At 37.9% G+C, this 72,089-nt stretch overlaps 4 protein-coding genes across 4 annotated transcripts; 2 read left to right on the top strand and 2 right to left on the bottom strand.

Moving 5' to 3' along the window:
• Window positions 1-37,629: 37,629 nt before the first annotated feature.
• On the top strand, window positions 37,630-44,908 carry LOC110916370 (pyrophosphate-energized vacuolar membrane proton pump 1). Its single transcript, XM_022161124.2, has 7 exons — window positions 37,630-37,919; window positions 39,073-39,647; window positions 40,639-41,018; window positions 41,083-41,169; window positions 42,015-42,345; window positions 42,966-43,436; window positions 44,426-44,908. The coding sequence occupies exons 1-7, from the start codon at window positions 37,673-37,675 to the stop codon at window positions 44,627-44,629; spliced, it is 2,295 nt and encodes a 764-aa protein (XP_022016816.2). The 5' UTR covers window positions 37,630-37,672; the 3' UTR covers window positions 44,630-44,908.
• Window positions 44,909-47,045: 2,137 nt separating this feature from the next.
• Window positions 47,046-49,019, top strand: LOC110917027 (calcineurin subunit B). The gene is made up of 6 exons (XM_022161644.2): window positions 47,046-47,265; window positions 47,374-47,498; window positions 47,624-47,720; window positions 48,358-48,467; window positions 48,568-48,642; window positions 48,721-49,019. Exons 1-6 carry the CDS (start codon window positions 47,196-47,198, stop codon window positions 48,769-48,771), a joined length of 528 nt encoding a protein of 175 aa, XP_022017336.1. The 5' UTR covers window positions 47,046-47,195; the 3' UTR covers window positions 48,772-49,019.
• Window positions 49,020-49,673: 654 nt separating this feature from the next.
• Window positions 49,674-55,247, bottom strand: LOC110918813 (COBW domain-containing protein 1). The gene is made up of 10 exons (XM_022163097.2): window positions 54,846-55,247; window positions 53,825-53,890; window positions 53,508-53,688; window positions 53,224-53,420; window positions 53,073-53,123; window positions 52,251-52,342; window positions 51,743-51,876; window positions 50,690-50,772; window positions 50,481-50,585; window positions 49,674-49,952 (listed from the first exon to the last, which is right to left on the bottom strand). Exons 1-10 carry the CDS (start codon window positions 55,143-55,145, stop codon window positions 49,815-49,817), a joined length of 1,347 nt encoding a protein of 448 aa, XP_022018789.1. The 5' UTR covers window positions 55,146-55,247; the 3' UTR covers window positions 49,674-49,814.
• Window positions 55,248-58,726: 3,479 nt separating this feature from the next.
• Window positions 58,727-66,862, bottom strand: LOC110916593 (protein TOPLESS). Its single transcript, XM_022161297.2, has 26 exons — window positions 66,679-66,862; window positions 66,103-66,198; window positions 65,822-66,001; window positions 65,624-65,737; window positions 65,399-65,557; window positions 64,931-65,108; window positions 64,732-64,855; window positions 64,544-64,650; window positions 64,287-64,455; window positions 63,876-63,985; window positions 63,727-63,796; window positions 63,314-63,387; window positions 63,116-63,211; window positions 62,931-63,026; window positions 62,712-62,839; window positions 62,381-62,615; window positions 62,108-62,272; window positions 61,410-61,508; window positions 61,183-61,329; window positions 60,987-61,097; window positions 60,726-60,905; window positions 60,484-60,612; window positions 60,303-60,398; window positions 59,357-59,545; window positions 59,112-59,269; window positions 58,727-59,035 (listed from the first exon to the last, which is right to left on the bottom strand). Exons 2-26 carry the CDS (start codon window positions 66,180-66,182, stop codon window positions 58,816-58,818), a joined length of 3,414 nt encoding a protein of 1,137 aa, XP_022016989.1. The 5' UTR covers window positions 66,183-66,198; window positions 66,679-66,862; the 3' UTR covers window positions 58,727-58,815.
• Between the last annotated feature and the right edge of the window lie 5,227 nt (window positions 66,863-72,089).

Genomic DNA, 72,089 nt, shown 5'->3' with positions numbered 1-72,089 from the left:
AAACCAGGCTTTACACATCTAACAAATGTAACACACGAGCTTTTAAATTAGTTTATAAAAAAATACACGAGCACATAGCATTATAGCCTAATGTCATCTTAGAGTGGAATAAGGCTTAGAGACCATTAGGTCTGGTGAGTTTTTTCTCAGATTTATTGGGTTTCCTTTCTGAATTAGTATATGACATCATTGCCTCGTAGAGATGGATATAATCAAATAGTTCCACTAATAATGATGACACGATAACACTCTAGTAAACTGTCAATGATGAAATTTACCGTAAAAAAGAGTAAACTGCAATTTTACCCCCTGAGGTTAGGGGTCATTGGCACCCTTACCCCCCCCCCCTAAGGAAATAATTGCAATTTTACCCCCCACTGTTAACTGTTATGTCGCAATTCTACCCCCCCGGCTTCAATTTTGTTGACCGATCTGTTGACTTGGGGGTGAAAAGACTATTTTACCCTTTTGTTTTACCCCCCAACGTTTGCTGTTATGTCGCAATTTTACCCCCTGGAATCAAAAATGTTGGCTGAACTGTTGATTTGGGGTAAATTACTAAAATACCCTTTCTTATAACCCCCTATAATTTGTGTTTAAAAGCAAAATTACCCCCTTCAACTTCCAAAACCTTTCCCGCCACCATCCATATTCGATTCAACCACCCATATACCCCCTGGCATCAAATATGTTGACTGAACTTGATGCGTGTCAGTGTGTATATGTTTTAGGTATATATTTTAAGCCCTTTTTTTTACACTTTTTAGCGAAGTTTTAAATTTATAAACACGATATTCACTAACACTAAACACACATATGGGCAAGTGCACCCATCGTGGACGTAGTATAGTGTTGGTAAGATACCGAGGTCGTCCAAGGACACAAGAGCTTTTAGTACCGGTTTATCCTCAACGTCTAATCAAATCAAAATGTTAGAAAAAGGTTTTTAAACTAGAAAAATAAAACTAACTAAAATGCTGAAAATGAAAATAAAAGTAAAAGTAAAAACAGATAGACAAGATGAATCACTTGGATCCGACTCGTGTGTAGTGTAACCTTTGATTATTTTCGCACTTTTGCACTTGTTTAAGAGATTATCTCAGTTATTGTAGTAGGCCCCTCTTTTGAAGGCGACGTTACCCTCAACCCAGTAGTTTGAGTCAGTAAGGATACAATCCTAAAGGGTCGGATTATTGAAAGATAATTAATTAAGTTATTAATGCATAATGTGGTAGGCCCCTCTTTTGAAGGCGACGTTACCCTCGGCTAAGTAGTCTGAGTCAGCAGGGATACAGTCCTAAGTAGCCGGGTTAAAGTTTTAATAGTAGTTTAACTTATGAGGGGATCAAAGAGTTTGGACCCCCGCCATCCAATACCGTTAGGCATTGAAGGAGGTCCTACTAAATTTGACCCAGGTCCATTGCAGGATCTATACACTGAACAATGGCAAGACTCTTACCAAACCGTTCCCTTAACCCCCGACCAGGTAGCCAACATACCTCCATATAGACCGTGGAGATATGAATGGTGAAAATCTTTTATTTTATATAGACAATAAAATAATGCCAAGACACCACGGACAAACGATAAGGAAGAATCACCTTCAACATAAGAAACTAGTAATTAAAGTCATTAATACAAAACCAATTAAAAAGTGCAAAAGATTAAAAATAAAAAGTATTACACTAAACAGTTGTCTTCACCAAGTGATATAAGAGACTTAGGCAAACATGGCATTTCATTGTCAAGAACTATCAATCTTGGATCCCGAGACGACTCACACACTCTATGATGGACAATGGATGATGGTGGTTGTAACACCTCGAAAAATTTCGTCCAATAATGTCTTGACACGTGTCATAAGGTTCCGGTATGTGAAAACAAACTTTAGAGGGACTAAAAGTGACAAACGGTGAAAACTATGGAACGTAAGGGTCCAAAGCATCAACAATGGATAAATAGACTCTATGATAGCCCTACATAATGTTCATAACCTTAAACGGATGGTTCATGGGTCATACGACGCGGAAATTGCACAAAAGTGAGGAATTACAAACTATAGGGGCCAAAAGTGTCAACATGTTGAATTTATACCTCTGAGTGAACTTTTGGCAGACCCGAAGCTTTTTAATGCTAAAATATACTCACTAGAATATGTGGTTAAAATTTCGTGAAGTTTCGATAACGTATGAGAAAGTTATGGCCAAAACCGTACTTGAGGGGTTAAAAGCGTGAACGTCGAATTTCATGGCTTTTCGGTTGAGCGCAAAGTTATCCGAGGACATTACCATGATGGTAAATGTCCCAAGATTCTTAAAAACCAGATTCGAGGGTTTACGAGTCAAGATTCATGGCCAAATCATCGCAACCAAAGTACAGGGACCAAAACTGCAACAAATGGGCAAAGTTTGGAACTGCAGACCCCAGGCGCCCGCCTGAGGCCCTACGCGGGCCGCGACCCAGCGCCCAGCTCCGGTTCTCGCGAACAGCAGCGATTTGGGTCCGAATTTGTATGCATTCCAGCTGTTTTTCACCTCCTTTTGCTCCAATTAAATGTCTTGCATGGCTATGGTAACAGTGGCCTCTCTAAAACCTCTGAATCACTCCTTAAATCTGTAACACCTCGAAAATTTACGTCCAATGATGTATTGACACGTGTCATAGACTTTGCATATGCAAAAACAAACTTTAGAGGGACTAAAGTTGACAAACGGTGGAAACTATGGAACATAAGGGTCCAAAGTGTCAACAATGGCTAAATAGACTCCATAATAACCCTACATAATGTTTATAACCTTAAACGGATGGATCATGGATCATACGAAGCGGAAATTGCACAAAAGTGAGGAATTACAAACTATAGGGGCTAAAAGTGTCAACATGTTGAATTTATACCTCTGAGTGAACTTTTGGCAGACCCGAAGCTTTGTAATGCTAAAATATACTCACTAGAATATGTGGTAAAAATTTCACGTAGTTTCGTTACCGTATGAGAAAGTTATGGCCAAAACCGTACTTGAGGGGCTAAAAGTGTCAACATGTTGAATTTATACCTCTGAGTGAACTTTTGGCAGACCCGAAGCTTTGTAATGCTAAAATATACTCACTAGAATATGTGGTAAAAATTTCGTGAAGTTTCGTTACCGTATGAGAAAGTTATGGCCAAAACCGTACTTGAGGGGTTAAAAGCGTCAACGTCGAATTTCATGACTTTTCGGGTGAGCGCAAAGTTATCCGAGGACATTACCATGTTGGTAAATGTCCCAAGGTTCTTAAAAACCAGATTTGAGGGTTTACGAGTCAAGATTCATAGCCAAAACCTCGCGTGCAAGGACAGGGACCAAAACTGCCAATAATTAACAAAGTTTGGAGCTGCCAATAAACCCAGGTGCAGCTTTTTGCGATCAGCTGCTGTTTTGGTCCGAAATTTGAGTGCATAACAGCTAATATCACCTCCTAAGTGCACCAATGGATGGACATGCAAGTATAGACACCTAGAGACCTCTCACAACATCTGATTTCCCTTATAAATCTGATCAATTCATCACTTTTTGAGGCACTTGTGATAGTAACATGAACACCCACAACTTGCAAGAACTCTCAAAGCATTTCCAGGAGCAATCTGATCGTCAAGGCAGCCTCCAAGTGTTTTCTAGGCTTCATTAGGACCTTTGTAAGCATTCATATCATCCTCAAATCCGTTCTAGCATAGATTATTAGTTAAGAGTCAAACCGTTGTTCATAAAGTTTGACTTTTCGATTAAACGAAATTGGCTCTGTCATTTCTCAAATTGAAACCACTTATAAGTTGGTATTTATGTGGGGAACAAACCCTCAAAAGGGTATTCTCTGATTCCCACTCTAAGCATGCTATTTGTCGAGTCAAAGATGTTCTTAAAAAGTCAACAGAAATCGTTTTTGCGAAATATAGCATAAATGGTAATGTAGATGACATGCAATCAGTTTGATCATCAAAAATAACTTATAATGAATATAAGAATGTGTTTTATCATAATCAACTCGACAATCTTTAGTATAAACTCGGATCGGAACCGAAAGTCTTATAAAACGACTTTTTCGTAGACTATCGATTCGGATCCGTGCATGCATGTTTGAGATCTGTATTAGAGTGTATTTTTGACCATTTTTATTTATGTATAACTTTCTGGAATTTTTACATCTTGAGTCTATGCTTAACCGATTCATATGCGTGTTTCCGATTATGCTTAAAAGTTGACTATTTTGCCCTTTTTGATATAAAACGTGATTTTTGGAAAAGTAAAAGAGTAGAAATCTTTATTATTAATTTATAAACTTGCACCGAAAATTTGAGATCAGTTGGTGGTCCAGATTTTGAGTTATGGCCGATAGCGTAAAACTATATCTTTATGTTAAATAAACGGCGCATTTAGCGTATAACCTATTTCAGGCCACTTTTCGATATAAAACTTTTTACCCACTGATGTTATATAATATTTTGGGATTTTTGAAGATTTTTATTTAATTTTTGGCTGATCGGATCATACGTCGCTAAGTCGATTCGGTTAATGCCGGTTTTGACCGTTTAGGCCATAAAATGAGTTTTATACATTCTTTTGACCCGAAACCTTTTTTGTACTGATTTTATTTGTTAAATAAATTATTTTAAGCATTCTGGAAATATAAAAATCTCAGCTTTCTTTTGAAAACCCGGAAACGGCGTTAAATCGCATTTTTTAGCATTTTAACGCATAGTAAGCGTTATACCTATTTTTAACATATAAGACTTATACCTACTGATGTAATTAGCATATTTTCATATAATAACAGTAAGTATAAGTATATGAACTCAGGTTTCCAGTTTTGGCATTTTTAGCCCTTGTGAAATTACTAAAATACCCCTACGGTGCATAGTTTGATTTTAAATGATGAGTTTGGTATATGGGTCATACCCTACTGTTATAATATGTTAAATGGAGTATATTTTCTGTATAAACCAGACCCGAAACTCAGATTTCTAATTTGACTCTTTTATAATCTTTTAAATGACCAAAATGCCCTTATAAGGCATAAATTGAGTTTAAAATTATTCCGGGCAATATAGAACATAACTTACTGATATTATATCATATTTAAAGCATATTATCTCAGGGAACTTGCATTTGACTCATTTGACTACCCGTAACGCCCTTTTTGCGTTCGGTTCGGTTTACGTAACTAGTTTGCGTAAATTGACCGAAACGGGTCAAACGTTATCATTTTTATCTCAAAATCCAGAATGTATTTAGTATACCCATATTATACAAGTATTCAAACTTGTCGGGTCTAAATCACGTTCTATCCGGTCTTCGCTTAATCGTGCGCTTGAACCGTACATTTCCTTAAAACTAACCGGTCTAAGCTTAGGCTTAATTAAAGACCCGTTAGTATTCTAATTGGTTATTTATACCATCGTTCCAGACTAGAGCCTTCCGGTAAATTGTACCTACGCTTACTTAAGTGAATACGGCTGAGTTATTAAAATTCTTGCTATTTAAGACAGGAGCTAGCTCAGGTAAATACTCTTAACTTATTTTCCCTATTACGGGCTTGGGATACGGTAATATAAATACCGCATGGTCAGGTATGGGATTCGAAGACCAATGTGTCGGGAAATTCAAATAACCTGTTTTAATTCGTATTGCTTGACTGAAACATTGGGGGTTAATGCGACCGTGTCCTGGATATCCTTGACTCATTAATTGCAATGGCCACGACCTAAGCACGGGGTGTAGGCATACACCTGACAGATGCTTTATGCTTATTTTTTGATTATACCCAATATGGGATTCCCAATAGGGGAATAGTGGTGTGTCGGTTAATCTTGAACCGGCATAGGACCGGGCCCCGTATGTAGAGCAAGTTATGTAAAACTGATAACATGAGATATAGTTTGTCCCAAGTATAAAAGATTAATCTTGCCTTGTGCATCTTAATCAAGTGTCAAAATAGTTTTGTGCCGTGTGCGCCTAAACCAATTTTCATAAACTCTTTTCAAATGAGTCAGTTGAGTGTATTTACCAGTGAAAACTGACGTATTTTCCAAAGTCTAAGTGACAGGTACAAGTACGTAATAGGCTGGAAGCTGCTCAGGGCGTTAATAAGGAATCTTGCAAATTCTAGGCGTCTAAAGTCTGTTAAACAAATTCTAAGTTTTAAGATCCGCCTGTGGATCCTCTACTTTCCGTTGTAATACTTGATATTACTTTATATTCGGATCGTATTATATTTATCTTTTGCTTCCGCTGTGCATTATTATATTGTGTTGTTTGTCTATGATGACGCCAACTACGTCACGATACCCCACACCGGGCCCACCGGGGACACGTGGAGATCGGGGTGTGACAGGTTGGTATCAGAGCCAACATTGAGTGAATTAAACACTAGCCCTTAGTGTTTAATCTCAATGACACAATAGCACATTCCTTAACCTTCTGAGTCTAGACTTAACATAGGAATACTCCCGATTCTAATCTGGAATTTACTGCTTCCAATTATTTTATATATTGGATACGTCGCCAAGCGAAGGAGCCGTAATAGGAGTTCTCCACACCCGGAGTCCCGAGATTCTGAGCTTCGTACCACGGCTAAAGTGAAATGAACATCCAAGGAGAAAGCATTCAGAAATAAAATGAAGAAGAAGCTCCTTTTACTGAAGATCGTTTCCTTATTAGTCCTTATAAGGACATATTTATCTTTCAGTCCTTGCGAGGACAACATTATTCCTTTCAAGTCCCGCTTAGGGCAACTTTATACCTTTACTTTTATATAATGGAATGATTACGTTTGGACTTTCATTCTAAATAAGAAATATTAAATAAATGGAAAATATCAATTTTTATTTGATTTGCCATTTAACAAGAATCTTAGTAAGGCAAAACCTAGCTTGAATGTCTTAATAAAAGGCCTGGCCAATATGGTAAAACCTGGTTGAAAAGATTCAAATCTCTGTTAACATATGTAAACATGTTAACACTCCTGGCTAAGCGTGACCGTAAAATCACACAAGCCACTCTTTTTATAAATTATCTACAGATTATATCTGTATACAAGTCTGATAATGACTTGATGCCTACGGGTAATAAATTTGAAAATTGGGATTTATTAAAATTCCCTGCAAGTAAAATAGCCATCCATTAGTGATGTAGTGCCTACGGGCCAAACTTATTAAACATCCAATAGTGATGTAGCGCCTACGGGCCATACTAATTGTCATATAAGACAAAAGGCAGTGGTGGTCTATGACTCCCTGTCAAGAAAAAGATAATGAACTAGGTTCAAACCTCAAGGCTTCGATTCTCTGAAATCCTAGCTTAAAATTTATAAATGTCCTTGTGACTAGGCCTTTGTGCCACCTCAATATCCGTAATGTTTTATAACTAGGATAAATTGTAGTGCCTCGACTCTCAGAAATCATGGGTTATAAATTAAACTTGTCTACGTGACTAGGCTTTTATGCCAACGTTATATTTTCAATAAATTTGGGATAATTATAATCCTGAATAAAATAAATATCATTCCTTTCCTGCCTGTAAGTATATTAAAAAGAGTCTCAAAAGGTACAACCTAGCTTGAATGTCGTTAGGGACCTGGCTACGATGGTAAGACCTGCTTAAAAGGACTCAGGTCCTTGTTAAACACCTGAAAACGTGTTAACACTCCCGACAACAGTGATGCGATAAAATCACGATGGTCACCTCTATATTAGGAACTTCCAAACTCCTTAATTAGCCTATATGATCGATAGGAATCATGGCTAATAAACGTCGAACATGATGTACACATCTAAACATCCACCTGGGATGTATACCTACGGGCAAAGATGCACACATGAAAGCGATAGTTTTATTTCATAACTTCTTGTCAAGACAATGAATTATGAAATTTTCCGATCCAAAGGAATCATTGGTTATGTTTTAAAATTTCCCTAGTGACAAGGCATCTATGCCATCGAAAAGTCCTATGGGACAAGCCGTTGTGCTATATAAGATGTCGCTATGACATTGACAGTCGTGACTTATGTCCCCTGTCTAGTAAGTATAAAGGATTTATTCCATTTAAAAACGCCAAAGATGGTTTATTTAAAAATCTAGGCAAGACATGATCAAATAAACTAAATACTATCTATTGGCCTATATGGTTTGTTTGCACCATGGCTATTTAAATTATCAAGTTCGACAATTCCCTATAATTAAGTAAGCTATTACATCATGGTTAGTTAGCCTTCAAAGCTTCACCATGGCTGACTCCTCTGGGGCTCACAATCATCTAGTTAGTCAGAATGATGTACATTGACTAGCCTTTGTGGCAAAATAAATTATCTTCCACAAGATGACGGTTGTAGTCTTTGACTCTCTGTCCAAAGGTAAAGAACTATGTTCGAACCTTAAGATCTCTGATCCAATAAGATTGTGGCTTATATATTAATGCCTTATGTACCATATTTTGTATGTCCTTTGTGACAAGGCCTTCGGGCCTATGATTATTAATGTCCTTCATGACAAGCCTTCCAACTATCTAAAGATTGTCGTTATGACAAGGACAGTTGTGACATTGTGATCCCCAGTCAAAAGGTAATGGACTCGGTCCGAACCATAAACAAAATTGATGGTCCTTTTTGACCTAGGCTAAATATAATTGACATACTTTCTAGTAGCATACTATAAGGAAGTTATAAACCAAACAACCATTATGGTTTAGTAATACCATGACTTTATAAATCATCTATTATGATGATTTCATAATAACTTGCATCTAAGCATACGTTATTTTTGGTGTTAGTACCAAAGCTCCAGAATGGAGGTTTCTGACGAAGCGCACGGCAGTGCAGCGGCTAAAAACAAGGATGCAAGTATAAATATAAATGTTAATGGCACGACTCTTCAGGCCTTGATTAGCGCAGCAATTAGTGAAGTTGTGGATAAGGTACTTGAGAACAAAAAGGAACCGAGTGTCACTCACTCAAAGGTCCATACGGAAACGCATACATCAGCTCGGAAGGAGAGCTCCGTTCACTCTTCAGATGAAAAGAGCGAACCTCAGGAGTTAGTACTCTATGATAAGCCCCGTTCAGCTGAGGGCGGGTGCACCTACAAATATTTCGTCTCATGCAAACCCAGAGATTTCAATGGCGAAAAAGGAGCAATTGATGCTATGGAATGGCTTGAGGAAATGGAAACGGTTGTGGACATCAGCGATTGTGCTGATAAGGACGTAGTAAAATTTGTTTCACAATCTTTCAAAGAAGAGGCTCTTGTATGGTGGAAGGCCATGATGCAGTCCACGGGGAAAATTCCCCTATACCTTATGGGATGGTCCAAGTTTGTGGACCTTATCAAGGAGAACTACTGTCCACAACACGAAGTGGAAAAGGTGGAGACAGATTTTCTGAATCTCACAATGAAAAACCTAAATTGCCAGCAATATGTTACCGACTTCAACTCCCTATCTAGACTAGTACCCTATTTAATCACCCCGGAACCAAAACGCATTGCGCGTTTCATCGGTGGTTTGGCACCAGAAATAAAAGGGGATGTTAAGGCTTCAAGGCCAACCAACTACAGATCAGCTGTAGATCTATCCTTGTCTCTCACTCTGGATGTAGTGAGACAAAAGTCGTTCGTGAATGAAACTAATGACAAAAGACAAAGGGAGGAGGATAACTCTCAGAATCCTAAGAAGAGCAAATCCAAGCTCAACAATAACCAACAGGATTCCAACAAAAAGCCTACATGCAAAACCTGCAAAAGAAGACATTGGGGGCAGTGTCGATTAAGCCAAAAGATAAAGCAATGTGGCATCTGTAAAAGAACTGGCCACCAGTCCCACGAATGTAGGGACATGAAGGATGCAAACTGTTTCAGCTGTGGTGAAAAGGGGCACATCAGTACTAATTGCCCTAAGGCTGCCAAGAAAGGAGCAGCTAGGTCGGGAAAGGATAAGAAAGGAACCACCTAGACTACCGGTTGAGTACCTGAGACAGTGCACATCGATAATAGCAATAGGTACGTCCTTTACCGTTTAGCATTGATAGTGACTGACAAGTATTTTTACATTGATGCAAGGGATAATAAACCTTTAGCAAATCATAAGCTTAGCAAACTCTGGATTACGTTCATAAGGACCCCATATATTAAATATGAGGTATAATTTACCAATGGAACCTATAAGGACCTCTCCCCCACCCTCGGAGATAATCCTTTCATACAAATCTGGAGTACTCTTCCCCAGAAAGAGTACGACAATATATATTATTTATTTTATTTTATTATTTTTCTCATTGTTTTCTATCGTCTGCGAATGCCAAACTATGTTTGATAAGAGTACCATATGAGGATTTGCGTATCCTAGTGTGTCCCATAGATTGCTTCCATGCCTGATCAGTATGGAGGTTTAATGCATGGGATCCCCGAAGATATCCCAATGATCATATTGTACTAAAGTCGACTAGTAGTATTCGAAGAAGATATCCAATATAAAATGTCCTTATAAGTATCTCTACTTGGGGCATCCTTACAATAGTAAAGGGAATGTGTCATTTATCTGACACCGACAGCGATAGATGAGCCAAAGCCTGAGAATGCGGAAATCTCTGACATCTCTATGTGTCATAATTAGCTTCTTTATAAGAATTACCATGGTTACCTTCTGAAATGCAAGAGGATGTTAGGACAAACATCCCGCTTAGGGCTGCAGTTATTGTAAGAATCTTATATCTGTTATTACCATCGAAATAGGAGGAACTAAGAGCCAAATAAATAAGTTTTGGATAAGGTTTCGTAAAGCCAAAATTCAAGGTTCTAAGAACTCCGATTTTTTTTGTAAATAAGAAAGACGGTTCATCTTGCTTATGCATTGATTACCGCAACCCTATTTAGGCAATAATTAGGAATCCCCAATTTGCTGCCAGGATCGTCGATTTATTCGACTAGCTGTAAGGAACAACTATTCTTTGAGATTAGTCAAGCAGTGATTGGAATAACCATATCGCCTTAAGATAAGCTTTTCGGTAATAGTTGTTATATAAGTATCAACGCTGCTCCTTTGGGAGACCTTGTATAGATAAGATGTTAAACATCTATTGCTAGACAGAAAATTGGTAAGTCCAATTATCGGGATCTAGAAGTTGCCTTGGAAACAACGAATAAGATCGATCAAATCCATAACCATCTATAAGTTGCCAGTATTCGGCAGAGAATCAAGGATCCATGGAAATAGCAAACCTCCTAAGTTCTTGTTAGGAAATAAGATTCAACAAAAGATATCACCCTGGAAAGGTGTGCCAATCTGTTAATTGTCAGGCTAGTAAGCTCTGAATATATGAAATCATTCGAAGTAATCGAATATATCAAGATCAAATAACTTATGAGCTAAAACATATTTAAGGAGCTTGGTGGAGCTCGCGATGTATTGCACCCTAAGGATTTAAGGATATGTTCCGCCAATAAGTCAAGGAGCACTATCACATAACGGTTGGCAGACGGACGGACAGAGTGAGCGTACCATCCAAACATTGGAAGACATGCTTCGAGCATGTGTGATTAATTTAGGTGGCAGTTGGGATAACCGCCTACCCTTGATAGAATTCTCCTATAAAAATAGCTACCATACTAGTATTAGGGCCGCGCCTTTTGAGGCCTTATACGGTAGGAAGTGTAGATCGCCTATATATTGGGCAGAAGTTGGAGATGTCCAACTATCAGGACCAGAAATCGTTTTCAAGACGACAGACAAGATCGTTCAGGTTCGCGATCGTTTGAAAGCTGCCAGGGATAGGCAGAAAAGTTATGCGGATCCAAAGCGCAAAGATTTTCACTGCAATGTAGGTGATAAAGTGTTACTTAAGGTATCGCCCTAGGAGGGAGCGATGCGATTTGGTAAGAAAGGCAAGCTAAGCCCGAGGTACATAGGACCCTTCAGGATTGTCGAACGTATCGGGTCAGTTGCTTATAAGTTAAACTTGCCGGAAGAACTTAGCACTATACATAATGTGTTCCGCATCTGTAATCTGAAGAAGTGTTTCGCTGACGAATCACTGGTTATACCGCATACAGATATACACATAGACGAGAATTTGAAGTTCGTGGAAAAAAAACCATTGTCGATTGAGGATCGACAGGTGAAGAAGCTTCGAAGGAAGCACGTGCCTATTGTTAAGGTCAAATGGGATGCCCGTAGAGGTCCCGAATACACGTGGGAAGTGGAATCCACGATGAAAGAGAAATATCCTCATTTGTTTCAGTAAATATTGAGGTCGAGATTTCTTTTAAGGGGGTGAGGATGTAACACCTCGAAAATTTACGTCCAATGATGTATTGACACGTGTCATAGACTTTGCATATGCAAAAACAAACTTTAGAGGGACTAAAGTTGACAAACGGTGGAAACTATGGAACATAAGGGTCCAAAGTGTCAACAATGGCTAAATAGACTCCATAATAACCCTACATAATGTTTATAACCTTAAACGGATGGATCATGGATCATACGAAGCGGAAATTGCACAAAAGTGAGGAATTACAAACTATAGGGGCTAAAAGTGTCAACATGTTGAATTTATACCTCTGAGTGAACTTTTGGCAGACCCGAAGCTTTGTAATGCTAAAATATACTCACTAGAATATGTGGTAAAAATTTCACGTAGTTTCGTTACCGTATGAGAAAGTTATGGCCAAAACCGTACTTGAGGGGCTAAAAGTGTCAACATGTTGAATTTATACCTCTGAGTGAACTTTTGGCAGACCCGAAGCTTTGTAATGCTAAAATATACTCACTAGAATATGTGGTAAAAATTTCGTGAAGTTTCGTTACCGTATGAGAAAGTTATGGCCAAAACCGTACTTGAGGGGTTAAAAGCGTCAACGTCGAATTTCATGACTTTTCGGGTGAGCGCAAAGTTATCCGAGGACATTACCATGTTGGTAAATGTCCCAAGGTTCTTAAAAACCAGATTTGAGGGTTTACGAGTCAAGATTCATAGCCAAAACCTCGCGTGCAAGGACAGGGACCAAAACTGCCAATAATTAACAAAGTTTGGAGCTGCCAATAAACCCAGGTGCAGCTTTTTGCGATCAGCTGCTGTTTTGGTCCGAAATTTGAGTGCATAACAGCTAATATCACCTCCTAAGTGCACCAATGGATGGACATGCAAGTATAGACACCTAGAGACCTCTCACAACATCTGATTTCCCTTATAAATCTGATCAATTCATCACTTTTTGAGGCACTTGTGATAGTAACATGAACACCCACAACTTGCAAGAACTCTCAAAGCATTTCCAGGAGCAATCTGATCGTCAAGGCAGCCTCCAAGTGTTTTCTAGGCTTCATTAGGACCTTTGTAAGCATTCATATCATCCTCAAATCCGTTCTAGCATAGATTATTAGTTAAGAGTCAAACCGTTGTTCATAAAGTTTGACTTTTCGATTAAACGAAATTGGCTCTGTCATTTCTCAAATTGAAACCACTTATAAGTTGGTATTTATGTGGGGAACAAACCCTCAAAAGGGTATTCTCTGATTCCCACTCTAAGCATGCTATTTGTCGAGTCAAAGATGTTCTTAAAAAGTCAACAGAAATCGTTTTTGCGAAATATAGCATAAATGGTAATGTAGATGACATGCAATCAGTTTGATCATCAAAAATAACTTATAATGAATATAAGAATGTGTTTTATCATAATCAACTCGACAATCTTTAGTATAAACTCGGATCGGAACCGAAAGTCTTATAAAACGACTTTTTCGTAGACTATCGATTCGGATCCGTGCATGCATGTTTGAGATCTGTATTAGAGTGTATTTTTGACCATTTTTATTTATGTATAACTTTCTGGAATTTTTACATCTTGAGTCTATGCTTAACCGATTCATATGCGTGTTTCCGATTATGCTTAAAAGTTGACTATTTTGCCCTTTTTGATATAAAACGTGATTTTTGGAAAAGTAAAAGAGTAGAAATCTTTATTATTAATTTATAAACTTGCACCGAAAATTTGAGATCAGTTGGTGGTCCAGATTTTGAGTTATGGCCGATAGCGTAAAACTATATCTTTATGTTAAATAAACGGCGCATTTAGCGTATAACCTATTTCAGGCCACTTTTCGATATAAAACTTTTTACCCACTGATGTTATATAATATTTTGGGATTTTTGAAGATTTTTATTTAATTTTTGGCTGATCGGATCATACGTCGCTAAGTCGATTCGGTTAATGCCGGTTTTGACCGTTTAGGCCATAAAATGAGTTTTATACATTCTTTTGACCCGAAACCTTTTTTGTACTGATTTTATTTGTTAAATAAATTATTTTAAGCATTCTGGAAATATAAAAATCTCAGCTTTCTTTTGAAAACCCGGAAACGGCGTTAAATCGCATTTTTTAGCATTTTAACGCATAGTAAGCGTTATACCTATTTTTAACATATAAGACTTATACCTACTGATGTAATTAGCATATTTTCATATAATAACAGTAAGTATAAGTATATGAACTCAGGTTTCCAGTTTTGGCATTTTTAGCCCTTGTGAAATTACTAAAATACCCCTACGGTGCATAGTTTGATTTTAAATGATGAGTTTGGTATATGGGTCATACCCTACTGTTATAATATGTTAAATGGAGTATATTTTCTGTATAAACCAGACCCGAAACTCAGATTTCTAATTTGACTCTTTTATAATCTTTTAAATGACCAAAATGCCCTTATAAGGCATAAATTGAGTTTAAAATTATTCCGGGCAATATAGAACATAACTTACTGATATTATATCATATTTAAAGCATATTATCTCAGGGAACTTGCATTTGACTCATTTGACTACCCGTAACGCCTTTTTTGCGTTCGGTTCGGTTTACGTAACTAGTTTGCGTAAATTGACCGAAACGGGTCAAACGTTATCATTTTTATCTCAAAATCCAGAATGTATTTAGTATACCCATATTATACAAGTATTCAAACTTGTCGGGTCTAAATCACGTTCTATCCGGTCTTCGCTTAATCGTGCGCTTGAACCGTACATTTCCTTAAAACTAACCGGTCTAAGCTTAGGCTTAATTAAAGACCCGTTAGTATTCTAATTGGTTATTTATACCATCGTTCCAGACTAGAGCCTTCCGGTAAATTGTACCTACGCTTACTTAAGTGAATACGGCTGAGTTATTAAGATTCTTGCTATTTAAGACAGGAGCTAGCTCAGGTAAATACTCTTAACTTATTTTCCCTATTACGGGCTTGGGATACGGTAATATAAATACCGCATGGTCAGGTATGGGATTCGAAGACCAATGTGTCGGGAAATTCAAATAACCTGTTTTAATTCGTATTGCTTGACTGAAACATTGGGGGTTAATGCGACCGTGTCCTGGATATCCTTGACTCATTAATTGCAATGGCCACGACCTAAGCACGGGGTGTAGGCATACACCTGACAGATGCTTTATGCTTATTATTTGATTATACCCAATATGGGATTCCCAATAGGGGAATAGTGGTGTGTCGGTTAATCTTGAACCGGCATAGGACCGGGCCCCGTATGTAGAGCAAGTTATGTAAAACTGATAACATGAGATATAGTTTGTCCCAAGTATAAAAGATTAATCTTGCCTTGTGCATCTTAATCAAGTGTCAAAATAGTTTTGTGCCGTGTGCGCCTAAACCAATTTTCATAAACTCTTTTCAAATGAGTCAGTTGAGTGTATTTACCAGTGAAAACTGACGTATTTTCCAAAGTCTAAGTGACAGGTACAAGTACGTAATAGGCTGGAAGCTGCTCAGGGCGTTAATAAGGAATCTTGCAAATTCTAGGCGTCTAAAGTCTGTTAAACAAATTCTAAGTTTTAAGATCCGCCTGTGGATCCTCTACTTTCCGTTGTAATACTTGATATTACTTTATATTCGGATTGTAAAATATTATCTTTTGCTTCCGCTGTGCATTTATAAATTGTGTTGTTTGACTATGATGTTATCAACTACGTCACGATACTCCCCACCGGGCCCACCGGTGACACGTAGAAATTCGGGGTGTGACAAAATCAGATCCAAGGCTCATTTTACTAAACACTTGTGTTGTGAACAAGAACTTCCAAATTTGCAAAAGCTCTCAAGGACTTCTGGAGCATTTCTGGACATCAAGGCCGACTCCAAGTGTTAGCTAAGCATCAATAGGACCTTTGTAAGCTTCTAATTTAGTCCTTAATTCGTTCTTGCATCGATTATTAGTAAAAGTCAAACTGATCGTTCATATACTTTGACTTTCTGATTAAACGAGTTTCACTCAGTCATTTCTCAAATTGAAACCAGATATATGTTGGTATTTATGTGGGAAACAAACCCTTAAAAGGGTAATCTCTGATTCCCACTACATGCATGCTAATTGTCGAGTCAAACTTGTTTCTAAAAAGTCAACAGAAGTTGTTTTTGTGAAAAATAGCTTAAATGGTAATGTAAATGACATGCAATCTGTTTGATCATCATAGATAGCTTTATAATGAATATAAGAATGTGTTTTACCACGATCAACTCGACAATCTTTAGTATAAATACGAATCGGAATCGAAAGTCTTGTAAAACGACTATTTCATAGACTATCGATTCGGATTCGTACATGCATGTTTGAGATCTGTATTTGAGAGTATTCTTGACCACTTTTATTTTGGTAAAACTCTCTGGAATTTTGTTGCTTGAGTCTATACTTAGCCGATTCATTTGCATGTTTCCGATTATGCTTAAAAGTTGACTATTTTGCCCTTTTTGATATAAAACGTGATTTTTGGAAAAGTGAAAGAGTAGAAATCTTTATTTCTAATATATAAACTTGCACCGAAAATTTCGGATCAGTTGGTGGTCCAGATTTTGAGTTATGGCCATTAGCGTAAAACTATATTCTTAAGTTACATAAACGGCCCTTTTCGCGTATAACCCATTTCTGGCCACGTTTTGATACAAAACTTTTTACCCACTGATGTTATATAATATTTTGGGATTTTAGATGATTTTTATTTAATTTTTGGCTGATCGTATCTTAGATCGCTTAGTTATTTCGGTTTATGTCGGTTTTGACCGTTTAGGCCATAAAATGAGTTTTATGCATTCTTTTGACCCAAAACCTTTTCCTACTGATTTTATATGTTAAATAAATTATTTTAAGTATTCTGGAAATATAAAAATCCCAGATTTATTTTGAAAACCCGGAAACGGCGTTAAATCGCACTTTAAGCATTTTTAGCGCATAGTAAACGTTATACTCATTTTAAACATATAGGACTTATACCTACTGATGTAATTAGCATATTTTCACATAATAACAGTAAGTATAAGTATATGAACTCAGATTTCCAGTTTTGGCAGTTTTAGCCCTTGTGAAATTACTAAAATACCCCTACGGTGCATAGTTTGATTTTTAAATGTTAAGTTTGGTATATGGGTCATACCCTACTGATATAATATGTTAAATGGAGTATATTTACTGTATAAACCAGACCCGAAACTCAGATTTCTAATTTGACTCTTTTATAATCTTTTAAATGACCAAAATGCCCTTCTAAGGCATAAATTGAGTTTAAAACTATTCGGGGCATAATAGAACATGACTTACTGATATTATATCATATTTAAAGCATATTATCTCAGGGAACTTGCATTTGACTCTTTTGGCTACCCGTAACGCCCTTTTTGCGTTCGGTTCGGTTTACGTAACTAGTTTGCGTAAATTGACCGAAACGGGTCAAACGTTATCATTTTTATCTCAAAATCCAGAATGTATTTAGTATACCCATATTATACAAGTATTCAAACTTGTCGGGTCTAAATCACATTCTATCCGGTCTTTCGCTTAATCGTGCGCTTGTACCGTATCATACTTAAAACTAACCGGTCGAAGCTTAGGCTTAAATAAAAGACCCGTTAGGAATCTAATAGGTTAATTATAAACCTTTGTTCCAGATTAGAAGGCCCAGTAAAAGCTACCACACTTACCGATTGTGTTACATACTTGCTCAGGTAAATACATTTTGACTTATTTTCCCTATACGGGCTTGGGGTACGGTATTTAAAATACCGCTTGATCGGGCGCACAAGTCCTGCACCTTATGGGTGTACAGTCTTGAATAGCTTGTGCGACTCGTTTAAACAGTCTTGTCTTACTTTAGGCTTTGGGGGGTTATTGACCGTGTCCCGGATATCCTTGGCATTATCTTACAAGATGGCCACGACCAGAGCACGGGGTGTAGGCGTACACCCGGCGTGTATAACTCTTTAATGTGGTGTGTCATTTAATCTTTAGCCCGGACAGCAGATCCCGGGCCACCATAAGTACGGGTACATGTAAATCGTTCACAAGTTTATATCGCATAAATATCCCAAGTTAATAAAAATATTTATGCCTTGTGCATTTAAATCAATTTTCAATCATTTTCAAAATGAGTCAGTCGATTTGTATTTACCAGTGTAAACTGACGTATTTTTCCCAAAAGATTAAGTGCAGGTACTATACGAACTAGGCTGGCTGTTTCCTAAGAGCGTCCACTATAGTCTCGCAAGCTCGGACGACAAATAACTGTTGAACAATTTATTCTTATTTTTATTTGATCCGCCTGTGGATCCGTTTCAACTACTTATGATGTTTAATATATCATTTTAATTAAAGTTGAAATGTATCTATTCTGCTTCCGCTGTGCATTATTATATTGTGTTGATTGTCTATGACGATGCCAACTACGTCACTGTACCCCACACCGGGCCCACCGGTGACACGTGGAAATCGGGGTGTGACAGGTTGGTATCAGAGCCAACGCTGAGTGAATTAAACACTAGTCCCTTGTGTTTAATCTCAGTTACACAATTGCACAATCCTCGAATTTTCGAGTCTAGACAAAGAACTTAGGAAATGTTCGACATTTCGTTTATTTTATCATTATTTTTATTATTAGCTTTGTCTTATATATTTTGTTGTGCAACTTGTTTAATTTTTGACAGGTTCATCATGCCGCCACGTATGCGAGGACGAGGAGGATTCGCCACATCGCACGATCATGAGGCAGGACCCTCACACAGGCGAGCTCCATCAGCGTCGCACAACACCGCAGCCAACGATATTTGGAGATCATTTGCCGAGCCAGCCAGGCACTCGGTATCTGCGAGCACTTCGCCATCACTACCCCAATCATTTGGGCCCCACTCGGAAAATGGGCCCCATGGTTCCCATGGATCTTATATACCTCTTCGTCAGTCACCTCACCACATCCCAGCACCAGCTTATCAGGGCCTATACAACCCTGACGCTTTCTTGGATGAGCCAGTGGGTCATAACCCACTAGGACCTGAAGACCACTTCTCTGGTGGTCACGAGATGGAAGTTGACGAGGACACGGACCCTTCACTGCCACCGTCAGGTACGCCCAACCATCCCATCGAGATATCGGATGAGTCACCATTTAGGGGATCACCCTACAATGGTGTTGATAGCTTTGAGGAGAAGTTCAGGCAGCACGATTGGTATTACACCCCCAGCCACCACAACTCTCTGATGCTCCAGTCTCGCCATGGTTCGCCGGTGCACTCGCAGCACCACTCTCAGCAGCAGCAGCTTCAGCAGCCGCCCTTGCAGCAGGACCTATCTGAGGCCCTCTGGCGCGACGTGATCACTCCGTCGCCACCGCCACCACCAGTTTTGCCTCCTCCGCCTCAGAGGCCACGGAGGAATGCGCGTATGTCTACGCGAGGAGGGATTCGCATTGGTACCCCTCCACACATTGGTAGCAGCCGCTACTCACCTCTTCATGAGGAGTCCGAGATGGGGGAGTCTCCGCATCCCGTTTCGGAGGTCACTTCTGCGCCGATTCCGCCTCTGCCGCCGCAGAACTTCGGAGAGCCGATTCCGGCTTACGCCAGCGCAGCGCAGTTCAACCCGTTTGAGCCGACTTTCCCTCCCGGTTATGATTATACGGGAGATCCCTATTGGTTAGCCTCAGGCTACAACCCTCTCAACCAGGAGAGTACATTTGGAGGTCCCTGGGCTACGGGACCATCAGCTTTTGGTTTCCCACCGCAGGGCTACCAGCAGCCATCGCAGCCACAGCAGTACCGGCCACCACCGCCGGCACCTATGATGTCGCCGCCGCAGGTTCAGGAAATCCTGCAAGGAATAAACAATGTACGACGTGATTTGCAACATGAGATGCGAGCTGATCGCCGAGGCAACGATGGCATGTTCAAGAAGATGTTTGATTTGCTCAAGGGTAAGAGTAAGAAGGATCGTTGAATCCTTTGTTGTTAGCTCTTTTACTCATGTCCCTGCGTGGACATCTATTCTCTTATTCTACCCCTGCGTGGGTATGTTATTCTGTTAACCCCTGCGTGGGTTTGTTTTATTTTATTTGTTGTTGTTGTTAGTTGTTTAGCCCCTGCGCGGGCATGTTATTCATGTTATTTGAATTAAAGTCCCGTTTAGGGCAAAGATGTACTAGTGCTTTATTTGAAATTTGAAATAGTTAATTTGAATTTCTCATTTTATCTATGTGCATGAATATAATAACTAAAATAAATGGAAAATATCAATTTTTATTTGATTTGCCATTTTAATAAGAATCTTAGTAAGGTAGAACCTAGCTTGAATGCCTTATTAACAGGCCTAGCTAATATGGTAAAACCTGGTTGAAAAGATTCAAATCTCTGTTAACATTTGTAAACATGTTAACATTCCTGGCTAAACGTGATCTGTGGAATCACACAAGCCACCCTTTTTTTAATAAAATTATCTACAGATTATATCTGTACACAAGTCTGTTTATGACTTGATACCTACGGGTTATGACTATGTCATATAGTGGCAGTTGTGATTTATGACTCCCTGCCTAGTAAAGGGTTACTTGTTTAATTATACGATGCTAATCCTATAAAAATCTAAATTTATAATTTAGTAAGTTGTCCGAAGTGACTAGGCCTATTGTGCCAATATATATATTTCATTCCATAATATAGTTGCTATTAAAAGTGCTGAATGAAATTTAAATAAATTAACTATTATGGTTCTTAATACCATGGTTAATAAATCGTTTAAGAACGATAATACTGTTAGGTTTCTAAATAAGACCTTGTCCTTTTATGTAGCTTAAAGCTACAATGGCCAAATCGGAGGAGACCAACAGTCATTCTGGAGAACACCCAGATAATACCAGGATTCACGTCACTGGTGAGGAATTGCAAGCACTGATAGATAACGCTGTTGCCAAAGCTATGGATAGGCAATTCAGAGAATCTAGCGGTACTCGGAGTAGGACCCGAACAGTGTCGCACATAAAGCCCAAGACTCATTCTGAGGCTCATAGTAAGCCACCTTCTAAAAAGAGTGAGCCGAAGAAGAATGAGGAGGATAATCACTCCTCCAACCACAGCAGTATTCCTAAGCAAGAAGGCAAGCTGAAGCATGATACGCACAGCAAGTCCTGTACGTACAAATATTTCGTATCTTGCAAACCTAGAGATTTTACTAGGGAAAAAGGAGCAGTAGATTGCATGACGTGGATTGATGAGATAGATACTGTGGTTGATATCAGCGGGTGTGCTGATAGGGACGTCGTGAAGTACGTGTCCCAGTCGTTCAAGGGAGATGCGTTAGCATGGTGGAAGTCACTCCTACAAGCTGCCGGTAAGGCCACACTGTACGGTTTGTCATGGGAACAGTTTGTGGCCCTGATCAAGGAGAATTTCTGCCCGCAGCATGAGGTCGAAAGGATTGAATCGGATTTTGTATCCCTAGTTATGAAGAACCTCGATTGTCAAGCGTATCTTACTACGTTCAACACCTTGTCTCGGTTAGTGCCTTATCTAGTGACCCCGGAGCCGCGAAGGATTGCTCGATTTATTGGGGGTCTGGCACCGGAGATAAAGGCAAGCGTCAAGGCTTCAAGGCCTACGACATTTAGATCTGTAGCTGATCTATCCCTCTCCCTCACTCAAGATGTAGTCAGACTGAGAGCTATGAAGAGCTCAGATGAAAACAAAAGGAAACGTGAGGATGACACCTCACGAAGATCTGAGAAACGACACAGAGGGAACAACGACCATAAGAAAGGGTCGGGGTTCAAGAAAGGAGATCAGTCGGGTGAAAAACCCAGATGCAAGAACTGCAAGAGACACCATTTTGGGAAATGTCGTTTGGAAGCGAAATCCCAGTCTCAAGAAAGGCGATGTGGAATCTGCAAGTCCACGGATCATAAAGCCTTAGATTGCAAGAAGCTGAAGGATGCAACTTGTTTTGGTTGCAACGAAAAAGGGCATATCCGGCCAAATTGCCCAAAGAATGCAAAGAAAGCTGACGATGGGAAGAAGACTAATGCGAGAGTCTTCAGAATGGACGCCAAGGAGGCAGTTCTTGACGACAACGTCATTACAGGTACGTTTCTTGTAAATGATGTTTTTGCTAGAGTCTTGTTTGATTCAGGAGCTGATAAGTCGTTTATAGATGATAAGTTTTGTAAATTGTTGAACCTTCCTGTTAAAACCTTAAGCGTGAAATATGAGGTGGAATTAGCCGACGGAACCATAGAAACCGCCTCGACTGTTCTAGATGGATGTGTTATATCCATTAGGAATCATTCCTTCCCGTTATCCTTGCTTCCCTTTAAGCTAGCTGGATTTGATATAGTGATAGGCATGGATTGGTTGTCGAGTAACCAAGCCCAGATTCTGTGCAATAGAAAGCAAGTAATAGTTAAGACTCCGTCTGGTGAGTCACTTACTATTCAAGGAGATACCCAGCATGGATTGCCTGAGCAAGTGTCCATGCTCAAGGCATCCAGATGCATGCAGAAAGGATGTGTCATTTATATGGCACAAGTTACCATTGATGAGCCGAAGCCTAAGATTGAAGATATCCCTGTTATCTCAGAATACCCTGAAGTATTTCCTGAAGAACTCCCCGGTTTGCCACCGGATAGGCAAGTGGAGTTTCGGATAGACATCATCCCAGGTGCAGCGCCAGTAGCAAGAGCACCATACAGATTGGCACCAACGGAGATGAAGGAGTTGAGGACGCAGTTGGATGATTTGTTAGTTAAAGGTTTTATTAGACCTAGCTCGTCTCCTTGGGGAGCACCAATCTTGTTCGTTAAAAAGAAGGATGGATCGATGCGTCTGTGCATCGATTACCGTGAGCTTAACAAAGTCACTATCAAGAATAGGTATCCGTTACCCAGGATCGACGATCTGTTCGATCAGTTGCAAGGAGCAAGTTACTTCTCCAAGATTGACCTGAGGTCAGGTTATCATCAGTTGAAGGTCAAAGATGAAGATGTGCACAAGACAGCGTTTAGGACTCGTTACGGACATTACGAGTTCCTAGTGATGCCGTTTGGGCTCACCAATGCACCAGCCGCATTCATGGATCTCATGAATCGTGTCTGCAAGCCCTATCTAGATAAATTCGTTATCGTCTTTATTGACGACATCCTTATCTACTCGAAGAGCCAAGCTGACCATGAGAAACACCTTCGTTGTATTCTCAAACTTCTGCATCAGGAGAAACTTTATGCCAAATTTTCGAAGTGTGAATTTTGGCTTCGAGAAGTCCAGTTCCTTGGACATGTAGTAAGTGAGCGTGGTATCCAAGTAGATCCCGCTAAAGTAGAAGCAGTCATGAACTGGCAGGAGCCGAAGACTCCTACCGAGATTCGCAGTTTCCTCGGATTGGCAGGATATTATAGGCGATTTATCGAGAACTTTTCAAGAATTGTTGCGCCCCTAACTTCGTTGACTCGCAAGAAGATTAAGTTCGATTGGGGCCCTAAGCAGCAGGAATCCTTCGATATTCTGAAGAAGAAGCTGAGCAATGCGCCAGTGTTGACATTGCCTGATGGAATAGAGGAATTTGTGGTGTATTGTGACGCATCACATACTGGCATGGGTTGCGTACTCATGCAGAAAGGCAAAGTCATTGCCTACGCTTCTCGCCAGCTAAAGGTGCACGAGAAGAATTACACCACCCACGATTTGGAATTGGGTGCGGTTGTGTTTGCTTTGAAGCTATGGAGACATTACTTGTATGGAACCAAGTGTATAATTTATTCGGATCACAAGAGTCTTCAACACTTGTTCAATCAGAAGGAATTGAACATGCGACAAAGGCGATGGATGGAAACTCTAAATGATTATGACTGCGAGATAAGATACCATCCAGGCAAGGCAAATGTAGTTGCCGACGCCTTAAGCAGAAAGGAAAGGGTGAAACCAATCAGAATCAATGCCAAGCGCATTGAAATAAGAAATAATTTGAATGAAAGGGTGTTAGCTGCACAGAAGGAAGCTGTGCTGGAAGCTAACTATCCTGCAGAAAAGTTAGGAGTAACTGAGGAGCAGTTATCCTACGACAAAGATGGAATGCTACGACTAAACGGACGAATATGGGTTCCAGTCTATGGAGGACTTCGGGATGTTATCCTCCAGGAAGCCCACAGCTCTAAATATTCCGTTCATCCTGGAGCTGATAAGATGTACCAGGATTTGAAAGCAAACTACTGGTGGATTGGTTTGAAAAAGTCAGTAGCTGAGCATGTAGCTAAATGTTTGACTTGTGCGCAAGTCAAGGCTGAGCATCAGAAGCCGTCAGGTTTGCTTCAGCAACCTGAAATTCCCAAGTGGAAATGGGAAATGGTGACAATGGATTTCATCACCAAGTTGCCGAAGACGAAAAAGGGAAATGATACCATATGGGTCATAGTAGATAGACTGACTAAGTCAGCTCATTTTCTACCCATCAAGGAGACGTATAGCTCAGATATGTTAGCCCAATTATACGTCGATAAGATTGTAGCGTTACATGGTATACCTATATCTATTATCTCCGATAGAGATACTAGATATACGTCGCATTTTTGGAAGAGTTTCCAACAATCGTTGGGCACTCGTTTGAATTTTAGTACGGCTTATCATCCTCAGATTGATGGTCAGAGTGAACGTACTATTCAAACTTTGGAAGACATGCTTCGTGCATGTGCGATCGACTTGGGTGGTAGTTGGGATAAGAACCTACCACTGATTGAATTCTCCTACAACAATAGCTACCATTCCAGCATAAAGGCTGCGCCTTTTGAGGCCCTATACGGTAGAAAGTGTAGATCGCCCATTTGTTGGGCAGAAGTTGGAGATGTCCAGTTGTCAGGACCAGATATCGTCTTTGAGACGACAGACAAGATCGTTCAGATTCGCGATCGTTTGAAAGCTGCCAGGGATAGGCAGAAAAGTTATGCGGATCCTAAGCGCAAGGATTTTCACTTCGATGTAGGTGATAAAGTATTGCTTAAAGTATCGCCCTGGAAGGGTGTGATGCGATTTGGAAAGAAAGGCAAGCTAAGCCCGAGATATATAGGACCTTTCGAGATTATCAAACGTGTCGGGTCAGTTGCTTATAAGTTAAACTTGCCTGAGGAGCTTAGTGCTATTCATAATGTGTTCCGCATCTGTAATTTGAAGAAGTGTTTCGCTGACGATTCACTGGTTATACCGCATACAGATATACACATAGACGAGAGTCTGAAATTTGTGGAAAAACCTTTGTCGATTGAGGATCGACAGGTAAAGAAGCTTCGAAGGAAGCACGTGCCTATTGTTAAGGTCAAATGGGATGCCCGTAGAGGTCCCGAATACACGTGGGAAGTGGAATCCACGATGCAAGAGAAATATCCCCATTTGTTTCAGTAAATCTCGAGGTTGAGATTTATTTTAAGGGGGTGAGGATGTAACACCTCGAAAAATTTCGTCCAATAATGTCTTGACACGTGTCATAAGGTTCCGGTATGTGAAAACAAACTTTAGAGGGACTAAAAGTGACAAACGGTGAAAACTATGGAACGTAAGGGTCCAAAGCATCAACAATGGATAAATAGACTCTATGATAGCCCTACATAATGTTCATAACCTTAAACGGATGGTTCATGGGTCATACGACGCGGAAATTGCACAAAAGTGAGGAATTACAAACTATAGGGGCCAAAAGTGTCAACATGTTGAATTTATACCTCTGAGTGAACTTTTGGCAGACCCGAAGCTTTTTAATGCTAAAATATACTCACTAGAATATGTGGTTAAAATTTCGTGAAGTTTCGATAACGTATGAGAAAGTTATGGCCAAAACCGTACTTGAGGGGTTAAAAGCGTGAACGTCGAATTTCATGGCTTTTCGGTTGAGCGCAAAGTTATCCGAGGACATTACCATGATGGTAAATGTCCCAAGATTCTTAAAAACCAGATTCGAGGGTTTACGAGTCAAGATTCATGGCCAAATCATCGCAACCAAAGTACAGGGACCAAAACTGCAACAAATGGGCAAAGTTTGGAACTGCAGACCCCAGGCGCCCGCCTGAGGCCCTACGCGGGCCGCGACCCAGCGCCCAGCTCCGGTTCTCGCGAACAGCAGCGATTTGGGTCCGAATTTGTGTGCATTTCAGCTGTTTTTCACCTCCTTTTGCTCTAATTAAATGTCTTGCATGGCTATGGTAACAGTGGCCTCTCTAAAACCTCTGAATCACTCCTTAAATCAGATCCAAAGCTCATTTTACTAAACACTTGTGTTGTGAACAAGAACTTCCAAATTTGCAAAAGCTCTCAAGGACTTCTGGAGCATTTCTGGACATCAAGGCCGACTCCAAGTGTTAGCTAAGCATCAATAGGACCTTTGTAAGCTTCTAATTTAGTCCTTAATTCGTTCTTGCATCGATTATTAGTAAAAGTCAAACTGATCGTTCATATACTTTGAATTTTTGATTAAACGAGTTTCACTCAGTCATTTCTCAAATTGAAACCAGATATATGTTGGTATTTATGTGGGAAACAAACCCTCAAAAGGGTAATCTCTGATTCCCACTACATGCATGCTAATTGTCGAGTCAAACTTGTTTCTAAAAAGTCAACAGAAGTTGTTTTTGTGAAAAACAGCTTAAATGGTAATGTAAATGACATGCAATCTGTTTGATCATCATAGATAGCTTTATAATAAATATAAGAATGTGTTTTACCACGATCAACTCGACAATCTTTAGTATAAATACGAATCGGAACCGAAAGTCTTGTAAAACGACTATTTCATAGACTATCGATTCGGATTCGTACATGCATGTTTGAGATCTGTATTTGAGAGTATTCTTGACCACTTTTATTTTGGTAAAACTCTCTGGAATTTTGTTGCTTGAGTCTATACTTAGCCGATTCATTTGCATGTTTTCGATTATGCTTAAAAGTTGACTATTTTGCCCTTTTTGATATAAAACGTGATTTTTGGAAAAGTGAAAGAGTAGAAATCTTTATTTCTAATATATAAACTTGCACCGAAAATTTCGGATCAGTTGGTGGTCCAGATTTTGAGTTATGGCCATTAGCGTAAAACTATATTCTTAAGTTACATAAACGGCCCTTTTCGCGTATAACCCATTTCTGGCCACGTTTTGATACAAAACTTTTTACCCACTGATGTCATATAATATTTTGGGATTTTAGATGATTTTTATTTAATTTTTGGCTGATCGTATCTTAGATCGCTTAGTTATTTCGGTTTATGTCGGTTTTGACCGTTTAGGCCATAAAATGAGTTTTATGCATTCTTTTGACCCAAAACCTTTTCCTACTGATTTTATATGTTAAATAAATTATTTTAAGTATTCTGGAAATATAAAAATCCCAGATTTATTTTGAAAACCCGGAAACGGCGTTAAATCGCACTTTAAGCATTTTTAGCGCATAGTAAACGTTATACTCATTTTAAACATATAGGACTTATACCTACTGATGTAATTAGCATATTTTCACATAATAACAGTAAGTATAAGTATATGAACTCAGATTTCCAGTTTTGGCAGTTTTAGCCCTTGTGAAATTACTAAAATACCCCTACGGTGCATAGTTTGATTTTTAAATGTTAAGTTTGGTATATGGGTCATACCCTACTGATATAATATGTTAAATGGAGTATATTTACTGTATAAACCAGACCCGAAACTCAGATTTCTAATTTGACTCTTTTATAATCTTTTAAATGACCAAAATGCCCTTCTAAGGCATAAATTGAGTTTAAAACTATTCGGGGCATAATAGAACATGACTTACTGATATTATATCATATTTAAAGCATATTATCTCAGGGAACTTGCATTTGAATCTTTTGGCTACCCGTAACGCCCTTTTTGCGTTCGGTTCGGTTTACGTAACTAGTTTGCGTAAATTGACCGAAACGGGTCAAACGTTATCATTTTTATCTCAAAATCCAGAATGTATTTAGTATACCCATATTATACAAGTATTCAAACTTGTCGGGTCTAAATCACATTCTATCCGGTCTTTCGCTTAATCGTGCGCTTGTACCGTATCATACTTAAAACTAACCGGTCGAAGCTTAGGCTTAAATAAAAGACCCGTTAGGAATCTAATAGGTTAATTATAAACCTTTGTTCCAGATTAGGAGGCCCAGTAAAAGCTACCACACTTACCGATTGTGTTACATACTTGCTCAGGTAAATACATTTTGACTTATTTTCCCTATACGGGCTTGGGGTACGGTATTTAAAATACCGCTTGATCGGGCGCACAAGTCCTGCACCTTATGGGTGTACAGTCTTGAATAGCTTGTGCGACTCGTTTAAACAGTCTTGTCTTACTTTAGGCTTTGGGGGGTTATTGACCGTGTCCCGGATATCCTTGGCATTATCTTACAAGATGGCCACGACCAGAGCACGGGGTGTAGGCGTACACCCGGCGTGTATAACTCTTTAATGTGGTGTGTCATTTAATCTTTAGCCCGGACAGCAGATCCCGGGCCACCATAAGTACGGGTACATGTAAATCGTTCACAAGTTTATATCGCATAAATATCCCAAGTTAATAAAAATATTTATGCCTTGTGCATTTAAATCAATTTTCAATCATTTTCAAAATGAGTCAGTCGATTTGTATTTACCAGTGTAAACTGACGTATTTTTCCCAAAAGATTAAGTGCAGGTACTATACGAACTAGGCTGGCTGTTTCCTAAGAGCGTCCACTATAGTCTCGCAAGCTCGGACGACAAATAACTGTTGAACAATTTATTCTTATTTTTATTTGATCCGCCTGTGGATCCGTTTCAACTACTTATGATGTTTAATATATCATTTTAATTAAAGTTGAAATGTATCTATTCTGCTTCCGCTGTGCATTATTATATTGTGTTGATTGTCTATGACGATGCCAACTACGTCACTGTACCCCACACCGGGCCCACCGGTGACACGTGGAAATCGGGGTGTGACAGTGGTGGATGATGGTGTTGTGATGGTGGTGGGTGGTGGGTGAAGTGTGAGAGAGGTGGTGTGCCAACCAAGGGATGAGTTGCAAGAGCTCCAAGCACTCCTATTTATAGGCTGAACAGAAGCTTGGGCACGGCCCCGTGTCCACTGGGCACGGCCCCGTGTCCATCCGAGTCTTTCTCTTCATTAATTGCAATTCGCAATTACATTAAATGCGTCTGCAACAGTTGACCACGCCCCCGTGTCCGCTGAGCACGGCCCCGTGGTGGGCAGTAGAAGCTTCTATCACCTTGTCTTTTCTGCTGCCACTTGGGCATGCGCCCGTGCTCACTGAGCACGGGGCGTGTTCAGCCCTCTGTCTTCTTGTTTTGCTTTGGGAAGATACTGTCGGGAGGTCGGGCATGCCACGTTTGTTCCTTTTCTTGTATTTATGTTGGATTTGGCTGTATTTTTGCTTCTTTTGTTCATTTGAGCTCATTTAATCCTGAAAATGCAAAAGGAAGACAAAAGCACACTTTTTCCAACATTAGTACTAAAAAATGGTTAGTTTTATGCCACAATTGATGTAATTTATATGTTGCATTTTGTGCATATCAAGTACCCACACACTTGAATCTTTGCTTGCCCTCAAGCAAAACTCTTTATAATGTGGCTTTTTCACTCCCAAATGGAATGGGTAGAAGAGAAGGTTTTTGGACTTGTCATAGAGTGTCGGGATTTCCAAGATTCTTTAAGTTTTATTTTTATTTATTTACAATCCTATTCATCATGATTTATTAAAAACGTTTCATAAGATAAATTACTTATTAGGGCATAACATGCCTTTTTAAAATTCCATTTATATACAAGTTCACATACCTCACGGGGGATCACTCAACACTCGGCCGAAGGTGTATTTTTAGTGAATCACTCGAGAGCGGCATGGAACTTACTCCTACCATAGGCTTGCCAAGCAATCAATCCTCCTCCTTTTTAACTATATACCTTTGTAAATATCAAGAGGACTTTTTGGGTGAAGGGTTAGGCTTGGGCTAAAGGTGGGTGGTTGGGTTAGTGGTTAGTAAAAGGGCGAAAAGCGTAAAAAGCATCGGTTTTAAAGACTTTTTATTTTTTCACAATTTTATTTTTATTTTGATGAACCATTTCTTTTCAAACAAGGTTAATTTTGATGAACTTGTTTGTTTATTTGGTTTCATCAACTATATATATATATATATATATATATATATATATAGGGGATGGTTCAAATGAAAACCACTTTTATTGTGAAAACTCGAAAACTAACTAAAAAAAGCCTAAAAAACACACAAATTTTTTTTTTTTCAATTTTTTTTTATAAAAATCGCTAGTTTTTATATATAAAAAAAACTTTTTTTCAAAAAAAAAAAAAAAATTTTGTGTAGTGCACATGTGTAATAATACACATGTGTAGTACACATACATATGTGCAGTATTACACATGTGCACTACACAAAAATTTTTTTTTTTTGAATTTTTTTTTATATTAAAAAACCTGCGAAATTTTGATTGCAAAAAAAAAATTAAAAAAAGAAATTTTTGTATGTTTTTTTTGGCTTTTTTTAATTAGTTTTCGAGTTTTCACAATAACTAGTGGTTTTCATTTGCACCTTCCCCTATATATATATATATATATATATATATATATATATATATATATATATATATATATATATATATATATATATTTTGAAAAGTCATAAGAAAAACCGAGCTTTGTTACTAAAAGAAAAAAGGTTAAAATAAAAATGTTTAGGTGGGTAAAAAGGGTGATTGTTTTGGGTTAAGAAATGAAAAGGTTTAGGCTCAAAGGGGTTAACTAGGGGGATTTTGAGTAGGTGGTAAAAAAAAAAGAAAAATAATGGTGTAGAAAGAAAAAAGGGTTAGTCCTAATGCCTCCATCATTTACTTACTCGGGTTTAAGTTGGTAAGGACCGGGAATGCATTGTCGTGGCAAGTTCTAGAGTCGTACGAACCAAGCGGCTATTCACACAAGAAACGAAAAATGAGCATTTAGTGTAAAGATATGTATTTGTATGCTCAATAAAGGCTCAAAACTCACTTTTGTGTGAATGGGTTTTTTATGTGATCAAGTATATATAATCAAATTTGAACTAAGCTTGTCATGTCGTTTCATAATTTTCTTATGTTGGTTCTTTTTATCACGACGCTATCGGTTGTAAACTTGTAAAAATATAACCTTGTTAGAACTTGAAATTCCCAACTTAAACTTAGACAGGTAAAAAAAATGAATTTTTTTTTGAAAAAATTTGGGGTGATTAGCGGTTCCATAGAGTTTGTGTAAGGCTTGTTAATTAGGACTTGCAAGATTCAAAGTTTTAGCATCCCCCCCCACACTTAAATTACACATTGTCCTCAATGTGTCCCAAAAATAAGTTTTTAGGTTGATTGAATGTGTAAAAGGGTGTTAAAAGCAAAATTTTATGTTACTGGCACTCTGGACACGGCCCCGTGGTGACCGGGCACGGCCCCGTGTTCAGGTGCCAGTGACAAAATTTAATAAAGGGGAATAGAAGCCTGGACACGGGGGCGTGTTCAGTGAACACGGCCCGTGTCCAGTTACCTGAACTGGGCGATTGCTGCAGATTGTGCAGCACGGGGCCGTGTTGGGCGGACACGACCCGTGCTGAACTTGCTGTAACGAAGAAATTTTTGTCGGATGGCCCTGTTTTCGTGCATGGGGTGATGTTTCTCGTTTCCCTTGTTATCCTTGACCATCCCGAGTGTGTTTTATTCATTACAACACCATTCAAACATTAAAACCATCATTTCATTGAAGTCATAGAGAGAAATACATAATCCTAGGAAGTTAATAATTTAGATAAGCGAGTACAAGAAGCTTTAAACCAAGGAGTTCTAGCCTAAAAGTTATTCTAGTTAGCAAAATTTCCGAAGAGATAATTCTCTCGGTTAGATGTGGCTTCAAAGAACTCCTTCCTCCGGGCATGGGTTCCTCATACGTCGGCGAGCCATTCCTCTATCTCCCTTGGGAGGAGGAAGGCGGGCTCGTTGGCGTCGGTTTGAGGAGGTGCAACTTCCACCAAGACTTCTTGTAGTTCTTCAAGGGGAGTCTCCGCTGGAATGTCATCCCATCCGGTAGGGTTGTTGACTCCAAGTGCTAGGTTCCAATCCTCTTGAGGGAGGATTGGTTCCATGGGAGGTGTTACAAGAATATTTAACCTCTGGTGCAAGAGGTTAATTTCTTGAAAACTATTTTCCAGCCCCACCGTATGATAATTTATACGGTCTATTAGGACCTCCTCCACCGAAGTCATTTCATCGAGAGCTTCCCGTAGTGCCATGACGTAGTGTACAAGGGTAGCTTCAATGGAAGGCCTTCTCCCTCTTCGACTGTTTCTTGAATGTACAGAAGATGTTCCACTGTTTTCACTTAACATTCTACGAAAACAAACCAGAAATAGCTTATTTTAATGAAACAATACTTTGGACACGGCCCTGTGTTCACCTTTCTGCAGAATTTTGGATCAAGGAACCTTGAAGTTTTAAGTTATTTTTCCAAGTTGTGAAGCCTTTTTGAGCAATAATAACTTAAAACAATGTTATGCAACTCATTTTTAACAAGATTCCTTGAACAAAACTTCAACAATCCTTACAATAAAGCTTGAAATCTCAAGCTTTAATGGAGGTTTTGGAGAAAGATGAAGAAGAAGGAAATGGATAAAAGAGGAAAGGAGAAGATGGTTGTTGGAACCTTCTTTTAGAACATACCTAGGATGGTAGGAGAGAAGATCCCTTCAAATCTTTGTCCCTGGATGGTCCAAATGTGCAGGATTCTTGGCTGCATTTATAGGAAACGACAGCATGCTGGACACGGCCCCGTGTGCAGGCAAGATCCTGACACATTTTGTCTGTATTCTGACGTAAAGTCAGAAGGGAATCTTTTGGTGGACACGGAGGCGTGTTGGCTGGGCACGGCCCCGTGTTGAAAGGCTGATTATGAAGATTGTCTATTTTCAAGGAACTTATCTAGATCGGGCGGTTCCTTACTGGATGGAACAACCCCAAAGTGCCTAAGATACCCTAATTGCTCTAGATTAAGACGAGAACGCAAGAGGTTGTCGGTGAGGGTGATTCCTATGCTAAATGTAGGTGGACAAGTCCAACCCTTTTCCGGGCTCTCGTTAAAGAAGGTGCATGCTGAATCGCTCAGGTCTATGTATGCATCGAACGAAGTCGATGGGGGAGTCCTTCACGGCACAATCGGCACAGGGACGACTATCGTCCAAGTCCTCATTAGAGTGGAAGGTATTGTTGGAAGCAACGAGGTTGTTTTTATTTGAATGCGAACCCAACAATTCTTCTTGGTCATCGTCTTGAAATGAATTAAGGAAATCCATCTTAAGTTCTTTTAACCAATTAAGAACTAGATCTTCTAGTTGAAATAGTTTGTCGAGGAGCATTTCTTCTAGAATATCTGGTTGAGCGCATTCGAGGGAGAGATAAGGATTATTTTTACTTTCGCCCCTCTTAAGGCTACAGGAAAACGATGGGTCTATATAGTGGGGCTTATAGTTTAGAAAATAGCATTCTAATTCTTTATGACCGCCACCACATAATTGACACCACGTACCATAAGAGTGCCGAAAGTAAAAAATATCATTATCACTCATGTTTGTGTCAGAAATTACCAACCGTCGAGATCTTACGGTTCTGTTTTCAGTAACTGAATCTGGGGCACGGGGGCGTGTTGAGTGGGCACGGCCCCGTGTTCAGCTTACTGTCTAACTTAAAACAGGATTTCCAGTTCCAATGATTGGGCACGGGGCGTGTTCAGCGGGCACGGCCCGTGCTGAGTTCTGCAGAAGCTGAAAAACTAAGAAAATCCTAAAAAAAATAAAAATAAAATAGAAAAAAATGATTAGGCCGCTGATTCCTAACTTTCTTAAAATCCTTGTGTCCCCGGCAGCGGCGCCAAAAACTTGATGCATGTCAGTGTGTATATGTTTTAGGTATATATTTTAAGCCTCTTTTTTTTTACACTTTTTAGCCAAGTTTTAAATTTATAAACACGATATTCACTAACACTAAACACACATATGGGCAATTGCACCCATCGTGGACGTAGTATAATGTTGGTAAGATACCGAGGTCATCCAAGGACACAAGAGCTTTTAGTACCGGTTTATCCTCTAGTCAAATCAAAATGTTAGAAAAAGGTTTTTAAACTAGAAAAATAAAACTAACTAAAATGCTGAAAATGAAATAAAAGTAAAAACAGATAGACAAGATGAATCACTTGGATCCGACTCGTGTGTAGTGTAACCTTTGATTATTTTCGCACTTTTGCACTTGTTTAAGAGATTATCTCAGTTATTGTAGTAGGCCCCTCTTTTGAAGGCGACGTTACCCTCAACCCAGTAGTTTGAGTCAGCAAGGATACAATCCTAAAGAGTCGGATTATTGAAAGATAATTAATTAAGTTATTAATGCATAATGTGGTAGGCCCCTCTTTTGAAGGCGACGTTACCCTCGGCTAAGTAGTCTGAGTCAGCAGGGATACAGTCCTAAGTAGTCGGGTTAAAGTTTTAATAGTAGTTTAACTTATGAGGGGATCAAAGAGTTTGGACCCCCGCCATCCAATACCGTTAGGCATTGAAGGAGGTCCTACTAAATTTGACCCAGGTCCTTTGCAGGATCTATACACTGAACAATGGCAAGACTCTTACCAAACCGTTCCCTTAACCCCCGACCAGGTAGCTAACATACCTCCATATAGACCGTGGAGATATGAATGGTGAAAATCTTTTATTTTATATAGACAATAAAATAATGCCAAGACACCACGGACAAACGATAAGGAAGAATCACCTTCAACATAAGAAACTAGTAATTAAAGTCATTAATACAAAACCAATTAAAAAGTGCAAAAGATTAAAAATAAAAAGTATTACACTAAACACTTGTCTTCACCAAGTGATGTAAGAGACTTAGGCAAACATGGCCTTTCATTGTCAAGAACTATCAATCTTGGATCCCGAGACGACTCACACACTCTATGATGGACAATGGATGATGGTGGTGGATGATGGTGTTGTGATGGTGGTAGGTGGTGGGTGAAGTGTGAGAGAGGTGGTGTGCCAAGGGATGAGTTGCAAGAGATCCAAGCACTCCTATTTATAGGCTGAACAGAAGCTTGGGCACGGCCCCGTGTCCACTGGGCACGGCCCCGTGTCCATCCGAGTCTCTCTCTTCATTAATTGCAATTCGCAATTACATTAAATGCGTCTGCAACAGTTGACCACGCCCCCGTGTCTGCTGAGCACGGCCCCGTGGTGGGCAGTAGAAGCTTCTATCACTTTGTCTTTTCTGTTGCCACTTGGGCACGCCCCCGTGCTCACTGAGCAGTAGCACGGGGCGTGTTCAGCCTTCTGTCTTCTTGTATTGCTTTGGGAAGATGCTGTCGGGAGGTCGGGCATGCCACGTTTGTTCCTTTTCTTGTATTTATGTTGGATTTGGCTGTATTTTTGCTTCTTTTGTTCATTTGAGCTCATTTAATCCTGAAAATGCAAAAGGAAGACAAAAGCACACTTTTTCCAACATTAGTACTAAAAAAGGGTTAGTTTTATGCCACAATTGATGTAATTTATATGTTGCATTTTGTGCACATCAGAACTCTTACTTTTAACCAGCAAAGGTTGTAACAATTTAATATGCAAGGTCTTACTTTCATTTCAATATTCGATTGCAATTTTGGAATGCAAATGCATCAGAACCTCTGCAAATGCAAATGCATCATAACCATTGCTATATCAGAGCCATTACTTTCAGCCACAGCTTAAAACCATTGCTAAAAGCATTGATAAAGGCCTCAATTGCATCAACCACAGCTGGCATGTATAACCTTCTGTAATGCATTTGCATTTGCATTACACACAGCAATAGTTCCGATTTAACAGTCAGCAAGTTAACAGCAGCAACATTAAATCACTAGCATTCTGTTCTATGATCAGCAGCAACTTAACAACAACAACATTAAATCAGAGCCATTCTGTTATATGATCAGCCGCAACTTAACAGCAGCAACATTCTGTTCTATGATCAGCAACAACATTAACCCACAACAGCAACTTAACAATGGTCAAATAACCAACATTAACCAAACACCAGAACCTCTGTTCTGTTCTATGATCAAACCAAACACCATTATTACTACACATGTGTTCTATGATCAAACATAAGATCCTACACATAAACTCAAATTAACAGCAGAGTAATATAACCAATTTGATCAAACCAAACACCACTGTTCTATGATCAAACCAAACACCACTAATTTGATCAAGTTTAACAGTCAAATATACCATCAACTTAACAGCAGAGTAATATAACCAATCAGTCAATGTGTTTTATGATCAAACATAAGATCCTACACATTAACCCAAAAGATCCTAGAAGATTAGAGTTTAAGTATCCTACACTACATATTAACCCAAAAGAACCTAGAAGATTAGTGTTTAAGTATCCTACACAACCATTTCCTGCTGAGGCGGAAACTGGAAATGCAGGAACGGGCGGCCTCGCATCTTGAGCACCAATGAGACCACAATCGATCGTAGTGAAACATGAATCCTCATGTCCACTGCAAATACAAAAACATCCATTACTAGTTGTTTGATTTTACCCCACAATCAAAATAGTTGTTTGATTATACCTGAAAACTGCGAGAAAAGGGAGGATCTCTGGACCACAGCTGGATCGATAGTGGCCGGTGGTGTGGTCGCCGGCCCTGGCTCAGCCGGTGGAGCTGGATGCATAATGGCATTCTGTTCAGTCATCCTGTGCTCGTGTGGTGAGGAAGGAGTGGTGAAGAAGATGGAGTGGAGGTCGCCTAAGGGAAGGAGAATGGAGTGGAGGTCGGTCGCCGGTGAAGAAGCCGGAGGGAAGGAGATCGCCGGAAGAGATGAAGAGTGGGGGGAAACTTAGAGGGTAAGGTTGTGATGTAAGGTTGAGTTTAGGGGTTATTTTAATATATAAGGTACAATTTTTGGTGAAATTACTTTTATACCCTTTGACCCTCCCATGTTTATGTTGACCGGTCAACAAAATTGAAGCCGGGGGATAGAATTGCGACATAACAGTTAACAGTGGAGGGTAAAATTACAATTATTTTCATAGGGGGTAAGAGTGCCAATGACCCCTAACCTCAGAGGGTAAAATTACAGTTTACTCTGTAAAAAAAAATAAAATAAATTTCATTTCCTATTTATCCATAAAGTAATCCAGTAAACCCATGTCAATCCACAAAACCCTAAAAATAGCAAATTCAGATTTATTACTATAAATGCACTCTTTCCCTATTCATTTTCACCCAACTCACTCTTCCGGTACAATGGTGGCGGCGTTACTGTCAGATCTAGCCACGGAGGTTATTATTCCGGTATGCGCCGTCATCGGTATTCTTTTCTCTTTGATCCAATGGGTCTTGGTTTCACGGGTCAAGCTCACACCCGACCGTAACGGACCCTCATCCAACAACAAGAATGGGTTCAGTGATTCTTTGATTGAAGAAGAGGAAGGTGTTAATGAGCATAATGTCGTCGCTAAATGTGCTGAGATTCAGAATGCTATTTCTGAAGGTTAGATCTATTTTAAGTTTATTATTATTCATAGATCTGTTGATATATTTTGCATTTATAAAGATTAATTAATACTTTATTAGTAAATGATATGAGTAGAATAATTATGAATCTAGTGTCTTTTTTGTTTCTTTCTTTTTAAAGTTGTGTAATTATTAAATACTAGACGCTGCATAGTCTTTTCTACTTATGTCACTTATTTTTAAACTTTCATAAAAAATAAAAATAAAACAACTTTGATAAAGTTGAAACAAGAGTTAAATGCCATTTTAGTCACTGTGGTTTGGTCCATTTTGCCAGTTTAGTCCAAAGGTTTTATTTTTAACCTGTGGGTCCAAAAAGGTTTCACAATTGCCATTTTAGTCCACTGGGTTAACTTTATCCATTTTTTCTGTTAACGAGAAGGCCAATTTGGTCATTTTGTATGTAATTCTGTTAACTAAAAAGGCAATTCAGCCATATAAAATGACCTAATTGGTCTTCTTGTTAACAGAAAAAATGGATGAAGTTAACCAAGTGGACTAAAATGGCAACTGTGAAACCTTTGGACTAAACTGGCAAAATAGCCCAAACCACAGGGACTAAAATGGCATTTAACTCTTGAAACAATATTAAAACTTCACAGAAATTTAGTGGAACAATAAAGAAAGAGCTCGAGCTCTTCCTACCAGTAAAACCTAAAGCTCGAGCTTGGCTCGACTCGACTCGCTTCAATATCGTTTAAACGAGCCAAAGCTTGCCTCAAGCTTGCTTCAATATCGTTTAAAAAAACTATTGAACATAAACGAACACGTTACCGAACGTTCACGTACATAAATGAACGAACACGATCTCTGTTCATGTTCATTTATTTAACTAAACGAACAAAATTTCTTGTTCGTGTTCGTTTGTTTAATAAACGAACGCAAACGTACTTCCCGCCGAACAGTTCACGAACTCTTCGCTGAACGTTTGGTTCGTTTGCAGCCCTATAATGGTCCTGCTCGCTGAACGTTTTTAATATACGAACGCAAACGTACTTCCCGCCAAACAGTTCACGAACTCTTCGCTGAACGTTTGGTTCGTTTGCAGCCCTATAATGGTCCCGCTTCATGAAAATTTTTTAATCTGTGCTAATTTATGTTTCCTTTTCGGGTTCATTCAAATACAACAGGTGCAACATCCTTCTTATTCACCGAGTATCAATACGTGGGCATTTTCATGGTTGTTTTCGCAATCTTGATCTTTCTATTTCTGGGTTCTGTCGAGGGATTCAGCACAAAAACTCAACAATGCACGTACGATGTTCACCGAATGTGCAAACCCGCACTCGCTACCGCTTTATTCAGCACCGTATCCTTCTTACTAGGAGCCATTACATCCGTCCTCTCGGGTTTTCTCGGTATGAAAATCGCCACATATGCAAACGCAAGAACGACGCTAGAAGCAAGAAAAAGCGTCGGGAAAGCGTTTATTATCGCGTTTAGATCCGGTGCTGTTATGGGTTTTCTTCTAGCTGCAAATGGGCTTTTGGTTCTTTACCTTACTATTAATCTGTTTAAGTTATATTATGGTGATGACTGGGAAGGTCTGTTTGAAGCGATAACCGGTTACGGGCTCGGTGGATCATCGATGGCTCTGTTCGGAAGAGTTGGTGGTGGTATTTATACGAAAGCCGCTGATGTAGGCGCCGACCTCGTTGGTAAGGTCGAACGGAACATTCCAGAAGATGATCCTAGAAACCCTGCTGTAAGTTACAGTTATATGTTTATACCTAGGGTTGCAAATGAACCGAACGAATATGAACTAGGCTTTGTTCGTGTCCGTTCGCTAAGGAAATGCGTATGTTCATGGACACTTATCGAACGGGATTTTCTGTTTGTGTCCGTTCATTAAGAAAATGAACGTGTTCGTGTTCGTTTGTTTATCTTAGGCAACGAACCTAAGCGGATACAAACGAACATAAACGGATGCAAATGAACACAGACGAACATAAACGGACAAATAAACATTCATGAACAGAAACAAACACAAACAAATACATATTAAAAGGTATGTAATATACAATACACTAATATTTGTTAAAATTTTATTGATGGAAATTTTGAATTATTTAAATTATTTATAACAATTAAAAACCCTAATGAACACATTATCGAACGTTCACGAAGATAAATGAATGAACACGATAGAGGTGTACAAATCGGTTTTTTTTTTTTTTAAACCGGTTACGGTTATTAACCGGACCGGTTTTCTCCGTTCAAAACAAAAAAAGTTTTTTTTTTAATAACCGGTTTCGGTTACTAACCGGTTTTTCAAGTCCAAAACAATAACCGGTGTAACCAGTTGGGACCGGTTTTGGGACCGGTTTTTAACCGGTTTTTTAAAAAAAAAACCGGTTTTCTTAAAACCGGTTTTTCGGATTAATAATAGTAACCGGTCACCAACCGGCGGTTCGGTTATAAAACCGGACCGGTTATAAAAAACCGGTTAAAAAAAAAAAAAACCGGTTTCGGTTTTTTTTCCGGTTTCGGTTCTAAAACCGGTTTTTTTGTACACCTCTAGAACACGGCCTCTGTTTATGTTTGTTCATTTAACTAAACGTACAGAATTTCTTGTTTGTGTTTGTTCATTTATTAAACGAACGAACATCCTGCTGAACGTTCAGTTCATTTACAGCTTTCCCGTTTCTTATTTTGCGTTAAAGATTGCGTCTTTAATAGTTTATGCTTGTTTTCAGGTAATTGCTGATAACGTCGGGGACAATGTCGGTGACATTGCGGGAATGGGATCTGATCTATTCGGTTCTTACGCAGAGTCATCATGTGCTGCACTTGTGGTCGCTTCAATTTCTTCTTTCGGAATCAACCACGAGTTCACCGCAATGTGCTACCCGTTGCTTGTGAGCTCAATCGGTATTATTGTTTGCTTGATAACCACACTTTTCGCCACTGACTTTTACGAAGTCAAAGCTGTTAAAGACATCGAGCCATCACTAAAGAACCAGCTTATAATTTCTACTGTCCTTATGACCATTGGAATCGCAATTGTTAGTTTTATCGCACTGCCTTCGTCTTTCACCATTTACAACTTTGGTGTACAGAAAGTTGTACATAACTGGTACGCAAATGTTTCCTTTTGATGAAATCATTTTTCGTATTTAATATAAAAAATTTGTTTGCAGGCAACTTTTCTTGTGCGTGTGTGTTGGTCTTTGGGCTGGACTTATCATCGGTTTTGTGACCGAGTATTACACCAGCAATGCATATAGGTATGCACTTGTTATAGCTAATTTCTCTTTTTTTACTCAGATTAAGAGGCTAAACATGTCATTAAAGTTGAGGGGCTAAACATGTAATTTTTTAAGTTGAGGGATTAAAGTTGTTTATTATGAAAATTGAGGGCTAAAGTTGTTTATTATGCAAATTGAGGGGCTAAAGTTGTTTATTATGCCAATTTTGTTTTAGTTAAGGGGCTAAAGTTGTTTATTATGCAAATTGAGTGGCTAAATTTGTTTATTATGCCAATTGAGGGGCTAAAGTTGTTTTAAGTAAGGGGCTAAACATGTTATTACCAAAGTTTAGGGGCTAAACATGTCATTATTAAAGTTGAGGGGCTAAAGTTGTTTATTATACAAATTAAGGGGCTAAAGTTGTTTTAGTTAAGGGGCTAAATATGTTATTACTAAAGTTTAGGGGCTAACTGCTAACATGTCATTATTAAAGTTGAGGGGCTAAAGGTGTTTATTATGCAAATTGAGTGGCTAAAATTGTTTTAGTTAAGTGGCTAAACATGTTATTACCAAAGTTGAGGGGCTAAGTTGAGGGGCTAAACTTATTTTATTATGAAAATTAAGGGGCTAAAGTTGTTTATTATGCAAATTGAGGGGCTAAAGTTGTTTTAGTAAAGCCAAGGTGCTAAACATGTTATTACCAACGTTGAGGGGCTAACATGTCATTACTAAAGTTGAGGGGCCAAAGTTGAGGAGCCAAAGTTGTTTGATGTGACAAAATAGCATATTTATAGTATCATGAATTATGTATCGAATTTTTTTTTTTTTTTTTAATTTTCAAAAAAAAATGTATCGAAAATTAATAATGTTTTTTTTTCCCGCAGCCCGGTGCAAGACGTTGCTGATTCATGTAGAACCGGAGCTGCAACAAATGTTATATTCGGGCTTGCGTTGGGATACAAATCTGTTATTATTCCAATTTTTGCAATAGCTATCAGCATTTTTGTGAGCTTTAGCTTTGCAGCCATGTACGGGATTGCGGTTGCTGCTCTTGGAATGCTGAGCACCATTGCTACCGGTCTAGCTATCGATGCTTACGGTCCGATCAGTGACAATGCTGGCGGCATTGCTGAGATGGCGGGCATGAGCCATCGCATCCGTGAGCGGACCGATGCACTTGATGCTGCTGGAAACACCACTGCTGCCATCGGAAAGGTGATTATATTTTTTTTATTTGTTTTAATGTATACATTGGCTCGCATGTATTTATACAGTTACACTAGGGGTGTGAATTTCTGACACCAACTGACAACACGACACAAACCTAACACGAAATTTGCAGGTTTGGGTTTACTCTAAATGGGTTCGGGTCAGTTTTAGGTTGAACCCGTTTAGTTAAACGGGTCGGGTTGACCCATTTAACCCATTTATATTATATTATATTATATTATATTTAAATTGGGTATGTATTTTATGCTAGGACTATAACTTAAAAATAGAAAATTGACATAAGATTTTATAATTAAAATGTAATTGCATTATATAGATTTGTTTTTTTTTTGTAGTAAAACTTTAATTTTAATATATTAATTTGCAAAAAAAAAAAAAAAAAAAAACCGGGTTGAACGGGTCGTGTTTGGGTCAACCCGCGAATATTCGGGTTCATACGTATGACACGATTTCGGGTGTGGGTCGGGTTGAAAATGTCAACCAGCGAACACGACCTGTTTATCACCCCTAGGTCAGCTTTCAAAAACTTGATGGATGACGAAAAAACTGTTAAATTTAAGATATACGTATTTACAATAAAATATGTTTTTCTATTGTATTCACAGGGATTCGCTATCGGCTCAGCCGCACTCGTTTCACTAGCACTGTTCGGTGCATTTGTGAGCCGCGCAGGGATTCAAGTGGTCGACGTTTTGACACCGAAAGTGTTCATCGGTCTAATCGTCGGTGCCATGCTTCCGTACTGGTTTTCAGCCATGACAATGAAAAGTGTCGGCAGCGCCGCGTTGAAAATGGTGGAGGAAGTTCGACGACAATTCAACACCATCCCTGGTCTAATGGAAGGCCTTACGAAACCCGATTACGCTACATGCGTGAAAATCTCCACTGATGCATCTATTAAGGAGATGATTCCACCTGGCGCTCTTGTCATGCTGACTCCTCTTATCGTCGGGACTTTTTTTGGTGTCGAGACTCTTTCGGGTGTTCTCGCTGGTTCTCTCGTTTCGGGTGTCCAGGTGGCGATTTCTGCGTCGAACACCGGTGGTGCATGGGACAATGCCAAGAAGTACATTGAGGTGATTAATAATTTGCATAAAGTGAAGTTTTTTTTATAGTAAAATGTCATTTTTCGTCCCTGAGGTTTGGCTAGTTTTGTGGCTTTTGTCCAAAGGTTTGTTTTTCCGCATCTGGATCCAAAAGGTTTGAAATCTTGCCATTTCATCCGACTCGTTAACTCCATCCGCTTTTCTCCGTTAAGTCATGGGTATTTTCGTTATTTTACTGTACATTATGCTAAATGCTTGTACATAAAGTGAAAAAGACCGAATTGCCCTTTAAGTAAACAAAAAAGACGGAAATACCCCTGAGAGAAAAATGGATGGAGTTAACGAGCCGGATGAAAATGGCAAGATTTCAAACCTTTTGGATCCAGATGCAGAAAAACAAGCCTTTGGACGAAAACCGCAAAACGGGCCAAACCCCAGGGACGAAAATGACATTTTACTCTTTTTTATAGGGCTGCAAACGAACCGAACGGACACGAAAAAGACCTTGTTCGTGTCCGTTTGTTAAGAAATATATGTGTTTGCGAACCGTTCACGAACACTTATCGAACGAAATTTTATGTTCATGTTCGTTTGTTAAGGAAATGAACTTGTTCGTGTTTGTTTGTTAATTTTAGGCAACGGACAAAAACGAACGTTGACGAACACAAATGAGCACAAACTAATGTTCATGAACAGAAATGGAAACAAACGAACACAAACAATCGTTTCATGAATAGAATAAATACTAAAAACACAAATGAACTATCGAACACAAACGGACACGTTACCGAACGTTCACGAACATAAACGAACGAACACGTCCTCTGTTCATGTTTGTTCATTTAACTAAAGGAACGAAATTTCTTGTTCGTGTTCGCTTGTTTAATAAACGAACAAACACAAACGAACTTCCCGCCGAACGGTTCACGAACTGTCCGTCGAACTTTTGGTTCGTTTGCAGCCCTACTTTTTTATGTTCTACTACTAACAATGCTAACTTTTGTATGAATCTTGATCAGGCCGGTGCTTCAGAGCATGCAAGGACCCTCGGACCAAAAGGGTCTGAACCACATAAGGCTGCGGTGATAGGCGACACCATTGGGGACCCGCTGAAGGACACCTCGGGCCCATCTCTCAACATTCTGATCAAGCTCATGGCTGTAGAGTCGCTTGTGTTCGCTCCCTTCTTTGCTGCTCATGGCGGTTTGCTTTTCAAGCTTTAAGGGTGAAGATATCTTTTGTAGCCGTGTATGATTCGACTATATGTCTTAGATTCGCTCTTATTTTGCTCTCTGTTTTAGGGGTAGTTGCGACGTTGAGTAGTGTTTTTTTTAAGAGAACGGTGATGAATGTGATTCGATCATGAGAAGAGAGTAGTTAATTTTAGAGCAGGCAAATGTGTCGTGATGTATTATTAAGCGCGTCGCTAAGAATTTTATGGATTGGACCTTTTTGTAACTTTTAATTTATGGCGTTAGTTATATCTAATAATTATTAACCTGTGTTATGTGAGTCGTGCTAAACAAGATGACGTGTTGTGTAACTAAATGGTTCATTTAGTTAAACATGTCATGTTCGGTTGAATAGTTATATCTTAATATTATTAACCGTCTTTTACTTGTTAACACAATTAACATAATTAGTTAAACAAGTTATTTGTGTCATTATTGGGTTAGGCGTGTTGCACCCGTTTTTAATTGTGCTATAAACACGTCTACATGTTTAGGATACGGATTTCTTTAACTCAGATCACATAACCCTATAAATTTTATGTCAAATTATGTTGTGTTAACGGATCGTGTCATTAATTTTCTAGAAATTTCTTATCGTCTTAATCTAGTGTTTCGATATGATTTATTAACTAATCTGGGTTATTAATAAGGTTGAAACATTTAAATAAAACTCCATGCAAAATCCAAGATATCTTTACATAACTTAAAAGGCATTTCATTTAGAAAAGTAAATTTATTATATAAATCACAATCAACCCTCACCTTCAAGATGTTATATATTTTAATCAGTAAATTCATTTTATGTTTAGACTATGTAATTAGTGGTTTATCAATGTCAACATTCGAACACGTTTGATGATTCAGGATCACTCTTCGTATATTACACATAAAAAACATGTATTATATACTAGATAACACTAAAAAACTAGGTCAAAAAATCCCTTGACCCTGATACCTAACAGTTGGTACACCCCTGAATATATATTTAAAATACGGAATGTACAAATCACCGCTTATGATTTGTAGTTGAAGGCATTTTTGTTAACTTTCTACAATGGCTTGTAATGCAAATGATGACACAAACTTATTTGAAAAGGTTTTTTTTTTTTTTTTTTTTTTTTTTTTTTTTTTTTTTTTTTTTTTTTTTTAGTTTCATCTTCAAATTCACTAATAGAGCAATCAAATGAATCCATTTTTTATTTTTTATAATTTGAGAATCACTAATTGGTCACCAATTTATGTCAACTTGTGGCTGTAACTAAAAAAATGAGACTTTCTTGATAAGTCCAATACGTTTCATATATTTTAATTACTAAAAGAAAATTGGATGAATAAATCTATTTGGTTACCAAACCACTTTGTTGACCATAAATAACATTAAAAAATTCAATAGCCAACTAAAACATCTTCACGAATATACATGAAATTTACAAGTTTACAACTATTTTAAAAAATCAAAATCGTATCACACAAGTAAAGTTCATCGAGTTTCCATATTTAAATATATGTTCACATTAAATTACACCCAAAAATAACAATAAGAATGATATGATAATATATAAAATAAATGGTCCTTAAGTTTAGGTCGCTTTTTTCACTTTAGTCTAAAAATGAAACCTTTTGTATCTGGGTCCTGAGGTTTCATTTTTGTTGCCATTTTCATCCAATTGACAAACTGAGTTACAATTTTTTGTTAACTTCTTCCCTTTTTTGTCGTTTTCCTCATTTAATTAAAAGTTAAATGCCATTTTAGTCCCTACGATTTGGATCATTTTGCCAGTTTAGTCCAAAGGTTTCATTTCCCCCTATGGGTCCAAAAAGGTTTCACCATTGCCATTTTAGTTCACTGGGTTAACTTAATCAATTTTTCTGTTAACGAGAAGGGTAATTCGGTCATTTTTATGTAATTCTGTGAACTAGAAGGGCAATTCAGCCATATAAAATGACCGAATTGCCTTTCTCGTTAACAGAAATAATGGATGAAGTTAAATCAGTGGACTAAAATGGTAACAGTGAAACCTTTTTGGACCCACAGGCGAAAAATGAAACCTTCGAACTACAATGGCAAAATGGCCCAAACACAGGAACTAAAATGACATTTAACTCTTTAATTAAAACATATTATGGCATAAGATGACGATTATACCCTTCATCTAAACGAGGAAAACGACAAAAAAAGAGAAGTTAACAGAAAATTCTAACCCAATTTACCAATTGGATGAAAATGGCAACACAAATGAAACCTCAAGGACCCAGATACAAAAAGTTTCATTTTTAGACTAAAGTGACAAAAACGACCTAAACTCAGGGACCCTTTTGGCATTTTACTCTATGATATATACATACTGATATAATGATATACATACATGAGTTTCCCCGTCATTAGAAAGCAACAAATTTGTCATTTCGACAAAAACAACTATATTTTCATTGATTAATACCCCATCTTTCTTCTACCAATCCTATCTTTATTCATTCATTCTCCAAGATTTCAATCTTTAACATATCAACAGATTAAAGGGTGTTTGTTATTAGTAAAAAAGATTGAATCTTGCACATGGGTAGTGCATCATCTACACTAACTCAATATGATATTGAAGATGTTCAAGAACACTGCAATAATCTTTGTAAGTATATATATATATATATATATTGCTCTTCTTCTTTATAGTTTATACATTGATACACTCACTTCTTGATTGATCTCATTTTATGTTTGTTTGAATATGTTAAAGTTTCCCAGCAAGAGATAGTTTCTTTGTATAAAAGATTTTGTCAACTCGACCGCAATGCCAAGGGATTCATTTCTGCTGATGAGTTTCTTTCGGTACCCGAATTTGCAATGAATCCTCTGTCTCAGGCATGTTTTTTTTTTTTTTTTTTTTTTTTAATAGATATACTGGGATGCCTAGAGAGTGTTTCATGATAATAATGATATGCTTGTTTTTGCTTTATGGTTTTTTTTTTTTTTTTGAATTATTATAGAGATTGCTTAAGATGGTGGATGGTTTGAACTTTAAGGACTTTGTGATATTCTTGTCAGCTTTTAATCCTAAAGCAAGCATGCCCCAGAAGATTGAACGTAAGTGTCACACCTTATTTTGATCAAGGCTAGTTAAAGCATATTGTTTTTTTTTTAATTATATTTTAAGAGAAAATGATCAAAATGACCCATTTCGACCAATGAATTTAACAGAATTACCACCTATTTTTTTTTTTAGTAAATTACTTTTTGAGTCCTTGTGTTTTACCGACCACTTGTGTTCAAAATAAAAATTTAACGCACTGAGTCTCTAGTCATTTATTTTATAATGTTTTGGGCCTAATTTTGTTCATTTTATAACGGTTTTAGTCCAATTTTGTTAAAAAAAATTGGACTCAAAAGGTTAAAAGTTGGACTCAAATGGTTATAGAAAAGCGTCTCGGGACTCAGGGCGCTAAACATTTTGACTTTGGATTCAAATGGTTAAAAGCACTAAAACACAAGGACTCAAAAAGTAATTTACTCTTTTTTTTTTACAAAAATATAATTTGACTTTTCTTTATTTCCATCTAACGCAAAAGAATAGCTTTGTTGTGTTAGATGGAAATCTGTTGCGCCAACATGGATATCTGAGGCGCACAGGGACACTTGTCGGGTTGACTCGTTTAGCTTAATATTCTTCATGAATATGGTTTACCTTCGATATTAACTAACATTTGTAACCACATAATCTCAGTTATCTTCAAAGTATACGACTCAGATTATAACGGTAAGGTGACTTTCAAAGACATAATGGAGGTGTTGCGTGATTTGAGCGGTTCATTCATGTCAGATAAGCAAATCGAGGCATGATCTTAAATTCTTAACGACCATTTGGCTAATAATATTCTCGGTTTATCTACTTAAAAGACTATGGATCATGTTCTAATAAGATTAACATTTTCAGGAAGTTTTGATCAGAGTCATGGAGGAAGCTGGCTATAGTAAAGATTCTTCTCTGTTGTTGGATGACTTTGTTAAGGTTTTTTTTTTTTTTTTTTTTTTTGGATTGGAATGATTGATTTGATCCCGAATGATAATTCTTTTGAACTCGTTTCAGATTCTTGACCATCCTGGATTGAAGATGGAAGTTGAAGTCCCTGTTGACTAGACCGAAACTTCAACCACGAAACTGACAATATCGACCACTCGTTTACAACTGTTTTTGCTGCCACAAATGCAGCCTTGGTTATGAATAAGGAGAAACTATGTGCATATGTAAGATTGGAAATGTGTAATTAATGAACTAGTGAATTTATGTGTAGATTGGTGATATGTAATAATGTTTTGTGGTATCTCCTTGTATTTACATCTGTTTGATCTTTTTAATGTATTATAAGCAGAAAATTTATGTTATTAGGATCAGTTTTGCAATTCAAAAGGGGGGGGGGGGGGGGGGGGGTGTTCGCGGCGCAGCTTTTTGCCTGTTTACATGTACATGTCGTTTGTTTGTAATTTGCTATTCTAGCATTTTAATGAAAAACACATGATTATTAATCTAAAAAAACCTAGAAAATTATTGAATTTGTCTATTATAATGGCTTGAATTGACCTAAACAAGAAAGTTAATTGAATTAACTTCCTCTATAACCAAACCAACTCGACTCATGCTCACTCTTTACCGAAAGACTTCTATTAAAAGTCGAGTTCAAGCTCAAATAAGTTTTCGGGTTGAGCTCGAGCTCAAGTACTAAAATAGTAAAGCTTTAAGGCCTAAACCCGTGTCTTACATAATTAACTCAAGTTAAGTATCGATTAATCATGTTAACCGAGTGGAAGATTTGAGGCTAAAAGCATTGATCAATTCACAAGCTCAAGCTTGAAAATGAAGGGTCTCTCAAGTAATGTTTCAAGCAACTAAGGTCGAATCAAGCTCGAATCTGGTAACTTGACTTGTTCACTCGGCCTGATTACACCCCTAAGGGATAGATCTCTCCGATAAGAATAAGATTAACATTACTAACCGGATTTTAAACACATAAAAAGCTAAATCAACATTAACCTTAGACGAAGTTTAATATGCATCTCAAGAGAATCCGGCTCGTTTGATTTAGACTTCTTTTGTTATCATACAACAAAACCACCATGACGTTAAAACCATCCGTATCAAGTTCAAAGATCTCTCAAACCATTAAATATGATTTGGTCATTAGCTCACAGTAAACATGTCTTAAAACCCTTTTCTAATTCTTGGGCGTCTAAATTCTTTCCTATGAACACAATCTTGTTTACCCTTGGTTCATCTGGCTTCCACATCCGATCTGGTGACCCTTGAAATATGTCATGTACTCCCTGTTTACACATGCGCGTTTGTTTATTAATCATATTCACAATCACCACGCGTAAGCTAACAGTGAAATAAGAGTAAAATGCCATTTTCGTCCTTAAGGTTTGGCTACTTTTGCGAATTTTGTCCAAAGGTTTGTTTTTCCGCATCTGGATCCAAAAGGTTTAAAATCTTGCCAATTTCATCTAACTCGTTAACTCCATCCATTTTTAACGTTAAGTCAGGGCTATTTTTGTCTTTTTAGTCATTATTTGTGATGATCAAAGGGTTTGGGTGGGGAGAAAGTCGAATAAAGTGGATCTTTATTGCTTATAGTGTTTTTATTTTAACAAAAAAAAGTCTAAAAAGACGGAAATGCCCTCATTTAAAGGAGAAAACGGATGGAGTTAACGAGTTCGATGAAAATGGCAAGATATCAAACCTTTTGGATCCAGACGCGGAAAAACAAACCTTTAGACGAAAGTCGCAAAAATAGCCAAACCTCAGGGACGAAAATGACATTTTACTCGGGATATAACCATTTTTAAACTCACTTGGAAGACAAATCTCTCATCCATCCCTTCAATAGACATAAGCCCCTTCATACGGTATATATCCTCACTTCTATCCATTAACAATGTGCCGAGCCAAAAGTTAGCCTGCGTAAAACATCACTCAACAGTAAATACAAGCGGTAAAAAAGTAAATGGAACACGGTAACACAATAAGAGTGTAAATTAAATGATAAATCCACACAACGAACCTTTTCAAGATCTAAACTCCCTTCGCATACTATGCTGACTGAAGAAACCCCAGGGTCATGGGTATGATCATGATCATGATGTTCTGAACAATAAACAAAACATTACTCGTTATAAAACCGACAACAATTTATATAGTTTTAAAACAAAAGGTCTGTGGGATTTCCCATCAACCATTCTAAACACTTTTACTTTTGACAAATTACAATTTCAACCCTAGATTTCTAATTCGTTTTAAAACTTTTGGTTTTTTCACTTCACAACCTTAAACCATACTTGTTAATGGCGAACAACGACAAATAGCGATAAGGTACCTATATGCTACATAGTGAATAGCCATTAATAGCAGGCACTATTTTATAAATAGCGATACACTAGAAAAAAAATTTAAGAAAATTTTATATGTATATTACATCAAAATACCCTGGTATATATGCAATTTTACATATTTGTTTAACAAAAACCTAAAGTCCAGCTATTTTATACCTTTATTTAATTGCTATTTATATTAAAAAAAAGTTTAAGGCCGCTATCTATCGCTACAGACCATAATGCGAGCATGGACCTATACGCCACGCTATTCGTTATAGCGATCGTAGCGATCGCTATTCGCTATTAACCCTCATCTTTGAATAAGTTACACATTCACTTCTAACTTTTGGTAATCGACAACTTTGACCTGTCTACACGTTAATGTCTAAATTACTTTTACGACTTTACAACGCTGTCTAAAATCTAAATTACTTTTACAACTTTACACCAATGATCGAGACATACACTCTTTGTTTTTATCTATCTAATGACATTACAAAGTGAAAAGCACGTAATGTCACTCGCGGGCACGACACATTAATGTAATCATCGTACACTGTGACCGTAGTGCTTATATATGTTACACTGAGTCAGATCGGATACGTCGAAACACACGTTTTCATCAAGCTAACGCATCACATTACGTGCCGCCAGCTATAAACAACTAAGGCGTCACCGGCGCAACGTGTGGCCTATGCCAACAATCTAGTTATACATAAATAATTAAATAAATTTTGAGTTACCGTGTTTGTGGTCGTGGTCATGCTCATGATGGTGGTGATCATGATCATGACAATTTTCATGGTCATGATCATGCTCATGGTGATGATGGTGCTCATCTTCCTTTGAAGCTTCAACCTCGATAGCAGAATCGATTCTAGCAAAAATATAAATTTGTCAAACCAACCAATCACGTCAAAGAAATGCATCATAGTTATTAAAAGGAGTAAAGTACACGGATGGTCCCGGTGGTTTGAACTTTGTACGCATTTAGTCCCCAATTTTGACAAAAGTCGCATAGATGGTCACTGTGGTTTTGCCCTTTGTAACGTATTTTGTCCCTAACTTGGAGCTGGTGAAACCTCTAGATTTGTTGGATGGGGACTAAATGCGTTACAAAGTGCAAACCACATGGACCATCCGTGTAATTTTGGAAAGCTAGGGACCAAATCCAAAATTTTGGTAAACCATAGGGACCGTCCGTGTACTTTTTCTATTGAAAATGAAAAACCAGAAATAAAGAGAAATAACCTTTCTAAATCAAAGCCTCCGATGCCAAGAACGTAATCCAAATCCACTTTTCCAAATTCAGTACGCTTTAATTCAGCCATGCGGTTTATGCCCTGTATTTAATTGTCATTTAAGGTAAAAGATTAGCATGAAATATAAACCAATACAAAAGGTAGGGGTGTGCATGTGTCGGTTTCGGTCAATTATGACTTATGACCAAAAACCATAACCATAACCACGATGTCAGTTAATGGATAATCATAACCATAACCGATCGGTTATGGCGGTTTCGATGAATCAGTTTTGAAGGTTATAGAGGGTCGGTTATGGGCGGTTAACCGCGAATTTACGTGTAGCTAAAAAATAGCTCAACTTCTTTTACGATGGAATAAAATGTTATTACACCTTTGCATATATTAATAATTAATGTATTGTATATTAAAAAATACATATGTTCTATAATATTAATACCGATTATTAACAAATATTCAAACAAAACAATATCATATGAACAATAAATTCAAACAAACTTTCCACCAATACGGTATGATATAATCCATAAATTCTAACAAACGTTTAACCAAAAACATCAACTATTGAAAAATGGTGAAAAGTCCAAAACCCAACAAAGATTTTACTACATGTTATGGTGGGTGTGGAAACATTGGTAACCATAACCGACCAGCTACTTTCGGTTTTCAAAAAAACAATTAATTGACCCACCGGTTTTAATTTGGTTCGGTTTTGTTGATTAACTCGGTTATGAGTCGGTTAATTCGGTTTTTTGCTCGCCCCTAACAAAAGTTTAGATTCAACTAACTAAATAAACAATCATGTACGTACCTTTATCCGCTGAACCACAGCAGTGACCTCTCTATCTCCAACAAGATCGGTCTAACAACAACATGAAAAAATTTCAGTATATTTTGACCCAAACAACATAACCAATTTAATAACTGAAACCAAAAGGTGACAGTAAGTCAGTAACAAATACCTTATTTACTATTATACGATCAGCATACGCAATTTGCTCTACAGCCTCGTTAACAACTCCTTTTGGCTTAATGTCATCCAAATGAATATTAACATGTTTCGCATCTACTAACGTGACAACACCATCCAACTTAACATCGTTAAAAATCTGATCCTCTGCATAAAAAGTTTGTATGATTGGTGCTGGGTTCGCCAGTCCTGCAAATTTGAAAAAAAAAATATAAATAACAGAGGACAAGACGCGATTAGAAAAAAGTTGAATAGGGATTGATCATTGTTTGCTACCTGTAGTCTCGATGACGATATGGTCGAATTTTCCTTTCTTTTTACTCACCAACTCGCCTATCATTCTAACGAGATCGCCTCTGACTGTACAGCAGAGGCAGCCATTGTTAAGCATGACGATATCCTCCACTCCGGCTGCTTTCGCAGCAACTAATGACCCATCAATGTCCACTTCCCCATACTGCGAATTCAATACAAACCATTGAAACGTAAACACGACTTCATGAGATGTACACTTTCAAACAATCATCCAAATAAGAAAAACTAAACAACTGAATTATACATAACTAATTAACCACAGTAGAACATAATATTACCTCATTCTCAATAACTGCAATCCGTTTGCCATGATCAGCTGTAAGTATATGATTCAACAATGTAGTCTGTTCAAAAACGCAGTACGTAAAAAGTCAGTTTCCTTAACTTAACCTAACTTCACATACTATACGCTTGTGTTACAAATTCATAAACTACTATCAAGGCCGGCTCAACCTTCCCGGCCTAAAGCGGATACTAAAATCAGGACCCTTTTTGTAACAAATATTTTTTTTTCTAGAAGGTAGACAATCACGCATATTGAAGTTGTGAATTTCAGAAAAACAAAAAACAAACCCTTCAAATTATTCTTTAATTCTAGGAATGAGACATTTGTACCTAATATCGATACCGTACCATAATGGTATCAACGGAACATATATGGTACAGTATTCAGTTTTATATCTAGCTCAATTTCGATATCGGTACCATGTGTACATGCATAGTTGTCAATAGCGGTCGCTATAGCGAATAGCATAGCGTATAGGTCAAAGGTCGCTACAGGGCATGTAGCCATAAATAGCGGGATTTCAGTTTTTATTTAAATATAAATAGCTAGTAGATATAGCTATAAAATAGCGAGATTTTAGGTTTTTGTTAAATATACATGTAAAATAGAGTATATACCAAGGTATTTTGATATAACATACATATAAAAAAAATTCTAGTGTTTCGCTATTTATAAAATGCCGCGCACCTATTCGACACTAACAACTATGTGTACATGCAGTACAGTACCGGTTCAACACTTTTAACGATACGGTACTATACCAGTATCCACCAAACATATACCGTACAATATTCGGTTTTAGCAAAAGCCAATAACAGTACAAGCATCGATCTCAACCCTAACTAATTCTTTGTTATTCTTGTCAAAACTAAAAACTAAACCAAGTTAAACTTTATATCACCTATTTAAATCCAATCTCTAAAATTTAAAAAATAAATAAATAAATAAATAAATAAAATCACAAAGATAAATGAAATAAATATTTTTATTAATATAATATGAGAAGCAATAACCTTTCCGGAACCTAAAAAACCGGTGATAATCGTCGCCGGAATTCGATTATCCGGAGGAATCTTCGTCAAAACATCGGAATCCTCACCCTGCTGCGTCGGAGCCGCGGTGGCGGCGACGGAGAACCGCTTCGATCGGGATAAGCTAACGGCGGCGAGTGGTGTACGGACGGTGGTTGTAAGAGTTGGTTGACCGAAACTGAAGTTTCTCCAGAGAGGATAATTGGCGGCGGAAAGTGAGGGTTTCTGAAGCTTGACGAGTCCGATGAACGTGCTTGTTAGATTTATGGATGTTGACGCCATAGCCGCTGCTGTAATTGTGGAAGATGGTGGTGAGGGTTTCTAGGGTTTATGAAATGAAATAGTGTTGAAGATTGATTGATTGATAGGGGCTTATCCTTTTTTTATTTATTTTTTATTTTTTTTTTATTTTGTTGCTTTCTAAAGATATTTTTGTGCATTTTTTTTGGTAGTTATTTATAGTTGGTAAAATATTTAAAATTTATATTTTACCAAAGATTAATTACATCACGTAAGTATGTGATTTATACGTGTTTACTGTTTAATGTGATGTGATTTATACGTGTTTAATGTCTAATTTTATACATATTTGAGTGTTTATACGCGTAGATTGGATAACTACTAGAAAATGATGTTTTGCAGGTTAAACACGATGATTAGACGTGTTTTGGATAATGCATATGGAGTGGAACTAAAGGTATTAAATTATGATATGATAGAGGGTGGAAATATGAAGGCGTGGTTGAAAACGATAAAGAAAACGGAATTAAAATAAGAAAGCTATGAAGAAAACAGTTTTAGAAAGAATCTATCAAGTGTAGTGTAGCCTACTGGTTAGGCATTATGGGAGTTCGCATAAAACCCATAAAAATTAGGTTTTTGGATACTTTTCATTCCATTTGTAGGAGGCAACTTGAGGGACGGAAATTATTGTAGGGTTTTTTTTTAGAGATTTTCACCATTCCATACAATCTAATCATCATTCCAACATCAATATTGATCAATTCACAAGCATGAGCGGCTAATTTCTTCATGAGGAATCCGAGTGGAGGATTCTTGTAAGCGGATGATTGTTTTCAGTTTCTCTTTGTAATTGAGATTGACAATCTAAGCATCCGATGCTTTTTGTTTAGTGATTTGTTTGTTTGATTGTAAACGATTAGTTTTATCTAAAACTTAGGTACTGTTTATTTTTCTAAAAAAAATATGTGTAGCCTCTTCTCTCTGCGTCGAGCAGACCACGTGCAAACATTGTCATCTGCAGACTGTTTGTTTTGCCGAAGACGTTCCATTAAAAAACGTATGCGCGAGCGCTTATTGGTGCAGACTTGACTCAGCCACTTCTAAGATCTTCTAAGGTCTGCAGAGGGTTAAGGACCACCACTCGTATTTTTGACTGACCCAAAATGTTTCGGCTTTTTTGTTTCCCAATCAAATTCGAGTTTTATAAGTTATAACCATGTAGAATTTAAAAAGAGTAAATTACAAGTTTTGTCCTTTACGTTTGCACCAAATTGCAGACGCTGTCCTTTAGCGCAAAAGTTGACAAGTTTTGTACTTAATGTTTCAAAATCTTGCACGTTATATCCTTTAGGCCAAACTCAGTTAGATTTTTTGGTTAAATCTGGAAGGGTATTTTAGTCTTTTTACCCCATTTATTTAATAAGATTTAAAAAAATAAAACAAAATAATTTAAATTGTTATTATTTTAAGTATATATATATATATATAACCTCCATCACCACCACCCTTCACCACCACCACCCTCCACCACCACAGCCACCCCCACCCCCACATTCACTGCTCACTGTTACTTGCATCAAAACCCCCCAAAAATAAAAAACCTAAGAGCATTCTCATCCAAACCACCAAAATCTGTGTGGAGGGTTTTTAAAATATAAGAAGTATAAAAAGTGGTTGTGAGTGGAGGAGAGAAAAAATGTTACTGTTCATCTGTATATTTGGGGGGACACTGTTCACCCCCTATACTTTTTTAATATATATTGAAAGTGGTTGTGAGTGGAGGAGAGAGAAAATGTAATATATATTGAAAAGGAGAGAGAAAAAATATTTGTTTTTAGTGGAAATATATTGATATAGGAGTTGTTTTTTAATGGAATGTATGTATATTTTTAGTGGATTGGATGTGAATGCTCTAAATGCCAAATCAAAAACCCCCAGAAATCGCCAAAACCAAAAGTATCAAAAACCCCAAAAAGCAATTCCGGCATCTAGTCTCCGGCCACCGCTCCCCTACTCCAAAATTAGAAGATCTAATAGGTGGTGGTGGCGTTACATTCATCGCGAAAATTAGAAGATCTAACATGAAAACCTTTCCGTTGCTGCCGTTGCCGTTGTTATTGTTACTTTTCTTATGCAAGCTACATCGGAACGAACCTGGATGCGTTGTAGGCGAGCACATACACGTCTTCTTCACCGCCTGATTGTGATTTCTTACCGGAGTGTGTGATTACGATCGGTTTCGGAAAAACGAAGTGGATCCGGTGGAGAAAGCTTGGCTTGTAGATACAAACGACGTCATTCTAGATGGAAAGTGAGATCGTATCACTGGTCCGCTTGATCTTCGTGTAGAAACTGTAGAAACCGCCATTGTCATAGAGAGAGAGAGAGCGAGGGAGGAAGAGAGAGAGTGAGGGAGGAATCTGAGCTTGTAGATGCAAAATATGTTTTTATTTTGTACACAATACCCCTTTAATATTAGTTGTTGTACATAATAGTCTCTAAAGAGATGAAAAGACAACAATGCCCTCATGTGCGAGGCACATCACCAGATTTAACCAAAAAATCTAACTGGGTTTGGCCTAAAGGACATAACGCGCAAGATTTTGAAACATTAAGTACAAAACTTGTTAACTTTTGCACTAAAGAACAGCGCCTGCAATTTGGTGTAAACATAAAGGACAAAACTTGTAATTTACTCATTTAAAAAACAACAAACAAAGCTTTAGTATTCAAAGTACCGAAATACAGTTTCATGTTATCTTATTGGGTTGGGCCACAACCCACCACTCATAACACTACAGTTTTAGCTTGTTGAGAAATGAGAACCCATCTTACATCTACACTACAACTGAACACTGTTTAGTTATTTGTTTACATATACTTTCATCTTGTCCTAAAAGAAACAAGAATGATACTTTGGGATTGTTACTCCTTTTAATATTTGACACATGAGTCATTGTTTTAACTTGTATAAATCTTAATTTTATGTGAGAGTAGTTCACAGTAGCTTGCTATTTAGCTTCTCAAGCTTCGTCGCGGTGGACCCCACTAGACGCATGTCTCATGCCTGTTGTAGTGTGGACCCCAGTAGAGGCACTTATCATGCTTGCTAAAGTGTTGTGCATAGGATCAAAGTCAAACTCATGTACTTTGGTTTTGACTTTCATATCATCTGGTCTTTAAGTAAAACCATAACAATATAGTTGTTGGATACATAGGCGATACGCCTATGACGCATGCACATATGACATATGAACTGATCATAGGTGGCAGTGGCGAAGCTTGAGATTTCCGACCAGGGGTCGAAAAGGTATATACCAAAAAAAAAATTATAAAACAGGGGGTCGAAAACGTATATACCCAAAATTTTGTATACGAAAACTACATACTCTCCACTACTGAGCGAAAAGTTCGGGGGGTCGACCGCCCCCTCCCGGCCCCACTATGCTTCGCCAATGATAGGTGGATCTTGAAATGCAATGATGAAAGCATGATATCAAACTATTGGCATTTACCCTTAACAACATCTTACACAACAAGTTAGATCAAGTCAATTCACCAACTAAATCTCACATTTCCCTGCAAAAAAAAAAAAAAAAAAAAAAAAAAAAATCCACAAAAATAACAAACAGCACTAGGACCAGCAACATAACTACAAAGTTGGAACTGCACAGAAAACAAGTGTTTAGTCAACTAGATTACAATCTGGTCACCTCTGGGCGGGTTGTTCCGACCCTGAACCAGCAGCCGGTGGTGTAGCCGCCGGTACGGTGCTCGTGGACCCGTTTTCAGCCGGTGGTGGCACCCCCCATCTACCATCAGATTCAAGTGGCTCCAGAACATGAACGGTTCCATCAGAAAGGCCTAACGCAAACTGATTCGGTTCTTGTGGATGAGCAGCGATCACCATCGGGTGCACGTGCAGATTACTGTTAGGAAACACGAGTTCTCGTCAACGATCAAAATACAATATTTATTATTTGAAATGACCGAAAATTATGTTACCTTGTAAGATATGCGTACGGATTAATCTTACACCGAAGGCGAAGGTGGGAAGCGGTAAACACGCAAATGGTTGCATCAAAGAAACTCGCGTATATCAGCTGACTATCGCATGAAAACGTTGCGTGTGATATCGGCGCTGAGTTTTCCCGTTGAACCCACTTAGGAAACGATTAATTCAGAAACATAGCATTGTCAGTTTACCACATTGTTACAAAAGAACATTAGAACAAGATGTGAAATATTACCTGCTTTACGCATTCTAGTTTCGTTGTTTCGTAAATAGCGAGTTGGGTCTCGTGAACAACGAGAAAATGGATCTGATCATGATGAAACTGCACGCGAGTGTCGGATTGTGGTGACGGTGTTCTCCCTGGCGGAAGTTGAACGTATCGCGCCTTCTGTTTTTCCCATCCGTCAGAACTCCATACACAAATCTAAGTAATAAACATATAAACCGTTAATTTACATGAATTCGACTAATCTTTAGTAAAAGTTCTAAGTGGGTTTGTATAAATATTCGAAAGAGTTAATTACGTTTTTCGTCCCTGTGTTTTGTCAAAAATCACTATTTCAGTCCATTAGTTTAAAAATTGCCAAAATAGTCCTTGTGGTTTCACTTTCGTAACTATTACAGTCCACCCACACTAACGTCATCCAGTTATTCTGTTAGTTTATTTGAAATGACCATAATGCCCTTGTTATTAAAATTAAATTTAAAATAAATAAAGAGTTAGTTACGTTTTTCATCCCTGTGGTTTGTTAAACATAACCATTATAGTCCATTAGTTCTAAAATTTGAAGGTCGAGATGAAGTTGTTAACCGCCATTGTTGGTGAGTTGAAGGTCGATGTTGTGAAACTATTGGTATTGTTTTGGCAATTTTAAGAACTAATGGACTGTAATGGTTATTTTTAACAAACCACAGGGACGAAAAACGTAACTAACTCTTTATTTATTTTAAATTTAATTTTAATAACAGGGGCATTATGGTCATTTCAAATAAACTAACATAATAACTGGATGACGTTAGTGTGGGTGGACTGTAATAGTTACGAAAGTGAAACCACAAGGACTATTTTGGTAATTTTTAAACTAATGGACTGAAATAGTGATTTTTGACAAACCACAGGGACGAAAAACGTAATTAACTCTTTTCGAAAAAAGAACGAAACTTTCATGATCTTTACTAACCTGACCATCAGCACCAGACGAGACGAGAACATTTAGCACATGAGAAAAGGCGAGACCCGTGATTCTTTTCGAGTGACCTTTAAGCTTGCTTTTAACCTTCACAACAAAAACGGTATTTTCTATATAAATCAATTATTTGAGGCTAAAGTTTTAAGTAATAGAGAACAAGTGCTTTATCTACCTCATCAACACGAACGTTATAAATCTGGATTGTCGAGTCATCCATGCCAATCGCTATAATATTGTTGTCTTGAGGGTGGAACGCAAGAAACGTTGCGGCAGGTGGCGGTGGCATGAACGTTGTCATCGTCTGCGGTTGTCGATAACTTTACTCGATTAGTCAAATCAGTTTGACCTCAAAAGTCAAAATTTTAAACAACAATTGGTCTGTTTGACTTCAAAAGTCAAAGAAGGAAAGATTACCTTGAATGTCATCATATTAAACAACGAAATCTTTCCGCCGGATGCCGACATAACATACGAATCATTTTTAGACAATGCAAAGCAAGCAACCGATTCTTCAGGGTTCGTCTCCGCCACGTCATTCGTCATCAAAATCCCACTTGACGGTTGCCACAATTGCGGTAAAACGCCAGCTGTCGCCTGCATTAAAGATTTTTACATTATGAAACTATTTCACCGTAAAGTTTCGGTTTGAACTTTTTAGTCGGGAATAATTTTCACCTTGCCGTTTGAATTACGCTCGTTACGCTGCCATTTCCATAGCAAATGTATCGCATTTGACGCTAGTGCTAAAATCGCATTTCCCGAATTTGTATATATCAATCTTGATATCTGTATGATCAACAAGACAACAAATCCCGCATTAGTTTCTACACTATCGAAAAAGGATAAATCACGATATATTTATTATTTACACCTTTGTTACTCTCATGTTCTCAGGGAGCTTCAACGACCGACATTGAGAAGCTTCGTTAATCTCGCTTAGTTTCCAAATCTTCGATTTGTCGTTAGATTCTTCCCCAATCCGAGGTTTCACATCTGGCAAGCTTCTCGCATCCCCGTTCTACATTCACAACAATTACTAAATCGACACAATGAAGTATGACTATTTGGTCAAAGTCAAAGTCAAACACGAGCACTAACCGCTGCAGAGATGGATCCAACGGGTGCAGCAGCCCTTTCTGCTAATGCAGCATTACTAGCAGCAGCAGCAGCAGCAGCAGATAACGCGTTTATGGTAGGCTGCATGTTAAAATAACATCCTAAGGGAATATAATCATATAACATAGAACAAGAAAATTATGATCATGTGTAGGGGGGGGGGGGGGGGGGGGGGGGGGGGGGGGGGGGGGGGGTAATTCTTGACACGACCTGAAACCCGACCCGAACGGCCGAACCTAACACGAAAAAGGCAGGTTTGGGTCGACTAACACGACCCATTTAAAAACAAGTCAGGTTCGGGTTGACCCGTATTAAAAACAGGTCGGGTTCGGGTTGAACCGTTTAACTATTTAGAGAAAAAAAAAACTTATATATTTTTGTTTTTGTCTTTTCTATTTCCATTTTACATGGTTAGTTTTGGCATATTATATTATTTACTTGTCACACTCATACTCACCATTAAACGTGTTATCGATAACCTGCTTAAAACCCAACAACTCGCTTATAAAACGTCAACATACGTGACTCATTCAAAAATCGGGTTAAATGGGTCGTCTTCGGGTTGACCCGAATTTGTGTGTGTGTGGGTTAGGGTTGAAATATTTGACACGAATAATAATACGGGTCGGGTTCGGGTTGCACTTTTCAACCCGTCACTGATCAGTCTTAAAAGAAACTACCTTTGGAGCTTCAGGAGTTCTTGACGCAGAACCATCGAAAGAAACGTTTTCAAACGTTCGAAGTAACCGAAGCCCGTCGGGGTTCGCTAAAATCTTGATACCGTTGTCACTAGTCGAAACAGCCAAAAGAGCACCGTCTTTATTAAATCGGATTCGTGGACTTGCCTAATTTAAATTGTGATTAAAAAAGATATTAGGATGGTCATTAGACTCATTACCGAGTTAATACTTTGATCAAACATTTTGCGTTTTTAGTATGAAAAAAGGTATTACCGGAAGACCTCCATCGGCATCAACGCTTGTTAAAAGCTGAACGTTATCCATATCCCAGTATTTGATCGAAAAATCATCACCAGCTGCTAAAAACCGGTTTTTTGTTGTGTCGAATTGCACAACACCTAAAGATCGTTTGCGGAAACCGATATATGTTCGTTTTACGGCGCCTTCACTTTCGTTCCACTCTACGATGTGTGATTCGCCGTCTTTGCTGGTCCCGCATGAAAAAAGCCTGAAATTATAGCGAAATTGACAACGAAAAAGTCAAAAGTCAAAAGTCAAAACTCTAAAGTCTTAAAAAAGTCAAAGCATTGATCAAATGGTCAACCTTGTTCCGTCAGCGCTATATGCCATTGTTGTGCACCACCTGCCAGGAGCCTCGTAATTAACTCTTGATCCCATGTTATCGTATAACCATGCTTTTATTTTCCCGTCAAGAGCCGTTGAAAATATAAACTGAAAAAAAAAGTTCGGTTTTAGGACCCTTTCGATGAAAACTCACGATTACGAATTTACGACTGAAATACTGTAAAAAAAATCAAGTTACCTGAATATTCTCTTTATAGTGAGGGCATACAGAATAAACAGGTGCTTCATGGCCTTCAAAAGTGTACTTTTTTACACCGGTTGTTGCATCCCAAACCTACGTCATTAGAATCGAGAAAATCTTGATTATCGTATTTAGCGATTATTGTTTGTATATCGACCAAAATACGTTATAAGAAACCAAACCTTGATGGTTTTGTCGTCACCACACGTTATCACACAGAGCTGCTTGTTTGGATGAGAGAATGCAAGATCATTTACTCCACCAACATGAGCATCAATCTTAAAAAAAAAAAAAAAAAAAAAAAAAAAAAAAAAACTTCATATACTCGTTTGACAAATTTCTACAAGCTTTAGCGGTCGACAGAACGAAACCAAGTGTACCTCTACATTTTGTCGCACGTCGTCACTTCCATGATAAGAATATATTTGAACAATGTGCCTTGAATACGCAACTCCTGTTCGTATAATAAGATATTAAAAGATCGATTGCTTATCGTTTTTATTAGGACTGGCAATTGGGTACCTGTTAAGACACAATTAGACCTGTTTGACTGAAAAATACACCCTTTGACTTTTTTTAATTTTTAAAATAATTAAAATTACAATGTTAGGATCTATCATTTATTCATCTTTGTACATAAAACTGTTTTATAAATATGAGGTAGAAAGTAGTTAAACGAGTCGTAATCATGTTTGAAACTTATGTTGTGCGCGCCGTCAGAAACCTGTTAAACCTGTTAAGACATGATTTGCCAGCCTTAGTTTTTATCATGCGTTAAGTTAGCGGGACCTACCGAACAATGAACCATCTGGACTCCAGATTACACGGTTCACTGAGACACCGGGATCTTTTACTAAAGCCGCCTGCATTTATGTAAAACAATTACGAGTTTGATTGGTTTATAACTATATGGTTAGCTACGAATTAGAGATCTTTACGTACCTGAAGAGACACTGAACACGCACTAAGATTCCAAACTTTGAAATTTTTAAGAACGAGTTTTTCACGTGAACCAACTTCCCACAATCCTATGTCGCCCACGTTCGTTCCAACTGTGCAACGTTACATTTAGGCGGAAGGGGTCAGTATCAGTGGCGAAGCTTGAGATTTCTGACTGGGGGGTCAAAAACGTATATACCCAAAAATTTCTATAAAACGGGGGGTCGAAAACATATACACCCAAAAATTTTTATACGAAAACTACATACTCTCCACTAATGAGCGAAAAGTTCGGGGGGTCGGCCGCCCCCTCCCGCCCCCACTATCCTTCGCCCATGGTCAGTATCTAAACTTCAAGACATGATAAAAAAAAAACCAAAAAAAAAACCAAAAAAAAAACAATTTTTTTATTACCTAAAAGTAACGTTTGTTGAACGGGATGAAAGTCCATGCTCATAGGAGATGACCCCTGGCTTAACGTTCGCGCAACGGTTTTCGGCAAGTCATCAGGTGCGTTAAAAGCTTGATTATGACTGGAATGCCCCGGGAATGACACAGGCAATACATTAACCGGAAGATTCGCCTGTTTTTCAGCAAGAAATTTATCGAAATTAAATTCTAATTATAAGAATGGTGTTACAACTTGCAGCGATAAAATGAAATGAATTAACCTCTTCGGTTATCCCCATGATTCTCGTTCTTTTGCTCATATGATCAGAATCTGCAGACGGGTAATCCAACGAAGGATTTGTCGGAGTTCTTGGATGCTTCAAAGCAGCTGCAAATGGATCAAACGGTCAAAACGGGTCAACGGGTCAATGAAAAGCGTTAACGGGTCAATGAGAATCATTTAGATTACCTGAAATAGAGGGACTACCGAGACCGATTGCACTACCGGAAACCGTTGGATGAGATACAGCTGGCGGATTAGACATCCAACCCGCAAGCGGAGTTGGTACCGGAGCCGGTGCGGGTTGAAACGGCTGAATATATAGAATCATAAGCAAATTACCATAACAAATTTTTTAAAAAAGTTAGAGCAATGAAAGATTACAGACCCCATGTGCACCCAAAGGAGGAAAGCCGCCAGCTTTCGGTAACGCTCCAAGAAGCGGATTATTCGCAGGCGAAGGAGCACGCGCACCATTCGGTTGACCACACGAATGGTCAACAAATAACGTCTTGATATCGGGATTCGGCCTCGGGTTTTTACAAAGCTGGTGTTGCCAGTTCAAGCTGCCATACAGTTACATAAATAACTAACATTAACTACCATTGCAGGGGCGATGCTTTGAAGGGGCCGGGAGGGGCGTCCGACCCCCCGAACTTTTCGGCCGGTAGTGTTATATATATAGTTTTCGTATAGAAATTTTTGGGTATATATGTTTTCGACCCCCCGGTTCTATAGAAATTTTTTGGTATATACGTTTTCGCCCCCCCCCCCCCCCCCCCCCCCCCCGCGCAAAAAATTTCAAGCTTCGCCACTATAACATTGTAAGACGTATAAAACAGAGTTTAAGGTTTACCTTTGGTTTATGAGAGTCCTTAATCTTGAATTCTTAAGGTTTGGAAACTGCAATTTGTCACGAAACAAAGGATTCGCTTCGATTAACTTCTTAAGTTCAACCAACATTATCGCTCGAGCCGATTTCGTGTCTCCATATTTGGATAATTGTTCATTTTCCCTAAAATGTAATAAAATTATATTATATAAAGTTATAAATGACAAAAGGCTAACATTTGTAGTGTACCTAAAATTCTCCAAAGTTAATAACTGAGTTATCTCCTTAAAAAGATCTTCATTAAATGAAGCAAACACTTTAAGATCTTTTACAAGAATTTCTACAGCTTTGGACCTGTCATGCCTATCAAAGACAACACAATTAGTCAATAATTATTCAATGATTTAAATTAATTACTTGGTTAATAATACGCGAAAAGGGCTTTACTTATCCAATGCTTCAAGATACTTTTGCTTTCTAATCTCGAAAAATATCTTCATCGAATAGCGATTATCGTCGACTTTAGTGAAACCCGAAAGGTATTTCTCAACCTCATCCCAGTTTCCATTGTGCACTTCCTCTTCGAAATACTTCATGTTAAAGAAAAATCCTGATTCTTGTTCAAGCCTAGAATAACCCCATGAAATTAATATTTTTAGAACAAAATTCATGTAAATAATCATAGAAAATATTTATTAAAAATTAAAAAAAAAAAAAAAAACACTTACTTGTGAACAGTCTCTTTGAATTTTTCTTCATCAAGAAACTGCAAGATCAAGAACACTAGTTCCCTACTTAAAGAAGACATTGCAATTCACTGGCCCCTAAATCAACACAACAATTAATATTCTTAACAAGCAGATCTACAAAACCCTAAAAAAAAAAAAAAAAAAAATCTTTAAAATGAAATTCACCCAAATAAAAAAATTAAAAAAAATTAAAAATCTTTAAACCAGATCCTTAGAAACCCTGATCTTTAAACTTGAAAATTAACCAAACAAAAAAAAAAAAAAAAACTTATTTTTTCAAGTCTGTGTAAGCATGCACCGACAGATATGAACAACAACAACAACAACAACCCAAAAAAAAGTTTTGATTTTTTTTTTAATTAAAGAGTAAAATTTATATTCGGATCAAGAAAAAGCAAGCAGCTTTAACCCACTGGGAATCTTTGATGCAAAAATAAAGAAAAGGGGTTTCACAAATGGGAATAAAAAAGCAATTATTCCTCTAAAAAAAAAAAAAAAAAAAAAAAAAAAAAAAAAAAAACTTTTTCTTGAAGAAACAGAACAAAGAAAACTCACCTTAGCAAAAGATCAATTATTAATGATACAACAAATATCAAGATTCAAGAAGCAAAGCAAAGCAAAGCAGAAAGCAGAGAGCTTTCTCTCTCTTTATGTTTATATATCTATATCTATATGTAGGTGTTGAAGTCTAGATACAAGATATATATCTATGTATCTATATCCCCGTGTCTCTCTCTCTCTCTCTCTCTCTCTCCTCACTTTCTCTCTCTACCAGAGAAAATTAAAAAAAAAACAACATAAACTTGCAGAAATGGTGAATTTTTATAGAAATGGGTGAGAGGATTGGGGAAGATAAGTAGAACTGCTTATCACCTTATAAGGAAAAAAAGATTGATAAGTAGTGTAAGCTTATGATAAGTACAGTTTAAGGTAGGGCCCAGACAAGCCGGCTATCTTTGTCTTGGCTCATCGGCTTGGAATCTCGTACCGACAGAGTTCATCGGCTCAGCTTTGATGTGGGGCCCAGTGTGTCAGATGATCGGACGGTGTGGGATTGATGAAAGTTAAGGGTCAGAGAGTGGGTCCCACTATTTGTATTGTTGTGAAAGTGGTATAGTTTTATATACTTAAATACTTAAGACCATGACCGAGAGATTGATTGGTATATGAGTAAATGAGATGAGAAATGATATTTTTATTTATTATAATAAAAGGAATATATTGGCGATATATCGTGGATGAGAGAAATGGTTTAAAGAATGCAAGCTTTTAAAGAAAAATCACAAATTAAATGGAATAAATAAATATATTTTATTTATAGTATAAAGTATCTAAAACTATTGTTCACAACGACCTAGAGGGTGGGAATTTGGTCAGTATCGAACTATTAATTCAATTCGTTATAGTATCAGTATCGACGCTCGATACATGAATCAAAAGAAAAAAAAATATAGATAGTCTTGATGTGCCTAAAAGAATACCGACACGTATTTTACATCGATTGAAAACGTTGTTAAATATCGACCATTTTGGAGTGGAAATTAATCTCTGATACATTTAAATCAGTGCCTGATGGTTACCATGGATTGATTTGCCAGTCTCCAGCCAGTTCTTGATACCTAGTCCTCATTGATGGTCACTTTTTTTTGTAGTGAAACCATAAAAACAAACACCTTTATTCATAATCGTTATAACATATGATATCAAAAAAATATTCTATTTTCTACAAATCAGTTTAAAAAATTATACTGGAATGTCAAGAAAAAAACAAGGTACACGTGCATATTCGCCTTTTTTAAGAAAATAAAATAATGAACACGAGTTATTAAAGAAAAATAAAATTAGATGAAACAAAATGAGATAAAAGCGTATATTATTCAAAGTATAAGAGTTGAAACTGAAAGTTGAAAAAAAATACATATTAGAGATTTAAATTTGCACTTTATTGTTCATCCAAATTGATATGTGTTAGTGGGATTCCCCCACGTGATATGACTAAAATTTGATTTCGGTTACTTACAATATTGGTACAGTATTGATATTCGGTATAGAAACTAAAAGAGAAAACCAAAAACAAATTAAGTTATGATATGCTCAAAAGGATATCGACACGTGTTTGTAAAACGAATACCGGCATAGGTTTCAATAATACACACTACCGGTACCAATGTCGGTATCGGTTTGGTTTGTCACATTACCGGTCTTGATACCGACAATCACTATAGCTTACGATACTAAAAAGATAGTCTACTTTGAATACAACTCTTTTTTCGATAAAATTTATACCGAAACGTCGAAGTAAAAAAACAAAGTTAACAAACACCGGTTAGGCGGTTAGTAAAGAAAAATTAAATGAAAACTAACGGGTTCCAGATGTATATTATATAAAGTATAAGGGGTGATATTAAAAATTAAAAAATATATTACATAATAATTGTACCATGTACTTAGAGTATAAATCTACATTATAAAGGTGAAACCAAAAAGTTTCTAAAGAATTCTATATTCTATAACAAAAGATGAATGATCTTAGGAACAGTATATCAATAGAACAGTTTTAGGCTATTATGTATGATATTGCCATCATCTGTATTATTTGGAGAAGGGAGACTAGATAGAGATATGAGAGAGCGGAGAGTACAAGGAGGGAGGAAATCCACCGTCTGCGACGGTGATTTCGCCTGATCTTTGGTTTCATTGGCTGTTTAATTGTCATATGTGGTGGCCTCCTCTCTCCATCTCTTTGCTTCTCTGATTTCCTCTTTGGATTTTTTGCCCTAATTTGAGACGAGAGAGAGAGAGAGAGAGAGAGACGTGAGAGCAGGGGAGACGTCGTGCACCAGTGGCGGAACGTGGTGGCTGGCCACCGCAGCAGGCGGTCGGCTTTTGGCCCTTTCGGGTCGGAACCCTAATACCTAAAAATTGAGGAAAGACAATGGTTATGATAGTGAAGGTCGAATGTGATGGTGTCGTGAAGGTGGGTGTTCCGTGGAGGTGGTTGTTGACGGTGGATAACAGTTGCGGGAAAGATGGAGGAAGCACCGGAGATTTGAGGAGGCGATCTGATTCCAAGCATTCCGCGTGACGTTGTGAGTATGAAACTGTGGTCGGCAAGGCCAGTGGTGGTCAACGAGGTATCAATTAATACTCTATCTCACTTTTAAATTGCAGATTATGTTTAGTGAGATTGTTATAAGCACTGCTATGAAAATTATGTATGTTTAGTTTGCTATAAAGTTGTTTAGTGATGTAAGAAGTAGGTTCTCGCAAAAATGTTTCAGTTTTTGTATGATTTTTCATCAGATCTTTAACTCGAGGTAGAAGTATTGTGAATTTGTGATATTATCGGCTTAGTTTTATGTGTGTTGTTTGTTTTTTCTAGCAATACTGTTGTCAATTTGTGCACATGGTAGTTTTTACTAATAAGGATCTATCGTAGCATGGTTTTGTAACCGCGAGCGTGGCGGTGTTTCACTAGATTGATTTAGATGATATTGATTTAGGATACAAGTATTTTTATGTTTTGTTTTTGGTATAACTACAATTTATTAATTGTGAAATTCTGTGTTGAGCTTCTTCTCCTGTACAATATATGGCTTTTTCTGAATAACATTGTTTTAGTGTTTGAACTTTACTAGCTGCGGATTACTTGTATATCGTGTGGTATGTTGTGTGTATTTACTTCATTAATTTGACTTGATGCCTATAATTCAAAGTTCAGGGAGAGAGTTATCTGAATGATGATACCATACGTCTAAGGTAGTTAAAGCAAAGGGGTCTGAAATTAGTGCATCTTTGTTACAATATTTGGATGCTAATTACAATTATGCCCCCTTTTGTACTGTTTGTGACTTTGTGCTCCATCTCCTCATATTTACTAAGCTAAAGTGAAGTGATGATGTACTACATTTTATTTTAACTAAGTCTCGAAGTTACTAATATTCTTTCTATTCAACCCTAGATAAAGCCAATGATTTCTACAGCAAGTGGTGGAAGACTTATATTTCTCTTGGGAGATACATGTTCAACTCTCACTTGGTGCATAACAAGGCAATGGTGGGCAATGATAAGAGATCCAGAGAAACTTGGGTTCGATCCCTTGAGTCAAACGGGTTTTACCGGTAATTTCACCGTTGTGCCTACGGGGAATGAGTTACCGGTTTTTCCTTGGAATTGGTGGCGGGCTCCTGTTACTCTCGGAGTACTCCGTTTGGTCCAATGGGTGCACCGAGAGTGCTTGGAATTAATTTTGTTGGTCGTTCAAAAAAAATCAAGAAAATTTTTATTAGGAAAGGTTTATATTTAGTTATAAGAATGTGTTTTTGATTTATTTGTTTATTTTTTAGACTTTTGATTTAAAAAAAATACCCTAGCATTGGTTTTTTTTTCAATTGCTATACTGAGTGCCGGTACCTTAAAGAAGCGAAACAATACCAATCAACTTTCCGCCGCGAAGCGCGGAGTACCCCCAACTAGTTTATTATTAAAGAAAAGTGTTATGTTATTATATACTTAGAAAAGTGTAAGGGTAAATTACAAAAATTGTCCTTTATGTTGACACCAGATTGTAAGTTATGTCCTTTACCTTCAAAAAGTACAAAAAAAACGTACTCTATGTTTGCAAACCTTAACACGTTATGTCCTTTAGCCCTAACTTCTTTAGTTTTTATGGTTTAATCTGACCAAGTGGACCCCACATGAGGACAAAATAGTCTTTTTACCCATTTATTTAAAATATTTAATAAATAATTAAAAAATAAAACCCACCCACCCCACCCTATCCCCTATCTCTCTCTAAAAATACACTCTTTACTCTCTCTCTCTCTCTCTCTGTCTATAAAGACTCGCTGTCTCTCTCCATCACCACCACCTGCTACTATCAACGACCCCCCACAAATCACTTGTCACAAATAGGTTTTACACTTGAAATCGAACCAACACGACACTATAAATTGATAAAGCTTTCAAAAGGATGGTCAAAATCATCTCTAGCAACTCTTAAAATCAACAATACCATCAAATTCAACACAAACCTACAACATCACCGGCGATTCTGTGATATCGGAACTTCACTTAGTCGTCGCCCCTTTATTTGGTACGCAGAGACCCAATTAATCTGCTCCTTCACTAAATCGCTGCCCCAGTTTGAAATCACATATGGAATGCAACTTTTTATTTTTCCCTATGATTCTCATATATATCTTGAAGATTATAATGTGATACTTAGCACAATACTTAACTGATAGAGTTTTGGGGCCTAATTGTGTGCTTCATAGAACTATCAAATAACATGAGGTCTAATTAATTTTTATGATATCAGATGGGGCAGTGGTAGGGGTTTGGTTGTGAGAGAGAGAGAAAGAAAGTGGGGCAGTGGTGACCAGCACTGAACTAGAGGGTCGCCGGAGTTCTTTCTTGCCGAAGTTGAGAGAGAGAAAGAGAGGGAGAGAGAGAGAGGGGAGGAGGGGTGGGTGTGGGAGTTCTTGGTCGCCAGAGATGGGCTGTGTAACACCCCGTGTTTTCCCAAAAGTCAAAGTCAAAGTCAAGAGTTGACTGTTATTGGAATTAAAGATCAATAAAGATTAATTTTATTTTAGTTTCATTTGATTTTCATATTATGTGGAGTAAGTGTTGTATAATCAAACTAATCGGCCGATAATCGAACTGTGAATCAACGACCGACTGTGAATGATAGGAAGTAACAATGCAATAAAGCTAGTCAATCAACAATCAAGCTAATCAAATCAATCATCGAACTCAAGTGTGGATAATTTTAATGCTTTATACGTGTGTGTGTGTGCCTTACGTGTTACTTGTGCATGTTACTTTTATGTTAAAGAGTGTGGTGAACCAATCAAATCAATCGAGACTCGAAGGATAATCAAACACAATCGAAACCGACTTTGAAATGGGTTGTAAGGATGCTTGTATGTTAGATATAGTAGTTGGGACTGAAAGTAATTTGA

The sequence above is a fragment of the Helianthus annuus genome, chromosome 16 (assembly GCF_002127325.2).
Source record: "Helianthus annuus cultivar XRQ/B chromosome 16, HanXRQr2.0-SUNRISE, whole genome shotgun sequence".
Lineage (NCBI taxonomy): Eukaryota > Viridiplantae > Streptophyta > Magnoliopsida > Asterales > Asteraceae > Helianthus > Helianthus annuus.
The sequence above is the reverse complement of the archived record's forward strand: the minus strand, read 5'-3'. Positions and strand labels throughout refer to the sequence as shown.

What these genes read in the sequence shown, in the direction of transcription:
- LOC110916370 (XM_022161124.2), top strand. Translation starts at nt 37,673, where the DNA reads ATGGTGGCGGCGTTACTGTCAGATCTAGCCACGGAGGTTATTATTCCG. An exon ending in TCAGAATGCTATTTCTGAAG is followed by an intron (nt 37,920 to 39,072) that starts GTTAGATCTATT and finishes CAAATACAACAG; the next exon opens with GTGCAACATCCTTCTTATTC. An exon ending in CCACTGCTGCCATCGGAAAG is followed by an intron (nt 42,346 to 42,965) that starts GTGATTATATTT and finishes TTGTATTCACAG; the next exon opens with GGATTCGCTATCGGCTCAGC.
- LOC110917027 (XM_022161644.2), top strand. Translation starts at nt 47,196, where the DNA reads ATGGGTAGTGCATCATCTACACTAACTCAATATGATATTGAAGATGTT. An exon ending in CAATGAATCCTCTGTCTCAG is followed by an intron (nt 47,499 to 47,623) that starts GCATGTTTTTTT and finishes GAATTATTATAG; the next exon opens with AGATTGCTTAAGATGGTGGA. An exon ending in TGTCAGATAAGCAAATCGAG is followed by an intron (nt 48,468 to 48,567) that starts GCATGATCTTAA and finishes TAACATTTTCAG; the next exon opens with GAAGTTTTGATCAGAGTCAT.
- LOC110918813 (XM_022163097.2), bottom strand. Translation starts at nt 55,145, where the DNA reads ATGGCGTCAACATCCATAAATCTAACAAGCACGTTCATCGGACTCGTC. An exon ending in TATCGTCATCGAGACTACAG is followed by an intron (nt 53,421 to 53,507) that starts GTAGCAAACAAT and finishes TCAAATTTGCAG; the next exon opens with GACTGGCGAACCCAGCACCA. An exon ending in GGAGGCTTTGATTTAGAAAG is followed by an intron (nt 51,877 to 52,250) that starts GTTATTTCTCTT and finishes TATTTTTGCTAG; the next exon opens with AATCGATTCTGCTATCGAGG.
- LOC110916593 (XM_022161297.2), bottom strand. Translation starts at nt 66,182, where the DNA reads ATGTCTTCTTTAAGTAGGGAACTAGTGTTCTTGATCTTGCAGTTTCTT. An exon ending in AGGACTCTCATAAACCAAAG is followed by an intron (nt 65,109 to 65,398) that starts GTAAACCTTAAA and finishes ACTGTATGGCAG; the next exon opens with CTTGAACTGGCAACACCAGC. An exon ending in AACTAGAATGCGTAAAGCAG is followed by an intron (nt 59,270 to 59,356) that starts GTAATATTTCAC and finishes TCGTTTCCTAAG; the next exon opens with TGGGTTCAACGGGAAAACTC.